The sequence below is a fragment of the Cupressus sempervirens genome, chromosome 4 (genome assembly GCF_028749045.1).
Source record: "Cupressus sempervirens isolate cs-2001-9-10 chromosome 4, ASM2874904v1, whole genome shotgun sequence".
NCBI classification, from domain to species: Eukaryota; Viridiplantae; Streptophyta; class Pinopsida; order Cupressales; family Cupressaceae; genus Cupressus; species Cupressus sempervirens.
The window spans coordinates 382625391-382697479 of NC_143121.1; positions in this window are offsets into that span (position 1 = coordinate 382625391).

Consider the following 72089-nt stretch of genomic DNA (forward strand, 5'->3'; position numbering starts at 1 on the left):
GTGGGCTGGCTTGGTGATCTGACCTAGTGTGCATAATTGAATAGTAGAGTTGGTGAGCTAACTAAAAGAGTCAACTCATTGAGGTAACTAGGTGAGAGTGACTTGGCGAGCTGACCTGGAGAGCTGACCTAGGGGATGGGCTTGGTGAGCAAACTTAAAGAGTTGACTTGGTGAGAAAACTTAAAGAGTCAATGTAGATTGAAATCTAGCAAAATTTTGATGGATTCCTATAGCTTATCCCAAAGCTCTCATTCAATAGTTATGAGATGATCAATCAAGAGGAAATAGTTGAGAGCTTAGAGTGAAACAATTTTCAGATGATCATATGAAATGAAATGGGCATGTGAGTATAATTAAAGAAACTAGAAAGACATTATGTATAGATGAAAGCATGAAATGGATGGTTTTGGAGCACTTAGCATAGACACTCAACATTTAGTACATATCATCATTCAAGATCAAATGGGTGTATGGGATTATATGCATAGTGAATAATAAAGGAGGAAATTGAACCCTCCCTAAGGCTCATAGTTGTTGAGGTCCACTTCAACAATGGCCCTTCCCGTGGAATTGCCATCTAAAACCTTTCTCATGAGATAATGTGTTATGAGCTCTTCATCAGTGGGATGGAACATGAATCAAGGAGGCAGTCGTGCATGATATGGGTGATGCACAACTACCTCCTAGATTCAAGTTCCATCCCACTGATGAAGAGCTCATAACACATTATCTCATTAGAAAGGTTTTAGATGGCAATTTCAAAGGAAGGGCCATTGCTGAAGTGGACCTCAATAACTATGAGCCTCAAAAAAAATTTAATGCCTCATAGTTTTCTACCAAACATTGGTCAAAATTTCGACCAATGCCTCACAGTTTTCTACCAAGCATTGGTCAAAATTTTGACCAATGCTAGCAATTTTCTACCAAGCATTGGTCAAAATTTTGACCAATGCCTCGTAGTTTTCTACCAAGCATTGATCAAAATTTTGACCAATGCCCAATAGTTTTCTACCAAGCATTGGTCAAAATTTTGACCAATGCTTGGCAGAAAATGTGTTGGCAATTTGAAAATTTTTTGACCAATGTATTGGTCAAAATTTTGACCAACCAGTAGGTTGGTCAAATTTTTGACTAGAAAATTTTTGACCAATGTGTTGGTCAAATTTGGTCAAAGAGATAAAAAAGAGATGTAAAACTTTGCTAGAAGTTACAATCTTCTAGTGTGCTTGTCATGCAAACCCTGGCCAAAATTGTAAGAATGTACTTTACTTTTCTTCTGCAGGGTCATAAATTTTATCGTTGACATTCATGCCTCTGCTAGAAACCTCTAATCTCACACACTGGAGTTCCTTCAGTTTCAATGCAGCCAAACCCTCAAAAGTAATAAAGTTTATATATGTTTCCAGAAAGATGGTGCTAGCGAAAGAAATTTAGGTCAATTGGAAGGTTGCTATTGCTTGTGAGTAAAAAATAGTCTTTCCAATCTCTGATCTACATGCCACTAGAATAGCTACAATAATCGAGTACGATATTATGAGGCAATAATAACAACAATAGTGGTTGACCTCTTTCTCCTTATGGCAGTTAAACATAGTTCAATCCAACGCTCCCTAATTTTTCTAAGAAGACGATGACAATTGAAAGCATCTAATGCATTAATATATTTTTTTAGCATTATTAAACTCTCACGGTGAAGGCAAATTGGAAACCACAAACACTAAAGGGAGGTTTAGGCACAACTGTGATAGGTGAATAAGGAAACATACAAAGGAATATCACAATTAATCTGGACCTTTAAGGAGAGAAAATCCTATTCATTCACCCTTCCAATCAAAAAATGGTAGAGGAAGTCACAACCAAAATAAAATCTAGTGCCCTGAAACAGTTGCAATTGTCTCAAGATAGTCATCTTTGATTGAACTCTAGTTTTAGAAACTTTACTCTGTCCTTTTATAAGGTCCTTAGGGCAGCGACGATTCGTTTCCCACTGATCTTAGAACAAAGTACACATAAATGGGGAACTATCTACCAACATTTGCAAGCAATGATTACTAAGGGGACCCATGTCTTCATAATTTCATTCAAATGTTATAACTCCCTTCTGAAGATCTACAATCTCATCGCTTTCCCAAATGTCCACTATCTTCCTTCAAGCATTGCATGCTGAAACAAAATCAGTTCCCTACTTTCCTCCCCATGCAAGGACTATGCATCATTATGTGAACTCTCTTTTTAAAATAACCTTCCACTATCATCCCTATTTTATATAGCACATTCAACAAAAATTAAAAACATTGTTCAATAAAACATGTCTATGTAAACTTTTTTTGGGGGGGTTTATATGTAGAATTTAAATATGATAATATTCATATTAAAATATTTAATATCTTATTACATTATAAAACAAGGAAGAAAATAATAAATATTAAAACAAAATAAATTAATTGAATGAGGTGTTTTTTCAAAAGAAGTTTGATTGGATGCATCAACATGAATTTATTTATCTATATGAGCATATCTTGTATTTGTTTGTGTATACAACGGAAGAGAGAAAAGGATGTTAATTGACTTATTTTAGTTTCAATATTGAAATTACTTGTTATTATCAAATGTTACATTGTATTTTATATTAATTTCATGCAAGAAGTCTTATTCAAGTGAAATAAGAAATTTAATGCTTTTACTATGCTTATTAAATATTGTAGATGTAATACTTGACATATAGTTTTAACTTGTTCAAGATTCAATTAAATTGTTTGCAAGTGTATCTATGCATTCCACTATAAAGTTATATTATTAAGGATATCTTGTATTTAAGAGAAAACACAATAATAGATAGATTACTAGATGAATCATTCATTCCATTAAAACGTTCCTACATTAATAACTTAATCTTGAAATAAAAATTTGTTTATTTCTAATGAAGAAACAACTCTCTCTAACTATTAAAGCATTTGTTAGGAGTCATTCTCCTAGCTAAGAAAGAAATTATAATTTATTTTTATTATTATTTTTCTTATTACAATCTATAAACTTATACATAATCATCATACTCAAATTGACCACACAAAGTGTGGCATAAATGTTGAATGTCATAAGAGTTATGCATAAAGCATTAGTCAATAAAAGAAGAGCCAAAACTGAAAAAAAAAATTAAAAATAAAAATTATACACTATATCTCAAAACTGAAAAAATGCATGAATAAAAATGTATTACACAAATTTTCATCAATATCAATATTCCAAATCCTTAAAAATGTGAATTTCAAGGTGTAAAGCCAAATCCCACAACCTTTTTGAGAAGTTATGAAGTTGTCACCAGCCTCATGCCTACACATTAAACAAAGTATTTTCATTTGAAGCTAAATCAAGATTTTGGGCATGAAATTTTCTACCATATCATGAACCATTGCATTTAATGAATAGGTAGGCTAAGACCATTACATGAACCATGAAAATTAATGAAGACGAACATGGTGCCAAAGAAATTCCTTCACAAAATCCTAAAATATAAAACTCAGCTTTGAATTTTCAAATATAATAACCTAGAAATGATTTTTTTTCTCACATACTTCTTTCATTTTTAAAATTTATGTGAAAAAAGTCAAAAAACTTAAAAGAAAGTAAAAATTAAAAAAATCTAAAATCACATACAAAGAAAAAGGAAGATTTCAAATTGTAGGGTAGGGAGATGGAGAACCCCACCAGGTGCAATCCTTAAAATTAACACAGATGGCTCCTCCCATGGGATCCCTGGACAGGCTGGTGTGGGGTGGATTGGGAGAGACACGAATGGAAATGTTATTTTCATGTTCTCTATTCATAAAGGAGTGCATTCCAATAATGTGATGGAGGCCTTGGCTATTAAAGTGGCTATGGAGTGAGCTTGCTCTCTTGGATGGAGAAAAATGGTGTGTGAATCAGATTCTTAGATTGTTGTGGATATGATAAATAACCAAAGTGTGGATAACTCTAACTGGCAAATTGCCTCTATTGTTAGAGATTCTTCACTTGAGCATCTTTTTGGATTGGATCTCCTTTTTTCATATTCCTAGGGAATGGAATGGAGTGGCTGATATCTTGGCAAAATGGGTCAAAATTTTGACCAATAAAGGTCAAAAAATGAGCCCAAATGTACTAGTGACTAGATGGTTATCTTACAGTGTGCACTCTTATCTGCTTCAATTCAATTATTTGATTACCCACTTCTCTTAAGTAATAGATGCTCTTACATTTTGGTTCTACAATATCTCATTAGTCTCATTTAAAGTGGATCACAAGTAGTTTAGTAGAATTGGTCTATTGTAGTTATGTTTGTGGATATTATGCAAGTTTGTGGTTCATATCCTTGTAAGTCTAGCCCTTGAACAAGCTACACCACTATTATGTGCAAGAGATGTGGACAAAAATAAAATTTGACAAAAATTCTATCCTTTATTTTAAATATATAACAAAAACACTCCTTTCAATATGCTTTGGAAAATTCTCATACCTTCTTCAAAAGCTCCCAATTTGGCATAAGTATGGAGGTTGCACCTACCAATAAAATTTTCTTCAACATTTCAAAGAGCCTTTTTAATTAATCCATCTTGTGGATATCTTGCCATGGAATTCCACAAGGCATTATGTCAACCAATTAACCTATTACTGCTCCACATATTTTCCATGTGTGTCTACAAAATCATTTCTAAAAATAATTATCTTTCCTAACAGAAACCTATCTTTTCATTCCAAATCTTCCAATTAGCAACAGAGAGGGAGGACACTTGAAAAGGTTGTGGAATACCTACAATTTAAAAAGCCAAAGAAATTTTGACTTAATGTGCAAGATTCAAATCGTGTGAGTGTGTGTCTATTTTTCTAATAAAATAAACATTAAAGAAAAAAAAATTGATAACTAGGAAAAGTTTTTCCGCAGCAAGTCAAATTGTAATATTTCTATCATGATTTAACTATGTAGTTATTGAGTCAAACTCATTGAATTAGGTTTCATGAGTAGTGATTCACAAGAACCCATCTTTGAGAAAAAAAAATGGAGCACTTTGCACTCATTGGAGATGGGTTCACCTCTATGAGCATCATCTAGATCTAATGGGTGCTAAGTTTTCAAAAACTACATAGTTAAATCCTAATAGAAATATCACAATTTGACTTGCTATGGAAAAATATCTCCTACTTATCAATTGATGAGCTTATGGGGATTTCTAATGAATGGTTCATAAGGTGCAATAATTGGTGAAGGTTTTCCAAATGAGATTGCAAGTAGAGTGGGTTTAACAATGGAAGAAACTTTGTAGTTAAGAATGCTTAAGGTGGAGTAGTACTGGGATGGCCCCAATTTTAAATTTAGTAAACCATTATTTTATTGTGTTGATCTATCATAAAGACTTGGTCTTCAACTTTATTGTTGACTTGCTTTCCCAAAGACAATGGAACCTTTGTGATTTTCGTTTGATAATAATGTGGATTTAAATCTTTGTATAGATACCTTGAGCATTCAATACATATATGTTTAATTCCATTGTGGCCTCTAGTGTTAGATTTATAAATCACTAGCAAGTACCTATTTATAAATTTGATTTTGTAAAGAATGTGGAAGCCCTTCATATCATGACAGTTTAATAACTTCTATCCATAGTATCATATCTTTAAAGATGATGATATTTGATCATTAGATTTCTCGGGACCGAATGCAACTCATCATTTTAATATATATTGTGATTTTGAAGATGAGACACCATAGGCATGTAGTCACCATCGCTAATTGTCTCTATAGTTCAATTTTTGACATTCAACATTGTATTTTTCTTCTTATTCATTGTCTTAACAAGATGTTATTTCAACCTAATTCATTCAAACTAAAGGAGCATCATATGGTCAACATTGTCTTTCACAATTTCTTAAGAAGTTTTAGTATCATTTCTATCTACTATAGAATCTTCATGCAGAGTGATTAAATTTAGACATTTAGTTTTGATTATTTCACTCCATGTTCCATACATTGCTAACTGTCATCATATCACATAAAGTTTTTTATTTAATCAAACATAATGATAGTTTAATCTTTTCAATGTTCTTCTTCATACCATCTTTTTACTTTGGTTTTTATGATGAATTGAATTCAATGGAGATAACATATACTCTCTAATTTTCTAATTTTTGGTATGCTCTCATATATACTCTTCTTTGTTCATTACCAAATTGCAGTCTTGCTCATATATACTTTAAAAAGTCTCATTATTGTATATGTAGACTTGCTTTTAATCTACACATATGGCTACACCAGTGACAAAATCACAACCCATTGACCTCCTGTTCATCTGCTATATATTAATTTCCAATTAATGCAAAGGTACATCATACTAGAGTGATAGTGTCATCAAACAAAAAACCAACTTTATCAATGACCACCTACTTTAGCTATGCATCATCCTCTTTTTTTCCCAGGGTCCCCTAATTCTTGGCTATGGATTCTTAGAGTTCCCTTCCTGATTCTTCTTGTCTCATGCTTTTAGATCGTCCTAATGTGGGCTACTCATTTTATCATAGTGTAATTTGATTTACTACGAGCATGGGTTGGCCTTTTGGCAATGTCCTTGACATCTGTAGGGTTGTCCTTAATCCACTCTTCACCTAAGTCTGGGAGAGTTTGAACCTCTTCCTCTTCATTATTGTTGTTGTCCATCCCAAGACCTTCCTATTCCTTACACATTTCAGTTCATTGTTTACTAGGTGAGGGATATTGTATGTCAATCTCTATAATAATTCCACATTCCTATTGATACCCCCAAATGCTCCTTCAATTCATCTAGCTCACTTTTACAATAAGAGGAAACCTTGTCATCTTCTGCCCCTAGGTGATATAGTAGTATTGTGGGATAGGTATCTTGTTTTCCCTATCAACATTGTCCAAGACTATCAATTTTGCCAAGGTAGTTGTGCTTGAATTGCTTCTTACATAATTGCCTTCACCTTTGACACTCCTCATGTTAGGGAAAAGGCCAAAAATATTACAAGGATGCCTGTATTGACCCTATATTTATGACAAGACCACATAATTAATATTAAATATGTAAGGGAAAAGATAAAGAACATTGCAAGGATGTCTATGTTGAGCATATATTTGTGGTAAGACCAAAGAATTAACACTAAATATTAAGTGTTGTTTTTTCATTGGTGACTTCTAGAAGGTTCCTCGAGCCAGTTGCTAGAATGTAGATTTTACAATCTAGTGATTTTAACAAATGAATCATACATAAATTAGTCAATTTTCCTATTGAATAGTTGGGTACTTAAAATCTTATTGTTATTTCATTTTGACATCCTATATTGTAATATTTCTTCTCTTTCAAGCAATAAAATCATTAAATGTTTTTACATTTAAACTTTATGGAGAAGACATCTTAATAATGCAAGTGATAACAAGTTTTCTTTGATGTCATGATGATTGCTTCTTTAGTTGTGAAACTTTCTTGATGGTTGATTTCTCTTCTACTTGAAGGTATTTTATTGAATTATTTTAATCCTTATAGAAGAGTATACTCTAAGTTGGTTTCTCCCATTGGTTGGTATTGATGGGCATTTTTGGATATCCAAGTATAATGAAGCTCTATTTTGAAAGATCTCGACAATAAAAACATTCTTTCTGGTAGTGTCAACATTTTAATTTAAAAAAATTTGAGTAGATCTATTTTTTCAAAAACCTAAAAATAAAAATATGCAACCCACATTTTAGGAAAACTCATCAAAATCTGTTAACTATAACTCAAGACAAGTCATCAAATATGTAATCTACAACTCAGGGAAAATTCTTAAAATATGTAAGTTGCAACTTAGGGTAATTTGTGGCCTATTAATGTAAACTGTAAAAATTAGTTATAGTATTTTTCATGTTCATTTTTTTTTTTCCTTGCATGACATGAAATGTTTTGTGTCTAATTAGTTTGGTTTTTTATGCAATGTAATAGGTTGTTAACATCAGCATATGAGCTATTTTATGTTCTTGTTTTAACTGGTTTGTTACATTATTTTATATGTCTAATTAATTAATTCATCATATAGTTGTATGAAATTTGACATCTAATTTCTTTGAAATAGAAATAAAGCTAGCATGTATTATTACAAAAATCTCATTTCTTTGCAGCACTTGACTTTTGTATGTGGAGATGATCATTGTTGCAATTGATTCTTCTACTTCATAGTTAACTTGGAAACATCTTTTGTGATTTTTACTATTTTTTTTATTGTTTATGTTTAGGCATCCAAGGGAAAATGATAGATTACTAGTTAACTTGATTAAATTGGCTCATTCGATCATATGAAAATGGGATAAATTGAATACTTGTAAATGAAATGGTAGTGGACATTCTCTTAACTTATTATATTATTTGAATGTAGTTTTTTTCTACAAAGGACTTTATGTAAATGCATTAAACATTTTCTTTTCCTCTTTATTTTATAGGGGCTTGGAAAAACCTTGCAAACAATCTCCTTACTTGGATATTTACACAAATTTTGAGGAATATTAGGCCCACACATGGTTGTGGCACCCAAACCAACCCTTGGTAATTAGAAGAATGAGATTTTATGATTCTATCCAACTTCATGGGCAATGAAGCTTCTTGGAAGCCAAGAAGAAAGGGTTTATATATACTGATCAATATAATTGCCCAATTTTAACCTATTTCCTTTTTAAAGGATTGTTAATCAATTGCTGATGATTTTTGGTCTTCTTAAATTATGTAGGGAAACATCCAGGACAATATGTTGGTACTAGGGAAATTTGATGCGTGTGTCACTAGTTTTGAGATGATAATTAAATAAAAAAACAACACTTCAATGATTTAGTTGGTGATACAAGATTATTAATGAGGCACATCAAATTAAGAATGAAAATTCACTTCTTGCAAAAACAATGAGAATCTATAGCACCAATTACAAGCTTCTTATAACTGGGACACCTCTTCAAGTATAATGCATCTCAAATCTTTCCAAGGCTTATATTATGTTCCTATGACATTTTATGTTGACATATAACTTGACTCTATGGACATTGGTCCAATAAGAATGAGTCTTATAGCTAGTATGAGCAGCCTTGTTATGTGTTAACTATTATTTAAATGGTTTATTTGCTTGTGCTTGCAAAACCATATCCATGAATTTTGGTCATTATTGAATTTCTTACTCCCAAAAATTTTTAGCTCTACTGAGACTTTTGATGAACGGTTCCAAACATCTGGTGAAAATGATGAACAAGAATTTGTCCAATAGCTTCACAAGGTACAATAGTCAAATTTCTTTTGTTATCTACTCTTTTGGCAATTTTTATGCATTAAACATAGGTCTCCTTACTAATATTTGTTTCACTTGAAGGTTCTTCAACTGTTTCTATTGTGGAGGCTTAGATTTGATGTTGAGAAGGGTTTTCCCCCTAAAAAGGAAACAATATTGAAAGTAGGTATGTCAAAATTGCAAAAATATTTTTATTGAGCCCTTCTTCAAAAGGACTTGGAGATTGTCAATGTTGGAGGAGAGCATAAGTGCCTACTAAATATACCTATGCAACTGAGAAAATGTTGTAACCATCCATATCTTTTCCAAGGTGCTGAACATGGACCACCTTATACCACTAGTTTCTCCCTTCTAAAGGAGAGACATACGAGTTGGTAGGAAAGAGATCCATAAACTTAACTCCTACTTAAGTATAATAAATCAAACCTAGAAAGAGCATCCTTAGTGGTGTTGATGGTCATGACTTTAGTTTTATCTAGGTTGGTCATGGGTTGGTGAAGATTATGAAACTCAAAAAGTGCACCAAATTGTCTCTGTAAACTATCAACAAAATTAGATGGGAGGAATACATTATCCACATAGAGTAAATAACAATCACAAAATGATAAAGAATACAACCATCATCTATAGGGGTACCTTGTCTAAGAAAATTCTCATAATCATCAATATAGATACCAAAGAGTGTTGGTGGGAGAGGGAAACCCTACTTAAATTCAATTTATTCTAGACAAACTCAAAGAGGTAATAATGATGAAGGAAAAACCAAATAACTTCCTTTATAGAGCTGAACGTTGGTGGTAATAAAAATATCCAAAAAAACCTACATTTCGTAGTTGCTGAGACAAAAGATATCATGGGATTAAGTAAATGGATTTCTTCAATTCCACAAAGAAATATGAGACTTTATAGGATCAATGGGACTTCTCAATGAAATCAAACCTAACAATGTAAGATATTGGCTTTACTGGATAGATCTAATTATTTGTACACAATTACCAAAAGATGTGTTGAAATGCATTGAATAAAATACCTAATTCCTCAAGAAAGAGATATGTTTCCTCTCCAAGAAGAGGATTCAAATTCTTGGGAAATCACATGATTATAATTGGATTAAGATCTATTAGCCTTTAAACTATCAACTTGATTAGATGTTGCCTTGTTGCCCCCATTCAAGAAATAAAAGTCCATAACCTTTTTGGGTACTATATTGAAAATTAAATGAAACAAATAATAATTTATTATCTATTCCTTAAAGGGTGCAAGCTCAATGGAAGAGCACCTACTCTATAGGAAGAAGGATGGTGGTTCAATTCCATCATGATCTATTATGACCAAATCCACTACCAAATATGTGACTAAATATGCTATTGAATATGCTACTAAATATGTGACGACATATACTATTAAATATGCTACTAAATACACTACCAAATATACTATTAAAATACTACTAAATACACTAGCAAATATGTGAGTAAATATACTAAATATGTGATTTAATATGCTACTAAATGTACCACTAAATATGTGACTAAATCGATGATCAAAGTCAAGGATCAAACAAGTGACTAAAATCATTTATTAGTATATTTAGTAGCATTATAAATGATTGGATATTAACTACTTTTAGTCATGTGACTAATTTTAGTCACACATATACAAATTTTAGTGGAAATACTTTCAAGTAACTTACATTAGGTTTGTAGCCATACCGTAGTTCATTAGGAGTTTTCTTTGAGTCTTTCTTCAACTATACTCTATTCAAGGTATGCACTAAAATATTGATTGCTTCCTTCCTATATTTGATTGCAACATTATTTTCTATCATCAAGGTTCTTGCACAATCCATGATGGATCTGTTCCTTCTTTCAACTATACCATTTTATTGTGTTGTACCAGGAGCTGATACTTGTCTCTTAATTCCTTTCTCAATGAAAAATTCATTGAACTCATTGGAAATGGATTCACCATATCTATTTGATCTTAGAAACTTTAGCTTCTTTCTAGTTTCTTTCTCTACTCTTTCCAAATACCACTTAAATATTTGAAATTCTTCAGACTTTTCTTTTGGATACATTACAATCATCATTCTAGAATAATAATCAACAAAATGAATAAAATACTTATCTCCACTATAACTTTCTATTTGAAGAGGTCAACATAAGTCTATATTGACTAGCTCCAAGACTTCTTTAGAATGATAATACTTTCTTTTGAAGCTTATCTTTCCCATTTTGCCAATTTGACAATTCTTGCTTAGACCCATATAGGGTTTTCTTAGACTAGGAATACCTCTTACTCTTTTCTTCTTGCTTATCTTGATTAGATTGTCAAAGTTCACATGACATAAGCTTCTATGCCATAACCATTTTTCTTCTTCTTGAGCAATAAAATATGAACTTTCACTAATATCTAGGTAGAATAGTTTACCTTTTGTTTGATTGCCAGACCCAACCAAATTTGCTTTTCCATCAAGCAGCTTGGCCTTCCCATTCATGAATTCTACCTTGAATCCAATGTTATTCAACCATTCCTCACTTAGTAGATTATGCTTAAGTCCTTCAACCTAGTAGGCATTGTCACATTTAAGTTCATTGGTTAGTAAGATACAACCTTTTCTTTTTATGCAACATGGCTCATTGCTTACAACCTCACACTTCTACTGTCATAATGTTCTAATTTTTCAAATTTTGTTTTGCCACCAGTCATATGATGTGAGTAACCACTATTAATAAGACATATATCATTTTTTCTAACATGAGAGATAAGTTCCATTTTATCTCCCTCATCATTAGATTCATCTTTTACAGTAATATAAACCATTTCATCTTCTTCACTACTATCTAAATTTTTAGCCATAAAGCAAGATTTCTTACCTTTTCCCTTGTAATCTTTGAAGTTCTTGAAATCCTTCTTGCCTTTGTATTTTTTGTTCTTCTTTAATCTTTGTCTTCTTTTTTGGGACACCTTGTAGCTATGTGTCCAACTTCTTTACAAGAGAAGTAGATTAGAGTAATATTGCCTTTATACTTTCATCTGCCTTTGGAATGTTTTCTTGCAAGTAGGACTTGAACAATTTCAAATCACCGTCAAACTTTCTTCCTCTTCTTGACTTTCTGTTTGTTTGGCCTTTTATTTTCCACCTTTCTTCTTGAATGATACTTTGGCTTCAAATGCAGATTCTAGTTTTCTTGAATTAGGAGTATAATTATTATAGTTTTCTAGTTCAAATGTAGTCAATCTTCCAACTAGAGCATCCAAAGTTATTTTATTGTTTGGATCACATCTCATTTCTTGACTAGCAGACACTCTGGTTACATAGATGGGAAGAAGAGTTTTGATTACCTTTCTTACCACTATCACATCTTCAATTTTTCCTCCAAAGGCTTTGATAGCACTGACATTGGCTTTGATCCTCTCAACATATCACTGATACAAAATAAACAATATATTACTAAATAAACTACTAAAAATTGAAGATATGTGACCAATTTTGATCACATGACCTATGGTAGTTTATTGCCAAACATTTATCTCCCAACCAAATTTATGACTAAACTATTTTAATCATTGATTAGGTCATTGATTTAGTCACTTATTGTTGTTACTTGGTAGTTTATATGGCAGTTTATTTGGTAGTTTATTTTGTATTATATTTGGGTAGTGTTTATGGTAGTTGATTTGGTAGTATATTTGGTAACTTTTTGGATATTATATGGTAGTATATTTGGTAGTTTATTTGGTAGTTTATTTTGTAGTATATAGTAGTATATTTAATAATATATTTGGTAGTTTATTTAATCATCAATTTAGTCATATTAGAGCACAATGGAATTGAACCACCATCCTCCTACTTATAAAGTAGGTGCTCTTCCATTGAGCGAGTACCCTTTACAGAATAATGCAAAAAATGACAAAATTGTCTTCCCAACATTAGATCTACCATGATCATGGCCACTATAACATGACATACTCTTCTCAAAGAACACAAATTTTAGTTATTAAGAAAAACAATAATCTAAATCTTTATCAATAAAAATTCAACAATTTTAAATTCTTCTATTCAAGCATTTTAAAATTATATTTCATGTCAATTACACTTCTCTAAACTATTGTAGTGATAGACTCTAATAAAATATAATTTGGAGCACTTTGACCACACATGAGTATTGTTTCTTTTGCTAACTTCTTAGAAAAAGATACAAATGATTATGCAATTTATGTCAAGAAAATAGACCTTTGCATTAAATAAAAATATTGAACCCCATTAAAAAATCAAATATGTTAAAAACTATGAAACACAATCAATTAAAATACTCACTTTTTAACATATGGAGGTGCCAAAGTATCAAATATTTCCTCTCCCTTATGTTCAAGTGGGTGCTAAAAGTGTTCACTACACCGAATGTTGACATTTATTAAACTTTGTCTACAAACAACATAAAACTAGGAATTTGATAAATATATGGCGCATGAAAGGAAAGTAATAAGGAAAACTAACACTACCAGTTTGCTTTCTACTTGGGCACTCAAAGTAGAAGTTGTAGTGGTAACCAGAGCTAATTCCTAGCTAGTGGCCCCATTTGACAAATCTAAAGCACTATTTAAATTTCTATTTGAAACAATGTCTAAAATTTGAAGGAGCTCCAATGTCAAAATACCCTTAACAAAAATACATCAATATGTTTAATATAAACCATACAAACAACTTACTTGTAGCAGGAAAAATATCAAGGGCTAGTGCATTTCTTTCCTCAAGTGCTAAAGGATCAGGGCTAATTTCATCCAAGCCCTATATGCCATACATTAAAAAGGGTTATTTAACAGTTTCTTATGCATTGATCATACCTATAGATAACATAAAACTATTATATGTACTCTCAGTAGGTTATACCATCCTCTTCCTATATAAGTTCTACATTGTAATGAAATTTATTACAATGATAAAATATTCTAGTACCTAATATTTTAGTTCCCAAGATTTGTGAAAAGGTTAGGTGTTTCATGTTGTACATGTGCAGCCTCCTCCTAAATAGGTTTAGATAGAGATTGGGGGGGGGGGGGGGGGGGAGGGGGGGCGTGGGGGTGATGGTGATGGCGATGGTGATATGTCATCCATAGATTTTGGATTTTTCTTGTACTCTACAACTAAAACCTTTGGAATGGATTCAGTATTTTGTTGAAGGAAGCATAACATACAAACAAAAAATTGTTAGGAGTAGTTGAAAATTTGTAATAATGTTCGATAGAAATTTAATCATGTATTTAATTTATCATTTTGAAAGTAAATACTAAATTAAAGTATGACTTAACTATATTTTCAATAAACTATGTATTTTCTTCTACACATGGTCACTACATACTAGCTCCCTACAAGTTGATGAAGCTCTTGGGGCATCTCTAACATACTCTTCCATTGTAGAAATGAATGATGCTGGAGATTGATCAATGATTTGAATGACAACATATCATATAAGTGATGAACCTTGCACCTTGCTTTAGTCTATTATCTTATATGTTGATTAAATCAATAATTTCATCAAAAAAATAAAACAAATAAGAAATAATACATGCCATTATTATCACATCTATTAAAAACTACGAAACCAATCAATTGAAATATTCACCTTTTAAAATATGGAGGTTCTGAAAGATCAAATATTTCCTCTTCCTTATGCTCAAGTTGGTGCTAAAAGTGTTCATTACATCTGATGTTGAGATTTATTGAACTGTAGTCTACAAACAACATAAAAATAGGAATTTGATAAAAACAAGGAACATGGAAAGAAATAATAAGGAAAATTGACATTACCAGTTTTCTTTCTACTTGGACACTCAAACTAGAAGTTGAAGTGGTAACCAGAGATCATTCCCAACTAGTGGCCAAATTTGACAAATCGAAAGCATTGTTTAAATTTCCATTTGAAGTAGTGTCTACAGTTTGAAGGAGCTCCAATGCAAAAATACCCTCAACAAAAATGCATTGATATGTTTAATATGATACCTGTAGTAGGAACAATACCAAGGGATAGTGCATTCCTTTTCTCAAGTGTTGAAGAATCAGGGCTAATGTCATACAAGCCCTATATGTTAGACATTAAAAAGGTTTATTTAACAATTACTTAAGCATTGGTCAGACCTACAGATAACATAAAACCATTATATGCACTCTCACTAGGTTAAAATATATAGTCCAAGTTGCCTTATGGTATATACCATCCTCCTCCAATATAAGTTCTACATTATAATGAAATTTATTACAAGGATAAAAGATTCTAGTGCCTAATATTTTAGTTCCCAAGATTTACCAAAGGTCAGACATTGCATGTTGTATAGGTGCAGCCTCCTCCTTAACAAGTTTAGATAGATATGGGGGGGTTGGTGATGGTGATGGTGATACGTCATCCTTATGTTCTGGCTTTTTCTTGTACTCCCAATGTAGTGCCTACCCTCATTCACATCTTTTCTGGACATTGTTGTTATTATCAGACTTTGATAGACTAGTTTTATGTTGATGGATTAGTGGTATTGTTTTGACACTATCAGACATTATGTTATGGATTCAGTGGTTATATGATGAGATCAATTAGACTTTACATTTCATACATACATGATGATCATTATACTATTTTTGGCTATTGTTGATGATTAGTTGATGGTTATTATCTCATGTGTTTTATTATGGATACTTACCCCATACTTGCATGTGTATGGTGTTCGTGTTTTCTTATTGTATGGCATTTCTGATGTGATTAAGGAAGGGAGTCATAGTCACCTACTTAGTCGGGATCTACACGATGCACCACTTCCTGCCATTATCTGTTTAGCTTAGCATTATATATATATTGTATGTACATGCATGGTTTTGCTGCAGGTACCAGGTACCAGGTATCGACTTCCCTGAATTGCCAGGATGAGCGTACCCTATTATACTTTCTCAATGATAAGAGAAGGGAGATAAATTCTCAAGTCCAAATCCCAAACCCTTAAATCAATTGTCCTAGTGAGGTAGGACAAGTATCTAGATATTTTACCCACCAAATGTGTCAGATGACATGATTCGTGATTTTTAACCCTTTAGACTGATTTTGGGTGATTTTCTCTATGATGGGTTTTCATAATTATTTTGGAGGTCTATGGTGAATTTTCTATTAATTAAGTCTTAATAAATAGATTTAATTAATAAATTAATTATTTGAGAAAATTAATATAAAATATCATGTTATTCGATATTTTGATTATTATTAATTGAATGGGAATTAATTGAGGAAAAAGAATTAAATAAAAGGAAATTAGAAATTAAAATTAATAATAATAATAAAATAATAATAAAGTAATAAATAAATAATAATAATAAAAGTTATAAAAATTAAAATAAAAGTTATCAATATTTAAATAGAAATTATATAAAAAGTAAATTGGAGTTATAAGCTTGCATGGGAATTAATGCACTTTTATATTTCTCATGTGTCAACAACACGGGGGTTAGTGCATCAATTAAGCACATGTGTCTACAACCCTATGGCTCATCTTGAAGGTTGGAAAAGACCCATGCTTAGTTGGTGACACCTTCCAACTATTTTTAGAAGCATTCTAGATGTTTCTTAAAAGCTCTTTATATTCAGGCATTCATAGAAGCTTAGACATAGCGTTGGGAGAGAAATTGGAGCATTGGAGGACTCGAGAATTTTGAAGAAGGGAGGAGCTTGCTCAACAGATTTTCTGAGGAAGAGCGATTTAGCATCAGAATCCGGGTAGATTCTTGTGATTTTAATTATGCTATTTTCACATCACACATTCCCTATCTTCTTCGTGTCTTCCATATGTCTTCTGAGAAGTTTCATATTTATATGCATTCTCAATATGGGTAGATTAATTTATTGGAGAATTCTATATGCATTCTATAATGAAAATATTTTGTTCCTAAATTGTAGTTATAATCTTTGTGGAAAAAAAAAAAAAAAAAACATACATGGTTATATGTTCAAATTAGCATACATATAGATATATAGATATATATATATATATATATATATATATATATTTATATATATGCATAAATTTGAATATATATATATACATACATACATATATATATACTGATATATATATATATATATATATATATATATATATATACTTATGTATATTTATATATAATACACCGAATGACCGATTGATAAATCGCAGTGGAGAAGTTTAATAAATTGCATCGCAATTCATATCGCATGAAACAATGTATATACTGAAACATCGTGGGCACGAATTGTACCCACACCTGCGGAAGGCAGAATCCTGCCGTCGTAGGTCTGCAGCGACAGGGGTACTACGTACCTGCTGTCGATGCAGTGCCTGCGACCACAGGTACTGCGTACTGTAGCAAGTGTTTGGGGGGTTAATTAATGTTAATGTGATGCAAAGAAAAATGTTTATGTTAAAACATTTTAAAAACAATCGATTCTCATTGCTATATAATATGGTGTCAATCAAAATTGTTAAATCGATTTTATGAAAACGTATTAATATATTTACATATGTATGTATGTATATATATTTATATATGTGTGTGTTGTGTGTGTGTGTGTGTGTGTGTGTGTGTGTGTGTGTGTGTGTGTGTGTGTGTGTGTGTGTGTGTGTGTGTGTGTGTGTGTGTGTGTGTGTGTGTGTGTGTGTGTGTGTGTAATATGTAAATATGTTATTCATAAATTTAAGTTATTATTATTTGGTAAATGATTTATATTGAAGGTTTATTTTCATAAAGGTGACTCTTTAATAACTTTCAACTATTTAATAATTTAATTTTTTTAAATTATTAAATAAAGAATTGATAGTTTGGTGGGGAATGTATCAAACAAATATTATAAATTGGAAAATTGATTTTTAGTTCTATTAAGGAAAACTTATATCCAAAAACAATATATGTGTTCCTCCATTCAAACTTGGAAACTTAAACTGAGAGCTCTACATTTAGATTCAAGTTGTAAACTTGGTAAAACTAAAACGTGTGTTTGCATTGTGTATTCTTTGAGCTATTGTTTTGGGTTTTGGGTTGACTAGTGTTGACCAGTATAAGACGTCTACCAAAGGCTTGGGGGTTATGTGATTGTGGTGACATGATGATATTTTAATCTCAATCTTTATAAACCCAACCATGGTTATGTGATGGAATGCTCTATGTATTGGTTGTGATTACTGATTGTTATAGTTGAGATTCTTATGTATGAGACACTTGACTTAACCATTATTTTGGTCATCGATCAGTTATCCTTTGTTATTTTCTAGTCACCATGATGGGACTGTAATGTGGATTTATTTTTGATAATGTCATGTTGTGACATGTTTGACTCAACCATTTTTGGTGTCTTCGATCAGTATGATTGAGATATATATTTTGGTTATTGAGAACCATTGGATATTTGATTATTAGTGATACTTTAGTTGCCAATAGAGAGCTGTTGTGTTCATGATTTTCTATGGATGTTACCTCATGGAGATTTGATGCTTTTATGCATATTTGATGATTTTATGGATTATCTTTTGTGATTTTGAGATTTATGATTCCATGAGCATTAGGGTAGGATATCTGCATGTAGTGATGGGAAGTGGCTTGCAATGGGGGTTGAGGCCCTAAGAGGCTGCCAGGGTAACTCATTGTAAGTTGGATTAATAAGTGATAACATTCACACCTAACACTAACTGAATGAACCTAAAAAGATAAGTGTTTTGTTCTCACCCATGCCTTGAGTGCTTGTACAGGCTAGGATGGGAGTAGTGAGATGCATGGTTGTGACCTTGCATTTCATAGTATACCTCGTCAGTATGAGAGGATACTAGTGGCTGCATGAAATTAGTATGGACCTATGGAGTTTAGCTAACTGCCATGGTAACTTGTACGTGATAATTGCGATGACACTTTCCCGCTTGCATAGTAGGTTCCTACATGTCATTGTGTGCCTCTGGGATTAGATGTTAGATTTTGTGTTTGGAACCTTGAGTTAGTATACTTTTAGGATTCCTGGACTTATAGAGATATGTGCTATGTGATTTTCATAGCCTATTTGGGACTTGAGATTATCTCCTTAGCACGGTGGGAGTGGACCACTTAGGTACCACACAGTCGGGTGGTAGTGTATTTTTCACTCTTATCATTTTGAGATTCATTAAGACATCGTGATTAATGCATCCTTCATGATGGTGGATATGTATCCTTTTTCATTGATGATTAGCATATGTTAGATGATGTTATCTTATGCTTTTATTTTCATGTTAGATTACTCCTACATATGATGTTGTATTTATTAGGAGTGACATTCCTACTATGTAATACCAATGATCTCTTCGGTGATTTGGAATGTTATACACGGAGGGATGGCTAGGATCCATGATGGTCTAATGATGCTATTAACGGTTGGGAGGAACTGTGCACTTATTTTATTATGTTTGATCTTTATGATGGATGTATATGTTTTCTATGATGTTGTATCATGTGTATCATGTGATTATCTCTACTTGATGTATCATGGATTAGAATAGGATGATGTACCTTATTCTATGTATGTATATTCTTTTGAGCTTGTCATACCCTGTGGCATGTACAGTGGATGATTGAGTATTTGAAATATAATGTATGAACATTGGACTTATCATTATTATTTTATGTGGATGTTGTACTAAATGGATTCATGTATGTAATTCAACATTAAGGGATCTTCAAGAATGTAATCTGTTCTGTATGTTATGTTTAATTTCACATGGACATTACTATTGCTTTCGTTATTGTGCATTAGTTATATATGGTATTTATTTTCAAAAAAAAAAAAATGCTACTAAACTTAGTGAAATTCTAGGTTAATTCTTTGGATCCCTTGGCGGGGCATTACACCCAAACTAAAATCTTTTGAATGGATTCAGTCTTCTACTGAAGGAAACATAACATAAAACTAAAAAAATTGTTATAAGAGTAGTTTCAAATTTCCAATAATGTTTGACAAAAATTTAATCATGTAAATTTATCATTTTGAAAGTAAATACCAAATTAAAGTATGTATTAGCTATATCTACAGTAAACTATGTATTTTCTTTCACACATGGTCACTACATACTAGCTCCCTATAGGTTGATATTTCTCTTGGTGCATCTCTAACATACTCTTCCATTGCAGCAATGAATGATGATGGAGGCTAATCAGCAATTTGATTGACAATGGATCATATACGTGATGTAACCTAAACCTTCCTTTAATCTAGTATACTATATGTTAATTAAATCGAAAAATTCATCGAAAAAGTAAACAAACAAGAAAGAAGACATGCCATTATTACTTGGTCAAGTAGGGGAAACTTTGGGGTCCACATCCAAGATCAATGACTTTGCAAACTTTATTGAATGGTCAAAACCGATACAATGATAACCCAGCCACACTTGAAAAATGGTTCCTTCTTTGAATGATCAAAACCAATACAATGATCTCAAGCATGGATTGATAAATCTTATCAGTAAATCAATAAATACCTTATTCACAGTTCAAATACACTAACTCTACTATATACAACACATATATTGATTTCAGTAACTCACAATGAAATGATTTCTGAACTTAAACCAGCTGAAACTATTTTTAATGCTAACAAAAACTATAATTAAGGAAAAAATATTGGAAATCTCTTAGTGAACAACAACATTTAGATAAGATGTCATATAAGCATGACAGAAGTTGTAGCCTCACCAAATAATATAATTATTCAATGTTAGAGATACAATATTGTATGATGAACTGAGTTAATTAGTAGCTAGCTTAAGAATTAAAATCTAATTAATCTCCAACATGTGCTAGAAACATTCTCTGCAATTGTGGGAATATCTAGAACTTATTTAGCTATCCAATGGCTAGTTATAGACCTACATGTTTTCTAAATGATACTCAAAAATTGAGCCAAGTAGGAAGGAATAAGAGCAAGTCCCACAAAGACATGCTTGTAGTCTACAAGGGACCTGACATGTTCGATCAAACCTTGATGGAGTTATTTAGATGTTTGACCTGATGTGAAACTCTTGAGCGTAGTTTCCAGCAAATACAATAATGTTGATTTACTCTAATAGTGTGACTATGATGAAATGGCTATGTCTTAAACTTGTAATGTCTCCCATCAACTCTGATCTACCACTAACACTATGTTGTACAACACATGGACAATAGTTTCTATTATTATATTGTACATAATTCATTCAAATAGATTCAATTTATGAACTTATCTATCATAGATAATAACCAGTAATTTTTTTTGTTGTGAGAATTGGAAATATATCTGATTTGGGGAAGTAAAAAAAAATTATGACCTGCTACAAAGGATTGATATATTGTATTTGTAATGAAGGTGATCAAGGAGCTTTGAGAAAAGGAAGCACCCAAATGATGGTTCTTGAAGAGATTTTACAAGTACAAAAGATAAAAGATATCCTAAAATGAAATTTGCTGCAAAGGATTGATAAATAGTGCAATTTTCATTATGTATTGGTAATCATGTCTGGGTGTCATAAAATGATTTTTGGGTTCTCAAAGCTAGTTGTGTTTGATCAAATTTTTAATCTCTAGAAGAAATTTTGAGTATCATGGAAATCAATGATTTTGCAAGAAATTCTTAAGCCATGCTAGGTTATTTGCATTTTTCAATAGTATAAGCTCAATTTTTTTGGTTCCTATTGTGAAGATTTTTGAGTTTTAGCATGCACTCAATCAAATCCAAAAAAATTAGGGAAAGTGTTGGGAAATCCTAAATTTAATGCTTGTTGGATTTAGTTTTCCATCACTTCTACTTAAACTACATTTAAATGCTACAGAATTCAAGCTCATTGACTGTGTTCATTTTTGCAACATAATCATCTACAAGTGTATCATGAATACTTCAAACAAAGGGTTTCTAAATAATGAATTGTCTAAGAAGACTATAATTTTGGGTCTAAGATTGTGTGTTGTTATACAGATTAAGATAGGAGCATTCATAGTTTTGATACAATATTGTCTGCCAATATGGTTAGCTTCACCAAGGAAATTTAGGAGAATGCAAGAGAAATACTCATCAATGAGTATTCTATAGAGACTTTAAAAGGGAAGAATCTCTATTAATTTTATTAAATAGGGAAATTCATAATGGAATGAGAGTGGTGTTAAATTAAGTATTTAACTCTGAATTGCTAGTCAATCACAACTTCTATTCACCAGGTTCTAGTCTTCCAAAGCCTAAAGTGCAGACCATACACTCATTTGAGAGGTTGTTAAGGCTTTAAAATATTTACATTGTCTATCCAAGAAGAATCTAGGACCTCTATGACTAAGAGGAAGGCCTTTGCACTAAACTTCTCTAGCATTGACCGAATAGAACACCCATCAAATATGGCCCATCCCCACTGTATCTCCTGATATTTTGTAGCATGAATCTACTCAATTGATCTTAGGTAGTCTAGCACAGTCGATACTTAGATTTTTGGTTTGTAAAAGTTATTTTATTTTTTAGGTTGGCAAAACATATTTGTAGGTTGGGTATAAAACATATATTTCTCTACATTGCTGAAAGGTGAACTAGTGATAAAAAAGAGACGTAAAACTTTGGTAGAAGTTACAATCTTCTAGTGTGCTTGTCATGAAAACCCTAGCCAAAATTGTAATAATGTACATTAATTTTCTTCTGTGGGGTCATAAATTTTATCGTTGACATTCATGCCTCTGCTAGAAACCTCTAATCTCACGCACTGGAGTTCCATCAATTTCAATGCGGCCAAACCCTCAAAAGTAATAAAGTTTATATATGTTTCCAAAAATATGGTGCTAGAGAAAGAAATTTAGGTCAATTGGAAGGCCGCTATTGCTTTTGAGTAAAAAATAGTCTTTCCAATCTCTAATCTACATGCCACTAGAATAGCTACAATAATCGGGTGCGATATTATGAGGCAATAATAACAACAATAGTGGTTGACCTCTTTCTCCTGATGGCAGTTAAACATAGTTCAATCCAACGCTCCCCAATTTTTCTAAGAAGATGATGACAATTGAAAGAATCTAATGCATTACTATATTTTTCTAGCGTTATTAAACCCTCACGGTGAAGGCAAATTGGAAACCACAAACCCTAAAGGGAGGTTTAGGTACAATTGTGATAGACGAATAAGGGGACATACAAAGGAATATCACAATTAATCTGGACCTTTAAGGAGAGAAAATCCTATTCATTCACCCTTCCAATCAAAAAATGGTAGAGGAAGTCACAATCAAAATAAAATCTAGCGCCCTAAAACAGCTGCAATTGTCTCAAGATAGTCATCTTTGATTGAACTCTGGTTTTGGAAACTTTACTCCGTCCTTTTATAAGGTCCTTAGGGCAATGACAATTTGTTTCCCACTAATCTCAGAACAAAGTGCACATAAATGGGGAACTATCTACCAACATTTTCAAGCAATGATTACTAAGGGGACCCATGTCTTCATAATTTCATTCAAATGTTATAACTCCCTTCTGAAGATCTACAATCTCATCGCTTTCCCAAATTTCCACTATCTTCCTTCAAGCGTTGCATGCTGAAAAAAAAATTAGTTCCCTACTTTCCTCCCCATGCAAGGACTATGCATCATTATGTGAACTCTCTTTTTAAAATAACCTTCCACTATTGTCCCTATTTTATATAGCACATTCAACAAAAATTAAAAATATTGTTCAATAAAACATGTCTATATAAAATTTTTTTTTGCGGGTTTATATGTAGAATTTAAATATGATAATATTCATATTAAAATATTTAATATCTTAGTACATTATAAAACAAGGAAGAAAATAATAAATATTAAAACAAAATAAATTAATTGAATGAGGTATTTTTTCAAAAGAAGTTTGATTGGATGCATCAACATGAATTTATTTACCTATATGAGCATATCTTGTATTTGTTTGTGTATACAACGAAAGAGAGAAAAGGATGTTAATTGACTTATTTTAGTTTCAATATTGAAATTACTTGTTATTATCAAATGTTACATTGTATTTTATATTAATTTCATGCAAGAAGTCTTATTCAAGTGAAATAAGAAATTTAATGCTTTTACTATGCTTATTAAATATTGTAGATGTAAAACTTGACATATAGTTTTAACTTGTTCAGGATTCAATTAAATTGTTTGCAAGTGTATCTATGCATTCCACTATAAAGTTATATTATTAAGGATATCTTGTATTTAAGAGAAAACACAATAATAGATAGATTACTAGATGAATCATTCATTCCATTAAAACTTTCCTACATTAATAACTTAATCTTGAAATATAAAAAATTTTATTTCTAATGAAGAAACAACTCTCTCCAACTATTAAAGCATTTGTTAGGAGTCATTCTCCTAGATAAGAAAGAAATTATAATTATTATTTTTTACTATTTTTCTTATTACAATCTATAAACTTATACATAACCATCATACTCAAATTGACCACACAAAGTGTGGCATAAATTTTGAATGTTGTAAGAGTTATGCATAAAGAATTAGTCAATACAAGAAGAGCCAAAACTGAAAAAAAAATTAAAAATAAAAATTATACACTATATCTCAAAACTGAAAAAATGCATGAATAAAAATGTCTTACACAAATTTTCATCAATATCAATATTCCAAATCCTTAAAAATGTGAATGTCAAGGTGTAAAGCCAAATCCCACAACCTTTTTGAGAAGTTATGAAGTTGTCACCAGCCTCATGCCTGCACATTAAACAAAGTATTTTCATTTGAAGCTAAACCAAGATTTTGGGCATGAAATTTTCTACCATATCATGAACCATTGCATTTAATGAATAGGTAGGCTAAGACCATTACATGAACCATGCAAATTAATGAAGACAAACATGGTGCCAAAGAAAGTCCTTCACAAAATCCTAAAATATAAAACTTAGCTTTGAATTTTCAAATATAATAACCTAGAAATGATTTTTTTTCTCACATACTTCTTTCATTTTTAAAATTTATGTGAAAAAAATCAAAAACCTTAAAAGAAAGTAAAAATTAAAAAAATCTAAAATCACATACAAAGAAAAAGGAAGATTTCAAATTGTAGGGTAGGGAGATGGAGACCCCCATCAGGTGCAATCCTTAAAATTAACACAGATGGCTCCTCCCACGGGATCCCTGGACAGGCTGGTGTGGGGTGGATTGGGAGAGACACAAATGGCAATGTTATTTTCATGTTCTCTATTCATAAAGGAGTGCATTCCAATAATGTGATGGAGGCCTTGGCTATTAAAGTGGCTATGGAGTGAGCTTGCTCTCTTGGATGGAGAAAAATGGTGTGTGAATCAGATTCTCAGATTGTTGTGGATATGATAAATAACCAAAGTGTGGATGACTCTAACTTTCAAATTGCCTCTATTGTTAGAGAGATTCTTCACTTGAGTAGCTTTTTGGATTGGATCTCCTTTTGTCATATTCCTAGGGAATGGAATGGAGTGGCTTATATTTTTTGCAAAATGGGCGTCAAAGAAAGGAGCTGGTTGGGATATTTCAAGTAGAGATGATCTTTCTACTGATTATGATGGGACTTTTGAGTAGATAGTAGAAAATGATAGAATTTAATTGCTCATGGGCTTTTGTTTTTGTTGTTTGGGCTTGAGGCCTTTTGTAACTTGAGACTTTTGTTTCTTGACTTTGTTTGAATAAATTTTTACCCCTTTTTCAAAAGGAAGATTTCAAAATTATTTTAGAAATATCCACAATTTCATTGAGATAACTAAATAGGTGATAGTATGAAACCATATATATATATATATAAAGAAGAAAAACATCTAATGAATTTTTGAAATCACATTAAAAAGGGGAAAGATTCTAAAATTATATTAGAAATATCCACCTTTTCATTGAGATAATTAAAAATATGGATGATATTAAAGTAAAAATATAACAAGATGGAAATAATATAGTGGAAAATATAATATTTAATTCACAAATAATCTATCCAATAAATTATAATATTAAATATAATGTAATTAAATACAATTAGAAATAATTTAATAATTATTAAGATGTTCTAAACTATGCATTATTTTATCTAAATATCATTTGAATTAGAATTATTATTTATATAATAAGTGTAGAAAATTTATTATATTTTCTCAGAGATAATTATAAATTTAATGTACAATTGTGGAAGAAGAAAAATATATTAATTTAATTATAACATAATAATTACTTTAATTTTACAATTAACATTTATGTTGATATATTGAATAAGATGATTAGGAAAACTTTAATAAATATAAGATTATTTTGTCTAGTCTAAAGAAAATTAATTTTAATTTTAAATAATTTTCTTATATTTTTGAAAAACTTAGTAATAATTGACAAATATAATTTATTTTATTGACTATTTGAACACAATTCCTTGCAATAGTATATAGTCTATTGAAAAATACTAATTACATATAATTCTATATGAATATGTCAAACTCTTGATATTATCCAAAATCATGAGGACCCAGAGTAGTGGAAGATATAACTATCAAATTAGTCACCTTTGGCACTAAGAATACACTTGAATGAGTCTTTTAGAATTTGAGCAATGCTTTAATAGTTTAAAAAATAAGAATATAAATTTTTTTAGAAATGTGAGAAATATAACTAAAATCTTTACATATGTAGGTAATGAATCAACAAGTGAAAACCTTTAAAATTTAAAAGGAAAATAAGTATGATAGGTTTATAAGTAATTATTTATTGCTACATATTAAGTAGACTTGAACCCAAGATGAGAGGGTTACAATTTATCATTTTCTCTTAGGTTCTTGCCTATATAATAAATATTTATTATTTTTACTATTAAAAATTATGTTTAATAGTCGAGTATTTATTAAGTAGTAATTCTCACTATTTAATAAATATCAAAATATATTAAATATAATGAGAAGAATATAATTTTATATTTTATAAACTTAGTTATTACATGATGTTAATGTTATTAATAGAAATTACATGTAGAGATTATAAAATATTTAGTTGATAATTATGCATTTGATATGTAAAGATAAATTTGTAGTTTTATTTTAAGTGCATGAAGAGTTTTTATTTTCTTCAAGAGTTTGCACATAGATTTTGAGGAGTTTGAGTGCAGATTAGGGTGATTTTGAGATTATTTCTAGTTCAATATCAATTGAGAGGACATTCAAGGAATTAATTGATAATGATGCATTGACATGACAAAATTTCATTGATGAGTAGTAAAAATTATTAAAAAGTTTTTCAAAAAATATATTATTATAATAAAAAATTGATCAACCATTCATTTAATCATTTGTTTGGGTCACAAATTATTAGTGTCCAATTGTTTAGTCATTTATTTGATCATGTATTTAGTCATTTCTCCTTGTCTAAACTTGTGATTTTACTTAGTGACCAAATTAGTCATTGATTTAGTCACTTAAACTTATAAATTGTGAAATATTACTAGAATTTGATCACTTCTAATCACATGGCTAAAAAATTTAATCTTGTGACTAAAATTTTAAGTCACCTAGTCATTTATTTTCCAACATTCTACTAGTGTATTTTGCAATGTTTTCATCTTCTCTCATTTTTCATCTAATCAAACTTACCTCTCAAGCTTTATGCCTTAGATCTTTTCACATTATCGTCACCTCCATAGATACCCTTCAGTTTGGTCCACATTTCATGAGTAGTGGTACATCTTTTGACTTCATCAAATTCAACATAGTTAAGGGCTGATGCAATGTCAATCATCATGATGTTATGATTTTTCTTTTTAGCAATTTGCTTCATAGTTAATGTTCTAGTAGGAGCTTTTTAAGCACTCTCTAGATATTTCAAACCTAAATCACTAATGGTTTCCAAAGGTAACTTCAAAATTTCCTACCATGTAGCAAAGTTATCTTTGTTTAGCTTGGGAATCTCTTTTCTATAAGACATCCTAATCTTAAGCTTAAGTGCTTGAAACCTTCTCTACAAGCACCAAGAAACTCTAATACCAATTGTTGGAATATAAGAGAAGTAATTGAGAGTGGGGGTTTGAATCAGTTACTACTCAAATAAATCCTAGATCCCTTAGATGTCAATACAAATCAAAACATAAACTATGACTAAATTGCATTTTATTGTTACTCAGTATGTACAATAGGCACTTGATTAACACTAGAAAAATGTTGTAACTCAGCACACACTAATAATCAACTGTAACTCAGTAATAATTGATTATACTAATATTGATGTGATTAACCTTAATAGTAACTTAATTGCATACACATAAAAGAAATAGCATGACCATAAGTGACACCAAGATTTAACGTGGAAACCCAATTTGGGAAAAACCATCAATTGCAACTAGTTGCTATTTTCACTCTTCTAAAGTGAGTCATGTTAGGAGCCAACCCTATTAAAATTTGCAAAACACATTCTTAGGTCTGATCCTATTAGAGGATTTAATCACCCTATTAGGAGTGGCCTTTTTAGAGGTCTTTAGACACATCAATCTAGAAATGTCACCTTGTTATAGGATTTACAAATAGTTGTTAAGCCAACTTGATTAGAGATTTAGATCAGTGCTTCAATGGTTAGAGAGTAACAATGAGATGACCTAATTTCTAATGCAACTAAATTGCTGATTACATATCTCAATTTTGGCTTGTATACTTGATCATTTTTGATCAAATGTATCTTTGTAGCTCAACAAGGATATTCTTCTTATCCTTCTAATTCACTTCCTCTCTTCATCTCTTAATCTTCAATATCACACACTCATACTTTCAATCCATAATTTGACATTATACTTATATCTTTACATATTTTCAAGTCGGCTTGAATACATCTTAGAATAATTAATATTCATCTCCTTAGTCAGCTAGAACTAACAAATGAATCAATTAAACTCAATATGCCAAAACAAGAAAATCCTTTGTTAGTCAACCATGCTCGGTAGATACTAACCAAAATAGATGTTTATGTGTTAACCAAGTGAACTCAATTAACATTGCATATTTACAAATCTCCTTTGGTAACGAGTGAGCTTGATTAACAATGGTTCTATCCAACATTTCCTTCATTAGCTAAGTGAGCTCGATTAACACTTAACTTCTACGATCTTTCCTTTGATGATCAAGTGGACTTGGTAGAAACTGTCTTCTAAAGTAGGCATAGTCTAGAATGCTCGGCAGACACAAGAAACTATCTTTGTCACCCGAGTTAGCTCGATATACACTTTCTAAAAATGATATGAAATTTTGTGTAACATCAATGACAATACACAATTAACCAATTGTTTTCAATAGTCTTCTCTATAAATTGTAGAAGATATCCCTTATCAATAAGTTGTCCAACACTCAACAAGTTATGTTTCAACCCATCAACAAAATAGACATCCTTGATGTTAGTTTTACCATCAAGTGTGGTAGATTATTTTCACTTAATAAGACATGGATCATTATAACCAACACTAACTACTCTGCCATCATAACTATTAAATTCAAACAATCTTATCTCTATCACATGTCATGTCATGTGAACATCCACTATCTATATCCAATCAAGCTTTTTATTTTCTAAATGTGATATAAGTGATTTTACTTATTTTACTAGACTTCCTTCCTTAATAGAAACAAATCATATCTTATCTCCATCTTAACTATTTAATAAGTTTATCTCTTTGAAATCAAACTTGTCATCACTATCATAAAAGCAATCTTTTAGAATTTATGACTTGTAAGGCTTTTTGGGTTTCACTTTCTTTTCTCTCTTAGGATATTGATATGAAAAATTACAAAATTATATTCAATGTCAAAAAGAAAAATATTTCTTTTCTTTAGGTTCTCTTATAGAAACTAATGAAGAAACTCCATCTATACTCATTTCTTCTTCATGTGTTTTTTCCCATACTCTAGCATAATCACCACTGGTAATTAAACTTTTGGTTAGTATTATTTTATCCTTTTGCACAATATATCTAAAAGAAGTCTCAAATCTAGGTTTATTTTAACTTATCCAAGATTCAAAATCTTGTAACTTCCCTATTAGTGTTCTCTTTTAAAATATGGCATGACTGGAATGACTTCTTTGATACCTATCACTTTAATATCATAAGAAAGAGTTAGAGATCACATAATTTTCCAACATACCTCATCTTCTATAATAGCCTCCATAATTTTTTATTCATGCAAAAATCTTAGAAATTCTTTGTAAAAGTGCCCTTATTAATTCATCTTCTTGCATTGTTGCACTCTCAAGTTCAGTTTTCCAATTTGTAGCCTATACTCCTTTGCATATTTATCTCCTTCATAAAGTACTCCTAATCCTTTCCAAATATCATAAGCATGTTATAAAAAATTGAACAAAACAAATTTTTTCTCAAGAAGTTCAAAGATCAATGCTTCTCTTGCATACATGTTGTACGCGAAGGTTCCCATCTCCTTGGGGGAACAAGAATTTAGCTCTAATTCACTTTTCATAGTCTTCTTGATTGTTGTAATAATACATTAATCTATCCCTATATATAGCAAGTGAATTATAATATTATCCTTCCAACTATCATAATTTTCTCCATCAAACTCTGGAGTTTCCTTTCTAAATGCCATGGATCTTCTTAATAGGATAAGCCTCCTTATCAATGAGAACTTGATGCTTTGATACCAAAAGTTAGAGAGTGAAGTCCACCAACACAACTAAGAGGATTCAGGGACTAGAATCAATTATGTTCCAAGTATATCTTAAATCAAACTTCAAATACCAAAATAGTCATAAATTCCAAGAGATAAAATATACATAATGAACACCAATCAAATACACACACACACACACACAATGATTTGTTAACTAGGGAAACCCTTGATTAAGGGGAAAGCCCTGGTGGGGATGTAACCCACAAGATTTTGTACTAATATGTAAGTTCCTTTTGAAAATATGTGACCCTATTAAGAGTCAATTACAATACAATCAATACATAAGTCCTTGTTAGGAGACACTGGATCCATGTTAGAAGATTCTAGCCCTATTAGGAGCCTTATGAAGACAAACATTCCCACTTTCCAAATTACTTCAATCACTATATACAAACATTAAATAACATAAAAAATCCAAGTAGTGAACTAACCAATACAACAACTGATTCTTTTGCTCTATTATGATCAAATTCACATATGAACACTATATCACATGATATTTTACAATATTTCACTTATAATACAAGGAAACAACTTTCCTTTAGACTTTTTTTCTAAAAACTAATTAGGTCATACTTGTGGCTTCTATAATGAATTATATAATACCTCTTTAAGATATTACATTAAGGTTCCCACACATTATATTACATTTATAATTTCCAAAATAATTCCCAATACAAAAGTTAGATTCCAATTAATATATCACGCATTACTATCTAATGACCTTCATAGAATAATGTTCAAGATGAACTAAAGATGAAAAAATATTATCACAAACATTTCTTCAACTATGGTCTAATATTTCTCACCTTAATTCTATCTCACTTATCAGATATAATTAGAATATTGCAACATTTTTCCCTGTACACTGGTCTACTACTAGTCCCCACATAATGATCTATAACTTGTCCAAATATTCATATGAACACATGTGAACACAAACTCAGCATCCAAATACATCCCTAAACATGGATATAAGCTCACATAGATTAACCTATAGATACCATATTTTTTTATATATCCAACCTTTGTGATATACAAAATCATTGTCTTTCATTAACATAATCATATATATGTTGATAGTAATGACAAATATGTCAGTAGTGCAACACATAAATAAAATATCCAAGTGCCAACCACTTCTTCAATCCCAAAAATATCCTCATTTTATATAACCCTAACAAGATGGGGAACATATAAAGAAATTTTTATCCAAGTCAAAGAATAATTGTATAAGAGAACAAGGAAAAGGAAAGTGGAGAAAATGGTGCAAAGAATTGCTATGCAAGAATGACTAGAAAAGGAATAATGTCAAGAGATCAAAAGGTAAAGTGAAGATCCCTCTAGTACTAAGCTTGAGCATACTAGAAGTGAGTGCAAAAGAACCTATTACAGAGGCAGTTGACACATCATGAGATTACAATAGTAGAGGCTACCCCTAAATCTCATGAAGCACCAAGGAGATCCACAAGGACTCCACCATCAGTGAAGATAGAATAAAAGGTGAAAATTTAACCTAAGAGGACCCTAGGAAGAAGGAAAAGGCACAGGAACCTATCCCTAAAAATCCTAAGGTCACAAAAAGGAAGAAGACATGAAAAGTGAAGAAAATGGAAAAATTTTGAAGAAGAACAAATAGAACCTACTATTATAGAAGCTCCTAAAAAATGTGAGATTGATATTGGGTTAGAGAAGAAGAAATAGATACTACATATAAAGACCATTAAAGATAGGATTGAGCATGATGATAAACTAGACTAATTTGTTTAATTGGAGGTAAAATGAAGAACAACAAGGTATGATTGACACCTCCATCCTTTAGTATTTATAGAATTTCAAGAGGAAATTTGTAGAGATCAAGGATAACACCCCTGATCATTTTTTCAATAAGTTGGATGAGATAATGAGAGAATTAAAAGAGGAGAGGAAATGAAAAAACATAAATTAAGTAAGCTCTACACAATTATCACTTATGATGAAATGTATGAAATTCTAGAATGTGAGACCTAAATTAAGGACAAAGATGAGGTTGGTTCAATAGATGGTTGTCTTATATGATAAAGTGGGAGATAAAATGAAAAAGGCACTAATAAAAGTATTAAATGATCCCTATATGAAGAAGCTATGTGCCACTAAACCCAAGATAAGATCAGTGGGTATAAATATCAATGAACTTGCAAATAAGACTACTGATGAGGATGATTCTAATAAGCTTTTTATCATAGATCAAGAACTGGATTTCTTTTAGAGTAGAGTACAAATTACACTTGATGCTACATCATAGGATCAAGAGAAAGAGAAGGAAAAAATTGAGGACAATATGGACAATACAACTAATATTAGTGATATAATAATAGAAGTAGTTGATATAGTAGGCCATATTAGTGATAATGATAAGGATCAAAATCAAAATCAAAATCAAGAAGAACTTTAGAACCAAGGAGAGGACCAAGGATAAAAGAACATGGATATTGGTAATTCATAATTGACATCTATGAAAAATGAAGATAAATATTTATTTCCCATAGTATATAATAGTAATAAAGTGGAAATTCAGTCCGCTATACCAAAATAGAGGAAAAATATGCAAAAGGTTACCACAACTCAGAAAGAAGAATTGATTTCTACACATGCTACACCTAGCACATCATTTCAAGTAGTATTGGAAAGTAGAAGTTTGGGTGAATATGTTACTAAGTTGGTGAAATATGACATGGATAAAGATGCATTCATGCAAAAAAAATCATATGCCAAAGCAAAAGAAAATTTTGAGAAAAAAATCAAAGAAACATGTGGGGATTCTTGAGAAGGTTTTAGATAGATTGTAGAAAAATTTGCATACTCCTACACCATTACTAGGTAAAAAAATTATAGAAAATTTGAGAAAGGTAATTGATTATTTTGACTCCCACAATGTTTTACTACTAGAATTAGCTAGAGTTAGAGAAAAAAGGGAATTTGAATCTACACAGTTCACAAATTTTATATGAACATAGATAATGAAATACAAGTCATAAATAAATTTATTAAGGATATGAGAGGATACATAGAGAAAGATAAGAAGATTTAAATTGCATGTACTAGATCAAAAAAGTATGTAGAGTATGTTACTAAGTGTGTCAAGGAAGATGAGTAGAAGCTAGAACAATTAGCTAATGATTTTGATCATAATGATTTAGATTTTAATGAGATGGATAAGATAGTTAATAAAACTTATGATACTAATAGCATACTTCAATGATATGGGGATGGGATATTGGGAAGATTTATATTGTTAAGAAGCTCATTGAGCCCAAAAATTGATATTCTACAAAAGGAAGTTGAAACTTTAGAGTCTTTGAGGAAGATGTATGAGTCATTCACATTATTGGACGTTCATGAAGAAGAGATAGAAGCTTGAGCTATATGTGTAATAATTCAAGTGGAAAAATCAATGAAGAAAATATGGGATGAAAAGTATGAGAGTATGTTGAGAGACTTTGAAGATATTCTAAGACATGTGAGCAAAGGAGTTTTGGTGCAAAAATTTTGACTTGTACATATATAACTCACTTTTTTCATTGATGTCAAAGGTGAAGTAAGTATATAGTGAAAATATAATAAAGGGAATAAGTCTCAGATGTACAAAGGGAGAGTAAGGAGATAGTGTTGGTCAAAAGAATAGGCTTGACAATTGAGTGTAAACACACTTAACCATTTTAATCATACATTTTGAGCACACAATAGATGCTGAGCTAGAATTCCAATAGGTGCCAAGTTATAGTTAGTGCTAAGCAATTTACAATGTAGTATATGCTAAGTGATCCAAGAAATGTTCATGTGCCAAATAATCTAGAAATGTTTAGATGTCGAGCAATATAGAATATATAGGTGTCAAGAAATATAGTGTTTAACAGGTGCCAAGCAATCAAGGAAAGTAATAGATGTTGAGCAATCCAGGAATTAGTTCATGTTGAGAATCAGTAATGTAATGAGTGTTGAGTAACTCAGGATTAGCATAAGAGTTTGTATTTGCACAAACTAAGATGTGAACTATTTTTGGAGTCAACTTAGAGAAATTTTGAAGGAGAAAAGGGATAAGGATGAATTATTTACATTCCCTATGCTATCTACATGCAACCAATTAGAAAAATGGTGAAGGCATGCAACTGATAAGAAAAATGCAAAGTATGAGCAGAATTTGAGATTCAATATGGATTGTAGATCCATACCTAACCCTAATTCTTTGCATTCTTTATAAGGAAAACAAATGTATCTTTGCATGTGTGGAAGAAAATAGTATAAGGGGTGATTATAGAAAAATTTTAGTGTGAAGAGAAAAGACTTAGAGGAATAGAGCAGCAATTTCATATCAAGTTGATTAAAATAGCACAAGGGACAAGGAGTACATACAGAGATCAGATCAAGCAAGGATCAGAACAAGAAGAGCAGATCTAGTACCTGAACCCAGCAATTTTAGATTGCATTCAGTCAAGTCAAATGTTCTAATACTCTCTCACAATTGTATTAGAGCTTGAAATCCTATGTATTAGGTGGGTTTAACAACCTATTGTAAATCCTTTAACAGGGTGACACTTCATGTAAGTGTTTGTAAATCCTCTAATTAGGTCACTATTGACATAGTGTAAAGCCTTTAACAGGGCATGTCTTTCATAGGGTAGACCATTAGAAGTGGTTGAACATTGATTGCTGCAGTGATTTTTGTGGGTGTCATCCCCACCCCAATTTCACCTTCTTATTCTTGGAGGGTTTCTAGGCTACCAAATCTTTGTGTTATGTGTTGATGCATGCTTTCATTTCATGTTTTTTTATATGTTTACATGCATGCAAATTGTTTTTCAAATATGTGTTAATAAGGGTTTGAAAGGATAGAAATTGGTTACTTATGATTCACACCGCCCCCCCCCCCCCTCCCCCCTTTCTTAGAAGTACTCTTCCCATATGAAAATTTCAACAATTGGTGTCAAAGCTTAGTTCTCACAAGGGGAAGCCTAACAGCTTGGAGAAAAAGGTCAGAAGATGGAAATCTTCAAACTTGGGAAGATCATTGACAATTAAGTGATTGATGTGCAATTAGCTCTACACAAAGTAGAGGAAGCTAGGGAAGAACTGAGAAAATCTTTGAAAAGAAGAAAGGAGATATCTATAGCTGAAAATGACATACACTACAAGGAGATTGACAACTCACAAGTGTTTTAAAATAGAGACTCCAAGGAATTTGATGCAGTAATAGCAAAATTAATGGAGAAAAATAGAGCACAAGCTAAAGAAATCAAATTACTCAAGCTTGAACAAGAATCACAAGCCATAATGCTTTGTGAAGTGACTAAACAAAAGAAAAGAGCTATTGAAGATAAGGCCATGGTAGAAGATGACAAGAGAAATCTCATCAATAGGCTAGAAGAGAAGAAAATTGAATTTGAAAAGATTTCAAACATGCAGTTAGACACCTTAAGCCAGATGATGAATGCTCATCATGAGCTAAACATGAAGGATATTGAGATCTCCACCTTGAAGATATAGAATGAAGAATTGCATAATGAATTGAAGAGAAAAGGAAATAGTAGAAAGTTATAACAAACCCAATGAGGCTATCAAGTACTTTGAGAAATTGCTGAAATCACAAAAGGCTAGTAATGACACTACAGGACTTGGCTACATAGCACTGAACAAGGAGAATCATCCAAGGCTACAAAAGAAAGAAGCAACAAAGGTAAGAACACTAAACCTACTTATCATTTATGTGGTAAAAAGGGACATACCTTTAATGTGTGCAGAAGCAAGAATACTCATCAACATGATAAGCCTATAAATGCAAATTTCTGTCACAAGTGCAAAAAGCAAGGACATTTAACACAAGACTGTAGAACCAAGACCACGAGGACACCAAGATTTGAGGGTCACTACATATGGACATAGAGCATTTGAATGTAGATCAAAGCCTATGTAGACACCTAATCAACCTACAAGAGGAATCAATCATGCACATCACTACAATTGTGACTACAATACCAGGTATAGCTATCAATATTGTTAAGAGTATGGACACATTGCTGAAAATTGCATAAGGACACATTTCAAGGGAAGTTAGAGCAGGTGGCTAAACCAAACTACATGTTTTGAAAAACTGGTCATATCAGCAGAAACTATCCTACAAAGTCAAAAGCATCAAAGACTAAAGTCAACAAAGGAAAAGAGAAGATTGATGTTGAACAAATAAGAGGAGAAATGAACAAGACTTGGAAGAAGAAAAGTGAATGCAGCACATCAAATGGAGAGATCACTTCACCCAAAAGGTCAAGTGATCACACCTCATCTAATTAAGCACAAGACAGATACATGTGGTTGATACATACAAAGATGTATCATACATCAGCCCAAGAAAATGTAGAAGTACTACAAAGAATAAATATGCATGAGAAAGGATGACTAGTTAAAAATTAGAAGATGATGTCGAGCTGCCTTTGGTTGTGGAGTAAAACTCCAGTATATGTCGAGTTGGATAGCATAGTGGATGTTGAGTAAAGACATGTTAGTGGCTATCGAGTGATTGAAAAAAAAGGGTTCAGTTGATGATGAGTGAAATAAAATAGTGGATGTTGAGTAAATGAACTTTAGTGGAAGCCGAGTGTATAGCTATATTCATAAGTGCAATAAATGCTTGGTTTTTGAACCTAATAAAGGTAAAAAATTGTTCATTTTTTAATCATTTGAACACAAAGAAAAGTCAAGAAAAATGAAGAGGCAATTCTATAGTGATCAAACAATGATTTGTAGCAATTTCAACCATGATTCAACTCTAGTCCATTGATTCATAGGTATTTCATCCAAGTGCCAAGCTATGCAGAATTTGAAAGTCTATTTAATTTTAAACCCTAGTTTGGAAAAGATGGCATCTGGGTCAAAACCTACCAAAGGGAAGGAAATTCATGAAATACAACTAGTCAATAATGAAATTAGATAGCCAGAGTTTAGACCCATCCCTAAAGTAACTTATAAAAATGATCCTACTAGTCCCCTATCCTTAATTCCTAATAAAGTTGTTATGGTCCAAGATATTCAAAAAATTTATAATTGTAAAGTTGGAGCCATAGGAGATTTGGATATTTTTAATGCATTTGATAAACTCTGTGAAAATGGGAAACTTAAAGATGAATTCTCCATAGTTGAGAAGAAGGGTCTGACCAAAGCCCTAGTTTTCCCTATTGTCTTCAAAATGGAATGGATATGCATTGTGTCAAGCAAAATCCATGATGGAGCTTTTTGGTTAGAAACAGGGCTAGTAAAGTTTACAAAGAAAACTGTACATAGGGTTACTGGTATTCCAACCCTAGATCGGCCAAAGACCCTAAGAAGTGACAAAAAGGAAGCCATAGAGAAGAATATAGGGGCAAAATGGAATAATAGGGGAATGACAATAGACACCATCAAAGAACCCCTACTAGATTTTGTTGTGAGAGACATATCACACAAATTCTACCAATCAAGCAGACTGAATAGTGTACCATGTATAGCAATGGATGTTGCTTATAAATTGGTGAAGAAAGATCATACATATGATTTTGCAAAGCTCATGTTACAGCAGATCAATGAAAATATAGGTGCTATAAGGAAGTCTAAGGGAGCTCAATGCAAATTTGTCTTAGTTTTGGTTTGCATGCTTTTCTACATTATGAAAGAATTCCCTTAAATATTCAAGGTGAGATGGGATCCAAATAAGACCATTTTTTACCAAATGAATGGATTCATTGATCAAATGGGTGCAAATTTTGATGCCCAAATGACTAGCTATTTTGAGGAATTCAAGAAGTCCATGAAATAAAGAATGAGGATACTAGTCTCACTGGTTGAGAAGCATGAAAAGGACATTTTTTTTCTTGTGGACATTGATTACACTTACATACAGGCAGTCATACCTAGAGTAAGATGGCTTAGGCCACTAGGTTATGAACTTGATATTGATCAAGCCTTAATTACAATAACAGCTCTACTTGCAGAGGAAATGGATAAAACTACAAAACATTTTGGAACCTATGACATTGTTAAATCAAGGGTGGTAACAAACCTCAAAATAGCCACAGCAATGAAGAAGAAGGATAAATTGGTCAAGAAGATCAAAAAGAAATTTGGTGTTGAAGAGGCAAACATAGTAGAGGAAGAGGAAGTAGATGAAGAAGAGGAAGACAATGAAAATGAAGGAGGTGAGCCTGAATAAGAGCCTCTACAATTGACACAAGGCTTAGGTGAGGATAAAGAGGAAGGTGTCAAGGAAGAAGAAGCTGAGGAAGCACCTATTAGAACTAAAGTCACCAAGAGGAAGGAAAAAGCTCCACCTGCTCCTCAACCCAAAGCTAAGAAAGTGGAAAAACTTGCACCAAAGAAGCCCACTACCAGAGCTACCACTAGGGCCATAACACAAAAGGCAAGAGAAGAGGTGGATAAGAAGAAGAAAGCCACCAAGAAGACTGATGAAGAGCTAAGAAAGAGAAGAAAATATGTGGCTTAGCCTGAATCTGATGAAGAAAAGACTAAAACAGATGATAACAGTTGATTTAAAGTGGTAAGTCATTCACCAAAGTCTTCAATTGATAAATTATGTACAAATATTAGAAATGATGACTTGAAAGATTTAAATAATTTAGATTTTAATAAGATCACAAAAGAAGAGAAAAATAAATTAGAGGAATTTCTGTATGCTATGATGGTTGAATACAAGCACACACTTCTAGAGCTAGATGGTTCAATGCCCAAGGAATTGTACAAAATAGTAGAAGACAAATGGTATTTTTGCCTACATATGGAGAAGGAAATAAGAGAGTTTACTTTAGCAAGATTGTTGCCTAATTTGACTAAGGGTCAAATAGCTAATGTATTTAAGAGGCACAATAATAGATTTACTCCAAAATATAGGGCATTCAGTATTTTGCAAAATAAAATTGAAGATGTAGTCAGCAAATCCACAAGATTGTGGAAAATAATATACAAGAAAATTGTTGATGTGTTTGATGAAGAATATAAGGTAGAAGCAAGTACCAAGAAAAAGGAAATGAAAGAAATAGGGAAGGAGGAGGAGGAAAAGAAGGTAGAAGAGAAGAACAATGAGGAAGAGAAGAAAGATGAAGAGGAGAATAAAGAGGAGATAGAGGAAGAAAAGTGTGCATAAGAGCAGCAAGAACAAAGTGTGCAAGACACAAAACTATCACCTCCTAGCCCTCCTCATGCCACCATCACACTTGCAGAGATTAGCAAGATCAAAGATGTTATTGACACTTTTGGTCAAAATATTAATCCATTAACTACAAAGGATCTAGCAAAGATCCTTGACCAATCAACACAAGCAACTAGACTATGTTCAAGTCCAATACTAGTCAGTGTTGATGAGTTGTAAAAGGTAGTAATGAAATCAAAGGAATTCAAGGTGCAAACACAAGAACCACATTTGACCATACAAACTACTGGAATCCTATTCCTTCCTCCACCATCTCCACAAAAAGAAGTTATAGATGCACTTCAAGTGCCGAGTGCAATAGTAGGAGAAGACAAAGAGAGAACTGAATAGCCAACAAGCACACCCCCAGCTAGTGATACTGAAAAGGAGAAACAATCTGAAGAGAAGGAAGAGACAAGAGATAAGGAGCAATCTATAATACAAACTTTGGTTGAACTACCCAAAATAGGTACTCCCACTCAAATTCTTTAGAAGCTAAGCTCTAAAATGTTAGCATTGCAAATTAGGACACCAGGCTCGAGCTCAATAAAAGTAGCCAAGAAACTTCATTATGGAATTCTTGATATTGAATGAGGAGATCACAATACCTTGCTATGAATCCAGCACTCACTCAGGAGAAGATGAATGAAATTTAGAATGCACTAGATAGAAGAAGAAGACAAGAGGTATTGAGAAAAGAATACAAATATAGGCAAGCACTGAATGAGATCAAGGACATCTTTATGGATGCCTTTAGCTTTCAAACACCTGATGAGTCAAAGCCAATAGTAGAACAACTATCTAACATAGTTGATCAAGTGACAAATGAGGACCATGATGCAAATGCAAAATTAATGGAGTGGTCCAAAAGGAAATTCCAAGGAAAGGTAAATTAGAAAATATCTGGTGATATAGCACTATCACAAGTTGAACTAGCTAAGAAAATAGATAAAGTCAAAATTGTACTTGGAAATATATTCTCCCTGTACAACAAGTTGTGTGATTTTTCCAACTTCACATAAGAGACTAGCCAGAGAATAATGAGCTTGGAGAGAAATCTAAAGATTTCTAGTAAGCAACTCCCAACCAATCTAGCTTAGAGTGAGAAGTTTTTTACTCAAATGCTTCACATACAAAGATAATTATTTGTATTAATAGTAGAGGAGGAAAATACAAAAGCAAGGTTGATGCAAATCCAATTCTCTATAACCCCTCACTTGGAGGTACTCCATAAGGAGAAGATGTATGCATAAATAGTCCTCAAGAAAGATTCAAATCTTTCTACCTCTGATGGACTTGTACATCTAGTAGGAGAAGTTGCCATCTAGCATAAGTCATTGTACATTGCACTAGCAAATTGGGATGTAGCTCTAAAGATACTTCTAGAGGTAAACAACACATTTTTGGCTAAGCATGGTATTACTCCATAGAACCCTTTGACATCAGTGTCAAAAAGGGGAAGATAATAAAGTAAAGGGGAGATATATGCAGATACTATGGGAGATACCAAATTTTGAACCATTTTTTATTTACATTCTTTCATTCATTTTTTAGAATAATAGTGGAAAGTTTGTAAATATCCAAAAAGGGGAAGTCATGTAATAAAGAAGAAAGGGGGAGATGGAAAAATTTTGAACTCTATATAGATCAGATACATCACACAAGCTCAGAATGTAGAAATAGGGCATAGGACAAGAGAGGATCAAGCACATTAGCATAGAATTTTAGTCTCAAGGCATAATCAACCTAGGGGGAGTCATAAGGTATATTTTTACTTACAATATTTTTTGAAATTTTGCATGAATGCCAAGCGAATAAAGGATGTACTCAATAAGGTTAAGTTCATAAATGCTTAGTTAAGTGTTTTTGACACTCATGTCAAAGGGGGAGATTGTTAGTCAAAAGAATACTCTTGACAATTGAGTGTCAACACACTTAACCATTTTTATCATACGTGTTGAGTACACAATAGATGCCAAGCCAAAATTCCAATAGGTGCCAAGTCACAGTTGGTGTGGAGCAAGTTAGAATGTAGTATATGTCGAGTGATCCAGGAAATGTTCATGTGCTAAATAATTGAAAAATGTTCAAATGTCAAGCAATATAGAATATATAGATGCCAAGCAATATAGTGTTTAATAGGTGTCGAGCAAACCAAGAAAGTAATAGATGTTGAGAAATCCAAGAATTAGTTCATGCCAAGCATTAGTAATGTAATGAGTGCCAAGTAACTCAAGATCAACATAAGAGTTTGTATTTGCATAAACTAAGATGTGAACCATTTTTATAGCCAACTTAGAGAAATTTTGAAGGAGAAAAAGGATAAGGATGAATCATTTACATTCCCTATGCAATCTGCATGCAACCAATCAGAAAAATGGTGAAGGCATGCAAACAATAAGAAAAATGCAAAGTATAAGTGTGAATTTGAGATTCAATATGGATTTTAGATCCATACCTAACCTTAAGTCTTTGCATTCTTTATAAGGAGAATGAATATACCATTGCATGTGTGGAAGAAAATAGTATAAGGGGAGATTATATCAAAATTTTAGTGTGAATAGAAAAGACTTAGAGGAATAGAGCAATAGTTTCATATCAAGTTGATCAAAATAGCACAAGGGACAAGGAGTACATACAAAGATCATATAAAGTAAGGATTAGAATAGGAAGAGCAGATCTAGTACCTGAACCCAGCAATTTGAGATTGCATTCAGTCAGGTCAAATGTTCTAATACTCTCTCAAAATTTTATCAAAGGTTGAAATCCTATGTTGATAGGTTAGCTTAATAGCTAGGTAGGAGAACCTTTGGAGAAGGTCATGAAAATCCTATGTATTAGGTGGGTTTAAAAACCTATTGTAAATCCTTTAACAGGGTGACACTTCATGTAAGTGTTTGTAAATCCTCTAATCAGGTCACTATTGACACAATGCAAAGCCATTAATAGGGAAGACCATCAGAAGTGGTTGAACATTGATTGCTACAGTGATTTTTGTGGGTGTCATTCCCACCCCAATTTTACCTTCTTATTCCTTGAGGGTTTTTGGGTTACCAAATCTTTTTGTTATGTGTTGATATATGCTTTCATTTCATGTTTTTTTTATATGTTTACATGCATGCAAATTGTTTTTCAAATATGTGTTAATAAGGATTTGAAAGGATAAAAATTGGTTACTTCAGATTCACCCCCCACCCCCCCTTGAAGTACTCTTCCCAATTGAACATTCCAATAGATAGAAAAGGAACTACTAAGATATGCATAAGAAAAATAGCTTTGCATGATCAAACTTTGAAGTTTTTGAAGAATTTTTACATAGCCAATTTTTCACTAAGTGTTACTATTGAGTAGTCATTTTACATGATGCCAACAGTAGAAATCCTTAAGAATTTCACTACTAAAAAGATGATCAAATTAATGAACTCCAAGGTTCTAGATGTTTATTTTTCAACCCACTGGGTAGCTCAATTGAAGATAAATGTGAATGTTCACAAGAAGGCTTTTGCTGGTATATTTAATCTGCAAAAAAATTTCGGAAGAAATGCAATCACAACTAATATATTTTTGTATTTTTTGAATTTTATTATGTATACAAATTATATCAATGCAACTATATGAATTACTATTATAACCACATGTTTTAAAAAAATAACAAAGTTAGGGTAGCAAGAAATTAAAGTAAATTGTTACAAATTAAATTCCTAGTGTATATAAGTCAAAGCAATAATGATTCTGTGAATTAAATATTTAAAAGAATTGAGTAATAACCCAATGAAACTAGAAGAAGAACATCCTCAACTCCATTAATGCAATCATCAAATTGAACTAATGGAAACCTAAGGATGTTTCACAAGTCATTAAAACATATAGCAACAAAAAGTGTTCGTATATGAGACAAATTTATATGCAAGAACTCAAAGGTGATCCTTTCTCCAAGTCATTACAATAGAGGGATTTTTTAGAAAATGACAAACACAAAAACTAATTGATCACACAAGCATTAATATACAATAAAACCATTGGCTCCATTGCTATTCAAGAACATAAAATTCATAAAGGAAACATACATTCTAACAAGAACTAGTACACAAAAAATGAGAGCACAAACAGTATACTTTATTGCATCAAAATACTGGCCCTAAGTACATATTACATCTATGTTTTTATAAGAAACCCCATCCTTAATACAATTTTTAGAGCTAGGGGTTTTTCCTTGCAAAAAGTACACTAAAATCACTAATTTTTTGCTTATTATGCACAAACAAACTCCTAACTAGGTACTAAGTAGGCATGTGCTCTTTATTTTATTAATTACATGGTGTATGGACCTTTACATGACTCAAAAAATCATAAAGAAGGAGAAGATAAGAAAAGTGAAGACTGTAGTTGATTTATGAGTCTCTAGTACTTCTTTAGATGCAAACTTGGGCTCCACCATATGTCTCTATCAATTAAACTATCACCAAAATGTGTTTTCAATGCATGAAATGCTAAAAAAATAGAATTGGTAGTTAACTATTGGTGCCACTACAATCAATACCAAAATTGTTGGCGCACCTACACACCTTGCACAATGGTGCACCTTCATACTAGTGCACCTATGCACCTTTAGAGGTGACATGACCAAAATTGGCAAACCATTTCTATGTCTCAAAATTTAAATTTCCAATATCTGGGTTTTGTGACCCTTCTACCAAAATGGTGTCTAGGAGTGTCACCTTAAAATTTTGGATGATGGTAATGATTCCTTAAGTTTTTGGAAAGTTTAGGACTCATACTTTATTTTCACTTCTCAATGATATTCATTGACTTCCTACCTAATCCCTACAAAATCTTCCATCTTGGAGTCCAACTCTTTAAGTGCCTCCTCAGTCCTAAAAATGTGTTTGACGTCATCATCTAAGGATTTTGTTTCAATTAACACTTAAATTTTTTGCACAACTTCTTTAAATGAGCACAATTGAACCCTAAAATTATTTCCAAAAATTTCCAAGATGGCCATAATATGATATTTATCAGCTTCCAAAAATTAATCGAGGGCCCTCTTCTTTACATCATGGATATCCTCATATAATCCAATCATAACCTTGTTACCAACCACTATCTTTTCTATCCAATCATCTACTTTATCCAACTCCTCCACCAAATATATATCTAGTAGCATTTGGTATCTTTGGCCCTTGATAATTTGTAATACTTCCAAGTTGTTGCTCTAGGTGACCACTTTATCCATTAGCCCAAAATATTGGTCTGCTATTGTAACCAACATGTCAAAATTCTTCTATAAATTAATAAATATATTTATATTTGAATCAATAATTTTTACCCCTCTATCTACAAAATTTTGATGCCATGTTTGTAGGTCATTTTCCAAGGGTAGATGCTAGGGTGGTCTTAGGAGGATCAAAGTCTAATGGACCCACTACCTCCTTCATATACTCCTATAATAGATTTTTTTATTATCTCAATTCCAAAATTTATGCCTCATCCTAATCCAAGTGTTTGAACACTTGTTTGAGGCCTGTAGTAGTCAAAACATTGGTTGTATCTTAGGTGGCATTTCTTAGCACTACCTTCTTTACTTGATAATCTTTGGGGGAAATATCCTTGATATCATTTGTAGGAGGGGGGATAGTGATGTATTCTATTAGATAATTGCTTTGATTCCTCATGACAAAGGCCAATTTCTTAGGATCACCCTGAATGGATATTTGTGTTCTTACTACCTTTATTTGGAAATATAAGAGGAGTAACTGAGATGGGAGGGGTGAATTAGTTACTACTAAAATAAATCCTAGACTCCTTAGATATCTATGCAAAATGTAAGTAGATAACTAAATATTGCAAAAGCTTGGTAAACATAGAATGTTGTAAGTCAATAATAACTGGATTAGCTCAGTAGATGATTAACACACAAACTTTCAAATTTTATCTATGATTATCATTATTTTAACTTAGTTGCAAAAACATAAAAGAAAATAACATGAACACATTTGACACAAAGATTTAATGTGAAAACCCAATTTGAGAAAAGCCACCAATTGCAACTAGTTACTATTTTTCACTCTTCTAAAGTAAGCCCTATTAGGAGCCAACCTTGTTAAAGATTATAAAACACATTGTTAGGTATGACCCTATAAAAGGATTTAACCACCCTATTAGGAGTGGCCTTGTAAAAGGTCTTGAAACAATTCAATGGAATTTCCACCTTTCTAGAGGATTTACAAATGGTTGTTAAACCAACTCTGTTAGAAGATTTTAGATCACTACTACAATGGTTAGAGAGAACCAAAATGACTTGATTGAGATACAACTAAATTATTGTTTATAGATCTTTTTTTTGGCTTATACTTGATCCTTCCTGATCAAATAACACTTTTCTACTCCACAAGGATATTTTTCTTATCCTTCAAGTTTGCTTCTGCTCTTCATCTCTTGCCATGCATTCAATACAACTTCCACACTTTGAAAGCATAACTTGACCTTTTAATTGTACCTTCCAGATTGTCAAGTCAGCTCAAATAAAAAGTAGAATAACTAATATTCATCATCATAGTTGGCTAGAACCAATAGATAAAACATTTAAGCTTCACATGTCAAAATAAGAAAATCCTTCATTAGCCAACCCTGCAAGGTAGAAACTAATTCTAAAGTGGTTTCTTGTGTTAACCAACACAGGCTTGATTAACACTGTGAACTTGCAAAAATCCTTTGGTAATCGAGTGAGCTCAGTTAACACTTGACTCTGTTCAACTTTCTTTCATAACACTCTTTTTTTGCATGAATTCCTTTGATGTCCGAGTGAACTCTGTAGACACTATCTTTTGTACTGAGAAAACTTAGGAACACTTGGTAGGAAAAATTGCCTTCACTTACTAACTAAGATTGGCATGCACTGACTGTCAACTAATATTACATTTGTGTAACATCAAAGACAACACACAATTAATCAATTGTATCCAACAATCTCCCTCTTTGACATTGATGGCAACACAACATGTCATAGCACAATGAAATTTTGAGTACAAGATTCCTTCTATTAGTGTGAGCTTTTCAAATTTTCTCCCTCTATTAGAAAGCTTCTCCCTCTTTGATTTCACATAGAAAACTTTTCATACACTACAGTATTCTCCCTCTATGAAGGAACTACTTAACTTCTTTCTCTTGAAATGACAAAATTTTAGAAAGATATGACAGTAAACTTCTCTCTCTTTGACAACACATACCAAAGACAATTCTGATTTGTATCAATGTACCTTGATTACTGATTCATCTACAAAATGTCTTTATCAATACTACATCAACTAAATGGTCTTCAACTTAGTTTATGTTGATGCATCACAAAACTCTATTTAGTGAGCTTCAGATAGGGGAATGACCCCTAGCTTACCTCTTAGATACAAAAATGCATCCTTAGGTAATAGCTTGGTGAATGTATTTTCAATCTATTCTTTAGTATTCACATATTCCAATCTAACTTCTTTATCTTGTACTAATTCTCTTACAAAGTGATATTTTATAGCAATTTGCTTTGTTTTGGAATGCATCATTGGATTCTTTGATATGTTGATTACACTGGTATTATCACAATATATGACTACTAGCTCTTTTATTTCAACCTTCATTCCTTCCAACAATTGTTTGAACCAAACAATGTTAGACTAGTTTATTTCTGCTGCTACATACTTTGCTTCTTCTATGGATTAGGATGTGCAATTTTGTTTCTTGCTTGTCTAAGATACCAGTCTTTTTCCAAGAAAGAATTCTCCACCACTAGTGCTTTTTTTGTCATCAAGATTTTCTACCCAATCAGCATCAGTAAAAACCTTTAATTCTAGATTGTCTCTAAGCTTGTACCATAAGCCATAATCTTCAATTCCTTTTAAATATCTCATGATTCTTTTGATTGCCATCATGTGTTTTTCTCTGAGTTTTCCTAAGAATCTTGCCACTATCCCAATTGCTGAGGCAATATCAGGCCTTGTATGTACCACATAATATAATTTCCTAATCATTGATCTGTATAAAGTTTGATCTACTTCTTTGGAGTCATCATCTTTGGTAAGCTTATGTCTACTACACATGGGGGTTCCAACTAGTTTTGAATCTTCCATTCCAAACTTCTTTAGTATCTCCTTGATATACTTGGATTGAGTGATATAGATACCATTTTTGTTCTACTGAATCTACAATCCAACAAAGAATTTTATCTCACCAAACATGGACTTTTCAAATTATTCACTCATTTCTTCTAAAAACTCTTTGCACAAGTCATCATTTCTTGTAAATAGGGTGTCATCAACAAATATTTCTGCTAACACAATCTTCTTGTCTGGTTCCTCCTTGATATATAGACTACTATTATCATTTGTTCTTTGAAAATCAATCTGTACCAAATAATTTTGGAGTCTTTCATACCAGGCTCTAAGAGCTTGTTTGAGACCATATAGTGATTTGTGTAATTTGCAAACCATGTCCCTTTTATCAAGATCTACAAAACCTTTTGGCTATTCAATGTAGACTTCCTCATCAAGAATTCCATTCAAAAATGTAGATTTAACATCCATCTGATATACTTTGAATCCCCTATGAGTTTCATATGCAAGAAGAGTCCTAACACCTTCTAATCTTGCAACATGAGCAAAGGTTTCTCCATAGTCAATACCTTCTTCTTGGGAACAACCTTTACGTACTAATCTTTCTTTGTTTCTAGACACTTTTCCATTTTCATTTAGCTTATTTCTATATACCCACTTTGTAACAATCACATTTTTATCCTTAGGCCTAGGAATAAGAGTCCAAGTTTTGTTCTTTTCCATCTATTCTATCTCTTCATTCATTGCCTCAACCCAACTCTCATTTTCTAGAGCATCTTTAACACTTCTAGGTTCAAATTCAGCTAACAAGCATGTACCTTTTAATTTTCCTCTTGTCATTTTTCCATCTAATTTGTCTCCAATGATCTTCTTGGGTGCATGATGTCTTCTAACATATCTTGCTAACACCAGCTCTTTGGTCTTTGAAAGAGTTTCACCATCTTCTTCTTGAACCTTAGTCTCAAGCTCAAGTCCTTTTGTTTGTAACTCAGGTTCATTAGGCTCAGTTTGAAGTAGCTCGGTAGCCTTTGATTGTGACTCAGGTTCTTGCAACTCGAGTTGCATTGTTTGCAACTTGATAACTATTGGAGTTTTTGGGGACACGGGAGATGAAGTTTCTTTTCTCTCAGATAGATTTGGATGTATATCAGGTTCATAGTAAACAAATCTTTTGTAATCTTTTGGTTCATTGTTGCTTTCTTCTTCACTCTTTTTCTGCAAACTCATCAATTCTAACATGTGCACTTTCTATGATTTTGTGAGTAAATAAATTCAAACATCTACATGCTTTACTTCTATAGGAGTATCCTAGAAGTATGCCTTCATCACTTTTTACCTCAAATTTTCCTTTTCTTGATTCTTTCAAGATATAACATTTGCTACCAAATACTTTCAAGTAACTTATATTGGGTTTTTAGCCATACCATAGTTGATGAGGTGTTTTGTTTGAGTCTTTCTTCAACTAAACTCTATTCAAGGTATGAACTACAATGCTAATAGCTTCCTTTCAGTATTTGAGAGCAACATTCTTTTCAATCATTAGTGTTCTTGGATAGTCCATGATAGATCTATTTCTTCTTTCAGCTATACCATTCTACTATGGTGTACTAGGGACTGATACTTGTCTTTTGATTCCTCTTTCATTACAAAAATTGTTGAATTCATGGGAGATGAATTCACTACTTTTGTTTGATCTTAAGCATTTCAACTTCTTTCCAGTTTCTTTTTCTGCTCTTGCTAAATACCATTTGAATTTTTGAAAGGCTTCTAGTTTTTCTTTTAGGTACATTATTCTCATCATTCCAGAGTACTCATCAACAAAAGAAATGAAAAACTACTCTCCACTATAGTTTTCTATTCCAACAGGTCCACAAAGGTCTATATGAACAATTTCCAAGACTTCTAACTAATAGTCTTTGCTCTTGAAGCTTGTTCTTCCTATCTTACTAATTTGGCAATTCTTGCATAGACCCATTTTAGGTTTCTTAAAACTAACAATGCCTCTTACTCTTCTATGTTTTCTTATTTTGACCAAATTATCAAATTTCACATGACATAGTCTTTTGTGCCATAACTAGCTTTCTTCTACTTGAGCAATAAAACATGAGCAGTCATTGAGATCAAGATAAAATAAATTACCTTTTGTTTGTTTGCCAAATCCAACCAAATTTCCTTTCATATCTAGTAGTTCAGCCTATCCATTCATGAATTCTACCTTGAATCCAATGTTGTTCAATTGTGCCACACTCAGTAGATTATGCATTAGTCCTTCAACCCAATAAGCATTGTCACATACAATTTCTTTGATCAGCAAGATACATCCTTTTCCTTTTATGTAGCAAGGTTCATTGCTTCCAAATCTTATGCTACCTCCATCATAATATTCCATATCCTCAAATTTTGTTTTGTCACCAGTCATATGATGTGAGTAGCCACTGTCAATAATCTATATATCATTTTTGCTAACATGAGAGACAAGTGCCATCTTATCTCCTTCATCATCAAATTCATCGTTTACAACAATGTATACCATTTCATCTTCACTATTATCAGAATCTTTAGCTATAAAACAAGATTTCTTACCTTTGTCCTTGTAGTTCTTATAGTTCTTGGAGTCCTTCTTGCCTTTATACTTTTTGTTTTTCTTCTCATCCTTGATTTTCTTATTTGGGCACCTAGTAGCAATGTGACCAATTTCTTCAAAAGAAAAATAGATTAAAGGAACTTTACCTTAATACTTTCCTCTTCCTTTAGAATATTTTCTTGCAAGTAGGGCTTCAACAACTTCAAGATCATTATCTAAACTTTCTTCTGGCATTTCATCTTCTCCACTTCCTGATTGACTAGATTTTGACCTTTTATACTTTTCTTTGGTTGTGACTTTTTCTTTAAATGTAGATTCAATATTCTTGGAATCAAGAACATAGTTATCATAGTTATCTATTTTCAAAAGTCGTCAATCTTCCAACTAGAGCATCCAAGCCTATTTTGTTATTTGGATCACATCTCTTTTCTTGAATAGAAGATGCTCTGATTGCATAAATAGGAAGAAGAGTTCTAAGTACTTTACTTACAATAGTTTCCTCCTTAATGTCTCCTCTAGATGCTTTTATTGCACTTACACTGGCCTTGATTCTTTCCTCATATTTTGCAATGTTTCAATCTTCTCTTATTTTTCATTTGATCAAATTGTCCTCTAAGGATTTTTTCTTTGGCTCTTCTTACATTTTCATCTCCTCCATAGATATCTTTTAGTTTGGTCCACATTTCATGAGCAATTTTATAATCTTTTACCTCATCAAATTTAGCATAACTAAGAGCAGATGCATTTTCAATCATCATGATATTATGATTCTTATTTTCAACAATATCTTCAACTGATAAGGTTCCAGTGGGAGTTACATATTTAGCATCAAGATACTTGCAACCTGGATCACTAATAGTAGCTAGATGTAGTCTCATAAGTCCTTGCGATTCTACAAAATTGTCTATGTTAAGTTTTGGAATCTCTCTCTTCTAAGACATCTTGATCTTTAGCTTAAGTCCTTAAAACCTTCTCTACAAGCACTAAAGGCTCTGATACCAATTGTTGGAAATATAAGTGGAGTATTTGAGAGGGGAGGGGTGAATCAGTTACTACTAAAATAAATCCCAAATCCCTTAGATATCTATGCAAAATGTAAACAGATAATTGAATATTGTAGAAGCTTGGTAAACACAAAATGTTGTAACTCAATAATAACTAGATTAGCTCGGTAGATGATTAACACATAAAATTTTAGGTGTTGTCTATGATTATCATTATTTTAACTTAGTTACAAAAACATAAAAGAAAATAGCATGAACACATTTCACACTAAGATTTAACATGGTAACCCAATTAGGGAAAAACCACCAACTGCAACTAGTATTGTTTTTCACTCTTCTGAAGTGAGCTCCATTAGGAGCCAACCCTGTTAAAGGTTACAAAACACACTGTTAGGTGTGACCCTATTAAAGGATTTAATCACCCTGTTAAGAGTGGTCTTGTAAGAGGTCTTAAAACAATTCAATGAAATTGCCACCTTGCTAGAGGATTTACAAATGGTTGTTAAACCAACTCTGTTAGAAGATTTTAGATAACTGCTACAATGGTTAGAGCATAACAATAAAATGACCTGATTGAGATGCAATTGAATTTTTGTTTATAGATCTCTATTCTATCTTGTACTTGATCCTTCCTGATCAAATGACACTTTTCTGCTCCACAAGTATATTCTACTTATCCTTCAAGTTCGCTTCTGCTCTTCATCTCTTGCCATGCATTCAATACAACTTCCACACTTTGAAAACATAACTTGACCTTTTAGTTATACCTCCCATGTTTCCAAGTTGGCTCAAATACAAATTAGAATAACCAATATTCATCATCATAGTTGGATAGAACCAATAGATAAAACATTTAAGCTTCACATGCCAAAATAAGAAAATCCTTCATTAGCCAACCCTGCTCGATAGAAACTAATTCAAAAGTGATTTCATGTGTTAACCAATAGAGGCTTGGTTAACACTGTGAAATTGCAAAAATCCTTTGGTAACCAAGTGAGCTTGGTTAACACTTAAATCTATTCAACTTTCCTTCATTAACCAAGTGAGCTCAGTTAACACTCTTTTCTACATGAATTCCTTTGATGCCTGAGTGAACTCAGTAGACACTATCTTCTATGCTAAGAAAACTTAGGAGTGCTCAATAGACAAGGAAAATTGCCTTCATTGGCCAATTAAGCTCACCATGCACTAACTATCAACTAGTATAACATTTGCGTAACATCAAAGACAACACACAATTAATCAATTGTATCCAACAACCTCCCTCTTTGGCATTGATGGCAACACAACATGTCATAGCACAATGAAATTTTGAGTACAATATTCTCTATGTAGAGTGTCTTTTATTACTCCTCCCTCTAAATGAGCCCCGATGGGAATAAAATCAAACTCTGATAAATCAAAGACATCAAAGCCATCTCCCTCCATAGACTCAATCCACCCCTCATGTTCCTAGTATGTGAACTCTTTAACTTGAATTGGTTATCCTTGGGTGTTTGGGGGGTATTTGAATTGCACTCCTCCTTCTTTCCTCTTCCATGGCCCTTGCTAACCTAGTCCTCTAATTCAGAGGAAGACACTCAATCTCTTCTCCTTTCTCTTCCTCCTCTATCTTAGGTATGGTTTCTAGAATATGAGGATACAGAGAGTTATTCTTATCCACTTACTTATTTTTCACTCCCACCACCACCATTTCAATTCTATCCTTCTTTGGAACTTATAGGGATGCTTCTATTTGGGATAGGGCTTCTTTAGATTGAGCCTCTTCTAGTTGGGATCATTCCTCCTAAGTAGCCTTCTTCCTCATCTTCCCCTTTCACCTTATCACTATGGAAGTATCCTACTTCCTCATCATGTTTATACATGGTCTCTAGTCTCACAGGGGACTTTTCTTGGTATGTTAGAACTATGACCTTAGTTCCTATACCCTTGTTGGGCCTCATAGTTTCTTGCAAAGTTGGCACATTGGTAATTAGATTCCAAGGGAAAGGCTTCTTAACCCAATCCTTTGTCAATTGAATAATATGTTATGCCTGATGTTGTATATCATCATTTTATTATTGTTCAATTTCAAATTTCATTATGGGTCTTTCTAAGATGATGTCCATGTTGTAAAGAGGATCCAATACATCTGAGTTGTCCTTGCTCCATAACTTCGAAGGTATTCTCAAGTTAAGGACCCTTTCTACAAGTTGTAGACTCATCCTACAATATTTTGTGATTTGAATATCATAGTCATCTATGAAATTCATCTAATGATCTTCAATAGTAGCATCATATGTGAACTCTCTTCCTACTAAATGTCAGACCATCCCAATGTTATCAAGATAGGGGTGAGGCACTAGATAGTCATCCAGAGGATATTTCTCCCATTTAATTTCATAGGTGGAAATATTTTGTTTCTACTTCACCTCAAAGGGCCCTATAGTGATTATCCATACCCATGTTTTCCTATGTTGCTTCCTTACTCAGTCAAAAGTTGAGGCCATCTATCTAGCGATCTTCAAGAGAATAAGTCTATCTAAGGGATAGCACAAAAGCTTCTTGGGTCACAAGAGAGTTCCATGCACCCATATGTAAGTGAATGTGTTAAACTAAATGAAGTAAGCATCTACTTGTGCTACTTTGGAAAAAAATTCCACAGATAACATCTTTGCATAATCCCCTTCAAGGAACTAGATTATAGCAAAGACATACTATCATTCGGAAATTTGTATTTTGGGCTCTTGAGTGGGAGCTTCTTCTGCATCAACTAGGGGTACACTATGTAAATTCATGCATTAGCATCCTACATTATCCCTCTCTTTACCAACCCTTGATAGTATGTTGGCCTTGCTTACATGAGATATAAAATATAGGAAGTCATGTAGAACTAAGGGTCTAACTTCACTGGGATGATTTTCTCATTCAAGTTGTTACTTATAATGGTAGCCCAATAAATTGGTAGGCCTCTCCTCTTGATGGCTTCAATGAAGTGAAAAATCCATGTCTCCAAATGACTTGTCATTGGGAGCCCCATGACCCTTCTCACAAGGACTATAATGTAGCCTATGTCATCTATCATATAGCACAAGGTCATGTCTACCTTTCATGGTCTCATGTTAGAAAGAGGCCTGGAAAGAAGGTATTTCTATTGCACCAAACCTTTCACCTCTTTTTCATGCTCTTGGTACCATATGTTTTCTATATCATAGGTTATTTTCTAGTACTAATCTATATCCAGTAGTGAAAGACCTTCTAAATTTGATCAAGGCATATATCCAAGACTATCTCCCCAATGATGCTTTTTAGTACCTTCTCCTCTGGCACATAATGGTGGGCCAATTTCATGATCAACTCTAAGTATTATATGGACATAGGATTTAAAGTTATGTTCACTAACTCACTTAGAATTAGTGAGGAGATCATCTCTAACCTCTCTCATAGCTTGTTGAAGAGGACTAAGAACATGTTTCATTCAATGTCTCTCAATTCAATGTTGTGGACTTCTAAATGTTTTTCCACAAATCAAGACTTCTTTGGTGCACCTTTAAACTTGAATGTTACTACCTATACAAGAGACAAATGTTAGATTCCCATTGTGAGAAGATTTAAAAAGATGCTAACTAACACAACTGGACTAGTGAGGAACTGACAAAAATAAACAAAAAACCAAGAAGGCCAAAAAGATGCACTTGAACACCTGCACACATGGTACACCTACACATGTGTGCTAGGTGCACCTAGTGCACTACCTAGGGGTAAATGGTATTTTGGCATAGTTGCACACCTGAGCTAGCTGTGCGACATGTATAGACTAGCTTATTCCTTATTAGGTTGGTTGTATGTTACACATGGGGTGCACATAGAGCATAAAGTGCACCTACAAGGGTGTGTATGTGCATACAATATTTACCTTTTGTATCGATGTGGAGGAAGTGCATCTTGGAAGGTGCAAAGGTGCAACACTTTTGGGACCTTGTATGCATAATTATGATCAGTTGAAAGTGGGGGTCTACCTATTTTTAGGCATGCACCCCCTAAGGTGCATAACTAGCGCACCCCTGAGGGTATGCAAGATGTGCTAATGTGCATTTGTGTCCCTTAATTTAATGATGTATTTGCATGCACTTAGTTCACCCTTCAAGGGTTCACATGTGTGTTAGTTTGCATGTGCACAAATGTGGCCTTTAGAGGAAAAAAAAAACCTCTTGACCATCTGACCAAGAACAATGATGATCGATAGGATATTGACCAAGAACAAGGGCCCTCATTCTTTGAGGTGCCTTGGATGATGTCTAGTTCTAGAGAACACATTCTCCTATCCTAAAAGGAAAAGACATGGGGTTTGTGATATGAGTCCACAAAAAATAGCCCTAATAAAAGGAAGACATGACAAAGATATTTCTTCATCAACCAGTAGTCATCAAATGTGTATCAAGTTAGGAATTGATTCTTGGTGTTTTGATAGGTCACTCAGGGATACTAACTCAAAACTCAGAATTAGGATCATCATGTCTAGTATTTTTTTTAGTGTTTTAATTACACTGATGATCCCAAGCACTTGTTACCACAAGCATTAAGCAATTTTAGAACAACCTTTTACTAACCAACAAGAGCTCCAAGACTCTCATAAGCATACTTCTAACCATTGTTGACCAAATGTGAGAATTTTTTCAGAGGGCTCCTCATGAGACATCATATTTATATTATTTGTGGTTTTTAGGTCTTTTTTCAACTTTTCAAGGTTCATGTGTTTCCATTTGATTCACCTTTGGAGTTTAATTTCATTTCAAGGTAGTAATAAGGAGGTGCTAACCATGTTTGACCCACTACTTTTGAGGAAATCCATTCATGAAACCATTTTTATTTTTATTTTCTTTTTGTACCAAGGATATTCCTACCTTGAGGATATTCTTGACCATGCTTAGACTATGTTGTTGAGAGGTGGTGTTTGATTTCTTGATTCCTCAATTTTTTATTTCTTTTGTGTTCCTCTTTTTGTGAACTTTGGGAAACTCACATGCCAATTAGTGGTCTTGGATTGTTCATGAGAAAAAACCTTTTTTCTTAGCTTGGAAATTTCATGGATGGGCCTAGTTTTTTCCTACTTAGGTTATGAGAACCTTGGTCAATTGTTCTATTATGTTAACCATTAGTATTGAGAGCAATCAACCTAATGTCTAAGTTGCAAGCTCTAAATCCCTTATGACCTACACATGACACTAGTATTTATTATTTGCAAGATGCAACATCATCTAACTACTTTTATGAAGAAATACCTCTTCTAGAAGTTGAGATCAGTTATGGGTGGTTCACATACCTGAATACACACTAACCCCCTAACTTGGACTGAAACAAACATACCACAAAGGAAAACTAACTATGACTCTAAAAAAAATCTTAAATAATTTAGACCATGAAATAGTGTTTGAGGAATTGGTCATTGATTGTAAATGGGATCCATTCCCCTTCAAGTGTGCATAGCCTAAAAGTTTTTTCCCCTAGGATCTCTACAAATATGGTAGGGGTCAACCCATAGGCATTGAAACTTGATACGGCTCCTTGGTTTCTCCTTATCACACATGAGACCTAGGTGAGAGATCTTAAAAGTCTTTGTTGTGGCCCTTTGTTCAAACCAACATTTGATGATAGCTTGATATTTTGACATATGTTCTAATTTTGTTGTCATTTTCTCATCCAACTCTAAAAGATTCATCAATCTAACTTGGACTCTATCCACATTGTCAACATATCACCTCATGAATTTTAACATTATAATCTTGATATTGGGGCAGGGAATGGGCTCTTGGCCATAAACCAACAAATATGGAGACATGCCTAAAGAATTCTTCACCCTAACCCTATCAGTCCACAAGGCATACTTCAACTTTATATGCTAATCCCTTGGATTCTTAGTGAGTAAGCACTTTATGACTATTATTAGATTCTTGTTGGTGGATTCAACAACTTTGTTCCCTTGTAGGTAGTGATTGGATGAAAACTTGATTAGCACTTAATTCTCCAAGGACCATTGAGTAAGGAAAACTAATGCAAAAGAGACTCTATTGTCACACACTACAAAGAAGGACATCTTAAATTTGGTCAAAATGTTTTCTTCGAGGAAGTTGGTGACCACTTGAGTAGTGTAGTTCCAAAATATTTCAACCTCATTCCACCTTGTACATTAGTCAATGATTATCAATATAAATGCATGCCTTGTTGAGGATGGTGGGTTCACTAGCCTGATGAAGTCCAACCCTTACTTGGTGAAAGGGAGAAACTCAAAGACCAATTTCAAAGGCATGGTTGGGTTTCTTTCTCTACTAGCACTTGTTTGGGAAACATGATAGGAGCACATGTTTTCATGTGTATCCTTGAAAAAGGTAGGCCAATAATACATGAACCTCAAAATATAGTGGATCATGGCTTTCACTAACCCATGATCGGTGTCATATCTATCATGATATTATTCGAATACGAATTTGGCTTCCTTACAATTTCAACATCTCTAGTATTTTTCTTCATAGTTCCTCTTGTAGAGTTTCTCATCTTAGAGCATAAAGGATTCATATTTTATCTTTAAAGCTCGATGCTAGGATATTCATGCCTTGGGGCGTTAGTTTTGGAGGAGATAATATACAATTTCTTGATACCAAAAATATATTAAGACTCCTTCATTCGTGTACACATGAGATACTATGCCTTGTTCTTTTTTATTGGTCATCATTTTGGATAACCCTTGTCCTCTCACTAATTACATGGGTTGAATTTCCAAGTAAAATTCCTACAAGGTAGCCATTCATTTCCCTCTCCTTTCTCCTTTCTCATTCTACATCAATAATGACTTGACTATTGGGTTAGGCACAATGGTTTATACCTTTCTCCATAGTATATAATGGTGAAACTTCTTGATCTCTTTTACCAAGGGAAATAATTATTTGTCAAGGTTTGGATAATTTAGCTATCTATCCTTTAGAGGGAAACTTATGAATACAATTTGCCTCTCATCTTCACCATCTTTTCTTTGTGTGAGGATTCTTGCACATGAATGTTCTAAGGAAAAAGAGTTCACTTTGAATGGAAGTTGATAGTTGAGGCTGACAAAAACTAGGGTAGTGGAAATAACCACCTTGATATATTCAAAAGGTTTCTTGACTTTAGATGTTCATTTAATCTTTATCCCTTTCTTCATTAAATCATTTAGAGGGCATACTATTTTGGTGAAATCACTAATGAATTTTTGCATAAAGTTGATTTTTGCAAAGAAAGACTTCAACTCCTTATGTTTGTTGGCTGGTAACAATTTAAGTATTGATTCTACTTGCTTGGGGTTGATGAAGATGCTAGTTTTTGAGATGTGTGCCCAAGGAGTTTCCTCTTGGTAACCCAAAATCAACACTTCTTTGGATTAAGGGATATGTCATATTTCCTATATCATTTGAGTACTTTTTGTAAGTTATTAATGTAATTATGCTCAATCTTTCAAGAAAATTGTGAGACTTTCCATGTATATAACTATGTAATTTTTTACCAAACCTTTGAATGCTTCATCCATGGCTTGTTAAAATGTGGCTTCCATGTGGATTAGGCCAAAGGGTGTGTGCCTATACATGAACATTCCTCACTTGGTGGTGAAAGTTGTCTTTAGTCTATCTTGGATCCATTTCATATCTATAGTAATTCATTGAGTGAAGGTAATGGTAATTATCCTTTTGAGATGCCTAGTTTAGATTTCTAAAGTCAACATAGAGGAAATTTTCATCACTTTTCTTTCTTGCCGGCATGAGTTTGGCCACCCAAGTAGAGTGTTAGACTAGAAAGATGATCTTGGCATCCAAAATTTCTAGACTTCATTCATTATTAGTGTCTCAATGATTGGGTTGATGGGTCTTTTCCTTTGACAAAAAGGTTTAGCATCAGGATTTAGGGGAATATTATGTATCATGATGTTAGGGTCATAAGTTTTGAGCTCCTCATAAATCCAAGTGATGACATCCTTGTAATATGTGAGGAAGCATAGCATTTCATCTCTTTCTTGTGTGCTACATGACTTACTAATGTTAACCATCTCAAGATCCTCCTCAGTGCCCAAGTTGAAGGACTCACACTCATCATTCTCCTTTTCTTCGATGGTTCTTTTGTATTATATAGATTAACTTGGTTCAAAGATTCATTCCAACTCAACCATCCCTATGGGGATAATATTGGTTTTAAGGTTTAGGATGCCATCGTGGTCTTCTTCTTCTTGGTCTTTTGATTCTACTTTGGGCTTGTCATTAATTATATGTCCTTTGAATAAACCAATGCACATGATAAACTCTAGACATGTTGATCATCATTAATTACTTGAAATTTTTTAATATTTTTTGGGATTAATGGGGCCACCACAAGTTCAATAGAAAACCTTTTGATTTTTTTCATTTCAATGGGTTTCAATGTACTAGCCAAGATAGATAATGCATTGGCAACCATATTCCTTCTTCTAGAGATAGATATGACATTCAGTGACCCAAAGTTTTCTATCAAGTTCCATACTTACTTTCAATAACATTAACCTATTTTCATTACAAGAATAGATTTCATTGACTTGTTGAATTACCAATTGAGAATATCCTTCCACCACAAGGGATTTGACTTTCTTTTCTAGTACAAAGATAAGTCCCTATACTAGAGTTTTGTATTCTTCCATGTTGTTAGTACATGTGAATACAAACCAATAGGAACAATAAATATTTTTACCTTTGGGATTATTTATCCCGATCCCAACTCCTTCTCCTTTCTTACACTTGGAGTTGTTGAACCTAAGAGTCCATATTGCTTCTTTCTTGGATATCCTAGACTTATGTTTATTTTTTCTAACATTTTCCTTCACTTTATCCTTGAAAGACTTCTTGGGAACCCATTGCATCCTCCATTGTGTTTTCTCATTTACCAAAGTTTCCTCTAAAAAGGGCACTGCTTATTCCCTCTTCTTCTCTTAGATTTCTTCAATTAATTTGATGATATTTGAAGCATGAGGTTTGGGATGTACAACCATTGAGTCTCAACCTTTACCTTTCACAAAGTTTTTCCTTTTACATATCATGACCATCCCTTTGGGAGGTGATGAAAAAACCCCACCATCTAAAGATGTGTCATTGTATGATGTATTTAGATCTTCTTCTATTTTCCCCATGAGGGTGTCTTCCATATTATCAAACTCTCCCACATGGAGTTTGGCATCTCAATTATTTAAGGTATTCTCCAAGATGTTGTTCATTGCCTTATTGATAATCGCTGAGGAATTTCCTACTTTTGAATATATGGACTGAGATAACTTAGTCATCACTTGGGTGATAATGTCCTAATAGCTCAAACATTTAAACTTATAATGGTTCATGTGATGCAATCTATAGAATCTAGGGAGAAGTAGAATATTAGATCTACATCTTCTCTAAGGCATTATAAAATCATAGCCATGTTGCCTATGAATTGAGCGATGAATTCTTGCGAGGGAGGCCCTTGCCAACTTTTGGTAGGGTTATCAATGGATTTCCCAGTCTGAAGGGTATCAAACTCCATCACTCTATAAGATCCTAGGTCTAATTAGAAAAACAATATTTCGTTATGAGCACTATACTCTATGATCATCTTCTTCAATTTGGGTTCAACATCAATCTTAATTTGGTTATTCAATCATTTCCATAGTAGCCATAGTTGGGTTGAATATATGGAAAACCATCCTCTAAGTTATCTAGTCCATTCCCTTGTTAGGAGCATGTCATATGTCTTGGGAATGTCTACTACATGAATATCAATGATATGCTTGATTCAGAGATCTATAGTTTGCTAAATGTGTGCATCCTTCAATACTCTGATGACTTTTAGTTTTTCCTTAATGAGCTAAATTACAATTCATTTAGTGGGTTATCGAGTGACTCCTAGCCTTTGAGATATCGAAAGAGATAAGACATTGTATGAAGTGTCTGAATCAACAAGGTATTTTTGGAGATTCTTCCTAAAATTTTGAATACCTGGTAGAAAAGGAGGCACTTCCATCTTTAGAGTAGCTTTGGCAGTGTTGGCCTAAGGAGAGTTTGTTTTTTGAGTGTTGGTAGTTGCCTTTGTGTGATCAAGGGTCTTTAAAAGTGCTTCCCTTTGAGTAAAAAAAATTTATAACATGTCAGACACTAAAAAAATTTCCTTAGTCCTTGCCAATTCTTCAATTGTATTATATTTATTCATTAACCAAATAGGATTCTTTAATAACGTGGGTACAACTCCTTATGCCTAATACTAAAGTGTCTAGGTAGGTGCACGTACAGACATGGGGTTGTTACTTTTCCATTGATTAGGGGAGTAGGTTGTAATTTGTGGAGGATTCCATTAGTTAGTGGTTTCTTTTGGTTGCACAAATTGTACATATTATGTTTGTCATTGCAGAAGGAAAACATTTCAGTAGGTTCAAGTTCTGCTTCTTGGTTAAAAGGTAACACAAGTTCTTTATTGGTGAAATCTTCTATCTTAGTGCATCGTGGAGTATCATATGATTCCAACATCATTGTATTGAATTGGAGAGTGCACATATTGCTAGTATCATGTGAGTTTTTGTCTAGGTCATGATTTCCTCCATAGAACATATTGTCATTGATTGCACTTTGGTTTACATCCACCTAATTGATTTTTGCAAATTGAATGTTATTATTGTTGTTAGTCAGTATGCTTCCATTGTTTGGATGAGTGTTCCATTTTCATTTTTGTCTAGGAAGTCCATTGTTGCAATCTGATGGGATGAAGTTATTTCCAACAACATTATTCCCATAAGAATTGAAGTTCTTTGACTAGTTTTTCCCATAACTATTGTTGTTCAGGTTTCCAATGGATCAATGGAAATTTTGGTTTTTCCCCTGTGAAAATCATAGAAGAGTGAGCTCATTTGTGATTTGGGACATGGTTCTCTTCATTTGTTCCAATTTGGTCATCATGTTGTTCTTTGCCTCAACAATTGGTGTAACTTTCTATTCAAAAAATATTTTTTCAAAGGCTCATACCCTAGATAAGTTATAGCAAGGGCTGAAACTACAAGAAATTATTGTATTGGCACTAAATTTAATGGGGAAAATTGATTGGCTATCATTTTTACTCCTATAGGATAAGATGGTACCATTGTCATGGTGTTAGTTGTCTAACCATCATACATCCACCATTTGGATTGGTCTGCTTGGTGAAGGTAATTACTTCTTCAAAGGCCTTTTCCAAGGTATTAATTTTTGTAGCAGAAAGTCTTCTTAGGAAGATAGCACTAAGGTGATCCATAGAAGTTAAGTAATTTTGAATTGCAACCTGTAATGGTATTGTGTAGGGAGTTTCTAATTTTCATTATATCATATGAAAAAGATGGTTAAACCAAGAGATAGTTTCTATTGGATCCCTTTTTATTGGTAATAACTTGTGATGTAAGATAGTGAGATTGATTAATGTCTTGAATTAATCTAAGAAAAATTTCTTAAAATCTTCCCAATTCTAAATGAAAACCAATGGTCAATTCACATACTAGTTGAATGCAACTTTCTCCAAAGTGTATGAGAATAGATGGAGGACCACATCTTCATGTTGAATTTTCTTTCTATTACATATTATTTTATTTTTCTGTCTCATCATAGATGAAATTTGAACAAAAAAATTCATGATTCTTGGAGAGGTCATGAAGTGAAACTTTTAAGTTGATTGGTGAATCTTGCACATTTGCAAAGAAATCCATGGGTGGAAGTGATGGTGACTGATGTTGTCATTTTCAGACGTTTAGTGAAATGTTGTGAATGGAAGAAATGGGATGTGAGGGAGGTGATGGCAATGATGATGGAATTTTTGGTGAGGATGGGTAGAGCTTTGGAATCCCTTTATCACTATGAGGCTTTTGGAAATGGTTGAGTTACATGAACTCGCGTTGTTGGGTGAAGACCTCAATGCTCTCTAAAAGGGAAATGGTGGATTAAAACTTTATAGTTGTGTGCACCTCTAAGATAGTGCACTACTATACTTGGTATACCTTTGTTCCTAACACACCTCATTTCTTGACAAACCTTCACACTAGTACACCTAGGCACCTTAGTGACTGTGAAATTCCAGAATTATAAATTTGTAAAATTCTCTCCTTCTAGCACTACTTTTTTTGAGTGGTCATTTTGTGTGATGCCAATAATAGAAATCCTTATGAATTTATCTCTTGAAAAGCTATTCAAATTAACCAACTTTAAGGTTCTAGATGGTTATTTTTCAACCCACTAGGTAGCTCAATTGAAGATAAATGTGAATATTTACAAGGAGGTCTTTGCTGGTATATTTAATCTGTAAAATTCTTTTGAAGAAATATGATCACAAAAAATATACTTTTGTATTTTTCCAACTTTATGCCCCCTTTTTGTTTTCTTTTGTAATTTTTTAATATGACAAAATAGCACCTTGCCATTTTTCATTTATGATGTATGAAAATTCTACGAATGCAACTATATGAATCCCTATTCCAACCACATGTTAAAAGAAAACTACAAAGTTAGGGTAGCAAGAAATTAAAGTAAATTATTGCAGATGAAATTCCTAATGGACATAAGTCAAAAGGATCGAGTAATAATGATACAAGAGCATTTTGGGTTACCTTATAATCCTACTCTTTTTATCATTCTGGAATTGTTTTCACCAAGTTTGCAGTGTTATCCAAGTATAGGTAGTGTTAACCAAGTACCTGTAGTGTTAGTCGAGTACACACAATGTTAGCTGAGTGCATGCAGTCTTAGCTAAGTACACACAGTGTTAGCTAAGTATACAATGTTAGCCAAGTTGTATAGTATTAACCCAGTGTTCCTTCATGTGTCAAGTAAACTTGATAGCCAATGCTTCGTTCCTTCTTTGACCGAGTTTGTCATGATTGGTTCTTAGTGTGAGCCAACTTTTGTATTTAATTTAGATTGTGAATTTAATTATAGGTTCTTGTCTAGGGATGAGTGTTGACCATTTTAAGGTCATCCTTTCTTTCATGTAATGTTCTAGAATCATCTGTAAGTCATTTTAGTATAAATAGGGTGTTTCATATTAGGTTAGAGAAAAATTAAGAAGGTAGAACTTAGAAGTTTTAGAGAGTTCAGAGTAGATGTGTCTAGAAGATGGATCATGGACTTGAAGTTGTATTTTGTATATGGCTTTAACCCATAAGGCCTTATAGTTGGGCATATATGTTGTTAACTTGATGAATCAATTAAATTATTTTTCTCTCTTCCTTGGTGTTGTTCTTTGTGTGTTACTTTCATTGTGCTTACTCTATAAGGTTATTCTTGGATAGTTGGGTGTGCCCTTGGCCATAGTTGTTCAAGAATCTCCTTGCATTAGGTGGTGAGGTTTATCCTTGTGCAGATTGGATTGTGTAGAACCCTAAGTTGAATTTGGTTGTAGGGTTGTAGATGTGAGAATTTGACCTATAACTTGCAAATAGTTATGATCTTACAGGAACCTGATTGTAAAAATGGTTTGAGGTAGAGGAAATGTTGATAATGTCATATTGGATACATTGAGACAAATTACAATCAGATTAGATGTTGTGGAGACAACCTAGAGGAGAGGAGCACATATTGATGATGTGAGTGATGATGAAGCAATAACACCAAACCCTAATCCAAAACTTGAAGAAGATCAAGATGAGGAAAGATTGTTGAGAGTATTGTCTAGGGCACATTCAAAGTCTTATATAGAATGTGTTCCTTATGATGGAAAATTGGACACCAATGTTGTGTTGGATTGGATCTCTAATATGGAGAATTTCTTTGAGTTTGAAAACACTCCTAATAATAGGATGGTGAAACTTGCAGTTACTAAGTTGAAATGTCATGCTTCATTATGGTGGTAGCATTTGCAAACTAATAGAAAAAGGAGAGGAAAGGAGAAGATCAAAACTTGGCCAAAAATGGTAACTAAGGGGAAGAAAAAATTCCTTCCTATTGATTACCAAGTTATCTTGTTGAGAAAGATGCAAAATTTTAGACAAAGAGACATGACTATGAACAAGTATAATGAGGAATTCTATAAATTGGACATCATATCTAGACATGTGGATAATGATGTTGAGAAAATTGCAAGGTATCTAAATGGATTGAGATCTAGAATTTAAGATGAGATAAATTTTGTGAAATTGGAAAGTGTGGAAGAAGCATATCAATATATCTTGAAAGATGAGGAGATATTGAATAAGAAGCATGAACAAAGACAAAGAGGTAGAGGTCATAGATTCTAGAGAGACAAAAGTGTATCTTATGGAGAAGGTGGCAGATCTGATAGTTTTGTGCAAGATACAAAAAAATCTGAATGGAAAAATGATGATAAAGGCAAGATTGAATAGAAGGGAGGTAATTCTTATCGATGAGGTACTAGTTCTTACCAAGGAATAGGTAATTATTATTCTAGAGGTGGTTTTCATGGTAATTGTTTTAGATGTGGTAAAGAAAGGCATAGATCCTTTGAATGTAGATCCTTTGAAAATAGGCACGATAACATAAATGTTGTGATTCAAGGAGACAATGAGTGTTCACCAAGTAAACCTGAGGTTGGAGAAAATATGATGGTGAAAAGAACCTTGTGTAATAAGGGAATTGATGAGGAACCTATCCTAAGGTGAAGTCTTTTCAAGACCAAGTGTAAGATGGCTAAAAATGTTGCAAACTAATCATTAACAATGAAGTTTCAAAAAATTTGGCATTAGAAGAGTTGGTTACAAAGTTTCAATTGTAGAGGTTAATGCATCCTAAATTTTATCATGTTTCATGGATCAAGGATGAGCATAAGATATTGGTAAGTGAGCAATGTATTGTGAAGTTCAAGATTGGACATTACTTTGATGCAATTTTGTGTGATATTATGCCTATGGATTATTGTTATATTTTGTTGAGTAGACCTTAGGAATATGATAGATATGTTATGTGTGATGGAAGATTGAATCAATATACTATTTGGGTGAATGGAAGAAAACACATATTATTGCCTTTGATTGAGAGTCCAGATGAGGTTAATTGTACTACTGTAAAAGTTTGCATGGTTAATGGAAAGCAATTTGAAAGAGAAGTCAAGAAGAATCAAGTATGTGTTTTCATAATCCATAGGAGATTGAGTTTTGGTAGTAATGACCAAGCAACAAGAACTGGTAATGACCAAGTAATAACAGAAGCTAGTAGTATAGACCGAGTGCCAGAGGAAATTGTAAGTTTTTTGAAAGAGTAAAAAGATATTATTGTAGATGATATATCAAATGGTTTACCACCAGTGAGAGGTATAATTCATTGCATGGATTTGATTTTTGGAGATGGTTTGCCAAAAAAAGCACCATATAGATTGACACCTACAGAGAATAAAGAACTTAATAGACAAGTGCATGAATTGTTGCAGAAAGGTTTGACAAGAGAAAACTTGAGTCCATGTGTTGTACCTATTGTATTAACACTTAAGAAGAATTGAGAATGGATAATGTGTACCAATTCAAGAGCTATTAACAAGATTACATTGAAATATAGGTTTTGTATGTTGAGGATGGATGACATAATAGAATTTTTGGGTGGACAAAAGTATTTTACCAACACTAATTTAAAGAGTGGTTATCATTAGATCAAAATCAGAGAAGATGATGAATGGAAGACTAATTTCAAGAAAAAAAATGGTAGGTAATGCCTTTTGGTTTGACTAATGCACCTAGTACTTTCATTAGGTCAGTGAATGAAGTTCTCAAGATATTTTTGGGTAAGTTTGTGAATTTTTGTTTGGATAATATATTGATATTTAGTAAGACTAAGGAAGAACATATTGAACATGTTAGACAAATATTACAGAGATTGAAAGAGGAGAAGTTGGTATATTGACTTTTAAAAAGTGTTCTTTTATGCAAGAGGAGATTGTGTATTTGGGATTTTTGATTTCAACTAATGGTTTGAGAATGGATCCTGAGAAAGTTAAAGCAATTTTGGAATGGCCTACACCTAAGAATGTGGGTGACATAAGATCATTCCATGGTTTGGCTAGTTTCTATAGGAAGTTTATATAGAATTTTGGTTGTGTTTGTAATTCTATGATTGAGACAATGAGAGGAGATAAAAAGAATTTTAAGTGGACACATGGAGCTAATAAGAGTTTTGAGACATTGAAACAGAAGGCTATTGAGTTACTTGTATTGGCTTTGCCTGATTTTAATAATGTATTTCAAGTTAGATGAAGGTTGAAGTTCTAAGTTTTTATGAAATGAAAGATTTGTATGATATTGACCCTAATTTTTTTGAGATGCGGAGAGAGTGCAAAGCACCAAATCTATTAGATCACATGAGAAATTATGATGAGTATTTCATTCAAGAAGGTATGTTGTTCAAAGGAATTCAATTGTGTATACCAAGAAGCTCTATGAGAATAAATTTGATTAAGGAAAAGCATTGTGGTGGATTGGCTGGACATTTTGGAATTGATAAGACACTGAATTTGTTGAAGGATAAGTTTTTTTGGCCACGAATGTATAAGGATGTTCAAAATTTTGTAAGAAGTTGTGGATTTTTTCAAGTTGCAAAAGGAGTAAGTTAGAATACTAGATTGTATGCACCTATTTTTGTTCTTCAGAAACCTTGGAGTGACATCGGTATGGATTTTGTTCTTTGATTGCCTAAGATAGTAAAGAGGTATGATTCCATATTTGTTGTTGTGAATAGATTTTCTAAGATAGCTCATTTCATTCCATGTAAGAAGACATCAGATGCTAAGCATGTTGATGTTCAAAATTTTGTAAGAAGTTGTGGATTTTTTCAAGTTGCAAAAGGAGTAAGTTAGAATACTAGATTGTATGCACCTATTTTTGTTCTTCAGAAACCTTGGAGTGACATCAGTATGGATTTTGTTCTTTGATTGCCTAAGATAGTAAAGAGGTATGATTCCATATTTGTTGTTGTGAATAGATTTTCTAAGATAGCTCATTTCATTCCATGTAAGAAGACATTAGATGCTAAGCATGTTGCTGAAATTTTCTTCAAAGAGATTGTTACATTGTATGGGTTACCAAGAAGTATTATTTCTAACAGAGATAGTAAGTTTGTTGGTTATTTTTGGAGGAATTTATAGAAAAGATGGGTACTAAGTTGAGAGTTAGTTCTACATTCCATCCACAGATAGATGGATAGACAAAGGTTGTGAATAAAAGCTTGGGTAATTTGTTGAGATGCTTAGTTGGAGATGAACCACATAATTGGAAGTTGAGTTTGGCACATGCTGAGTTTGCATATAATAATTTTATGAATAGGAGTACAGGAAAAACACCTTTTGATATTGTTACTGAAATGTATCCTAGAGGAATATCAAATTTAAGGGATGTTGTAGGTGAAGAGAAGAGCAATGTTGCAGGTGAAGACTTTGCTGATTTCATGGAGTTTTTGCATAAAGAAGTGAAGTTGAAGTTGGAACAAAGTAATCCAAAGTATAAGGAGAATGCGGATAAGTCTAGATGAAATCATGTTTTTGAAGTTGGTTATGAGGTAATGGTTCATTTGAAGAAAGGTAGATTTCCTATTGGAACATATAGTAAGTTGAAAATTAAGAAGTTTGGACCTTGTCAGATCTTGAAGAATTTTGATAGTGGAAATGCTTATGAAGTTGAGTTACCTAGTGAAATGGATATATCTCCTATATCCAATGACTTGTATAAGTATCAAACAATAAAATAAAATAAAGAAAAAATAATAAAACTAGTAAAGGAAAAATAACTCCCCTTTTCATGCTCATTGAAAGAATGGCTTAAGGTATTGTCCATGAACTGGGAAATCCTACATGTGACCATCTGTGTCCTACAAAAAATAAGATTGTTTCCCAGCTTTTTCAAAAATTATAAATGGTCCTATCCATAGAGCCTCAAATTTACCATGTTTTCCCTTGTCCCGATCCTTAGTGTTCCATTTCAAGACCCAATCACTTGCCTTAAATGATCGGTTTGAAGATTTATTTCCATGAAGGAACTAACTAGTTGTTGTTCATTTATATTTTGTTCCTGTGCTAACCTTCTTATTTCATCTAGCTCAATTAGTGCATTTAACCTATTCTCCATGAAATTGATATCTTCTAATTGTTCCTCAGTAACAAATTTGTAAGCAGGCAATAAATTATTCAAGGGAAGCTTTGCTTCTTTCCCATATACTAAGTTGAAAGGAGAAAAACTTATTGGCTTTTTTACTGTGATTTTGTCCGCCCACAATGCTAGATTTAGCTTCAAATCCCAAGCACACTTATTGTTATCCAACATTCTTCTAATAATCTTCAAAAAAAAAATTTGCTAGACTCCACTTTTCCATTGCCTTGATGATGATACGGAGATGAGTATGATACTGCAATACCATATTTCCTACAAAATTCAGCAAACTCATTAGATCTAAAATGCATACCATTGTCTGCTATGATCTTTTGAGGAACTATGAATCTAGTTAAGATGTTTTAAGTAATAAACTTAATTACCACCTTACTTGTTGATTACCGAGTGGGTATAGCCTCTACCCAGTTGGTAAAGTAATCAATGGCCACTAAAATCCAACTATGTCCCACACTTGACTTATCACTAATCTCTCCTATAAAATCAATTCCCCACATTTGGAAAGGTTCCTTTGCCTTTAATTTTCTTAAGGGAAGGGTGCCATCATATTTCAACTTACCAGAGAAATTCTAACAAGCTTCACACTTTCAAACATAAGCATGACAATCTTTAAAGAGTTGAGGCTAGTAATAACCTACTCGCAATATCTTATGTGCGGTGGTCCTAACTGAAAAATGACTGTCGCAAACTTCTTCATGCATTTCTCTGAGAATAACTATTGACTAGGCAACATCTAAACAAAATAATAAAATTCCATCTTAATTTTTCCAATATAAATCTCCCTGAATTAAAACATATTTTGTAGCCTATAATTTCATAGTTCTTTTTTTATTTTCATTCAAGTCATCTTTACATTTTGTATGCTGCAAATAATAAACTATACTTGTGTACCAAGGGCATCTCTCAATACTAACTTTAGTATGATCATCATCAATTTGGTTTACTTGTACAACCTCCAATTTGATTCAACCATAAGCTTAGCCAATCCCTATCCTCTAACTAATTTTTTGATTTGAATATCTATATTAAATTCTTGGATTTGATTTATCCAATGACACCATCTTCCAGTAGTTTCAAGCTATCTAAATATATCCTTGATGGCAGCATTTGGTACATAAGCAATGACTTCAGCTCCGACTAAATAGGGACAAAAGGATTTAACCACCTTAACAAGAGCATAGGCTTACTTTTCATTTAAGTCATTATTTAATTCAGTAGCTTGTAAACTTTTGCTAAAGAATGCAATTGGCTGCTCATGCTCCTCATCATTCTTTTGTAACATAACAACAACTGTAGTATAGTAAGAAGCAAACAAAAATAATTGGAAAGGCTTCTTAAAATTAGGGGATTTCAGAATTATAGCCTCCTTTATAGCTTTCTTTATCTTAGTGAATGCTCCTATAGCTTCATTATCCCAAGCGATCTTTGCTCCCTTTTCAAGCATCTTAGCAATAGGTTTAATGATCTCAACAAAATTAGAAACAAATCTTCTCACGAAGTTGATTTTTCCAAAGAACGATTGGATTCCCTTGGTTTTTTTAGGTATTTTAATATTTTTGATGGTTGCTACCCTTTCTGGATCAATTCTTACCCCTTCCTTAGAGACAATATGACCTAATAGTTTTCCTTCAGTGAACCCGAATTGAAACTTTTTTGGGTCTAAAGAAATTCCAAATTCAAGGGTTGTTATAAAAATCTTCTCTAAATGCTTACAATGATCTTCTTCTTTCTTAGAATAAGCAGTGAGGTCATCTTGGTAAACTACCATGATTAAATCAATTAATTCATCAAAAGCAACATCCATTGCCCTTTGAAAGGTAGCTCTTGCATTCATTAGCTCAAAAGGCATCATAGCATAGACATAAGTACCCCAAGGTGTCATGAAAGTAGTCTTATACTGTCTGAACTCTTTAACTTTAACTTGATTATAGCTCGAGAATTCGTCCATCATAGATAATAGTTCATTACTAGTTACTTTTTGCAATAAAATTTCCATATTAGGTAATGCATAATTATCCTTAAGAGAGGATATATTCAAATTTCTAAAATCTATACATAATCGTATATCACCATTCTTCTTTCTCACTGGGACTAAATTTGAAACCCATGTAGAGTT